Source organism: Ziziphus jujuba, chromosome 1 (genome assembly GCF_031755915.1).
Source record: "Ziziphus jujuba cultivar Dongzao chromosome 1, ASM3175591v1".
Taxonomy (NCBI): Eukaryota; Viridiplantae; Streptophyta; class Magnoliopsida; order Rosales; family Rhamnaceae; genus Ziziphus; species Ziziphus jujuba.
The window spans coordinates 21,518,078-21,590,166 of NC_083379.1; the positions used below are offsets into that span (position 1 = coordinate 21,518,078).

The 72,089-nt window shown below is 31.7% G+C and overlaps 4 protein-coding genes across 9 annotated transcripts; 2 read left to right on the forward strand and 2 right to left on the reverse strand.

The window, feature by feature from the left end:
- Positions 1-8,418: 8,418 nt before the first annotated feature.
- LOC107424839 (mediator of RNA polymerase II transcription subunit 16) lies at positions 8,419-22,632 on the forward strand. Of its 4 annotated transcripts, none has more exons than XM_060815660.1 (16): positions 8,419-9,077; positions 9,405-9,473; positions 10,254-10,342; positions 11,352-11,464; positions 11,772-11,873; positions 14,354-14,444; positions 14,943-15,557; positions 16,019-16,637; positions 16,775-16,854; positions 17,018-17,100; positions 18,288-18,524; positions 19,055-19,226; positions 19,578-20,098; positions 20,230-20,406; positions 20,510-20,887; positions 21,458-22,632. In XM_060815660.1, exons 1-16 carry the CDS (start codon positions 8,833-8,835, stop codon positions 21,602-21,604), a joined length of 3,738 nt encoding a protein of 1,245 aa, XP_060671643.1. In that variant the 5' UTR covers positions 8,419-8,832; the 3' UTR covers positions 21,605-22,632. The 4 variants fall into 4 exon arrangements, with proteins under 4 accessions (XP_060671643.1, XP_015890204.3, XP_060671651.1 ...); XM_016034718.4 differs by having other exon boundaries at positions 8,423-9,077; positions 14,961-15,557; XM_060815668.1 differs by lacking the exons at positions 8,419-9,077; positions 9,405-9,473; positions 10,254-10,342 and having other exon boundaries at positions 14,359-14,444.
- Positions 22,633-24,518: 1,886 nt separating this feature from the next.
- On the forward strand, positions 24,519-29,432 carry LOC107424855 (uncharacterized). 3 transcript variants are annotated; one of them, XM_016034749.4, is made up of 12 exons: positions 24,519-25,041; positions 25,130-25,214; positions 25,316-25,446; positions 25,589-25,691; positions 25,793-25,807; positions 26,342-26,487; positions 26,621-26,816; positions 27,259-27,333; positions 27,508-27,624; positions 27,991-28,035; positions 28,285-28,383; positions 28,951-29,432. In XM_016034749.4, the coding sequence occupies exons 1-12, from the start codon at positions 24,743-24,745 to the stop codon at positions 28,969-28,971; spliced, it is 1,332 nt and encodes a 443-aa protein (XP_015890235.3). In that variant the 5' UTR covers positions 24,519-24,742; the 3' UTR covers positions 28,972-29,432. The 3 variants fall into 3 exon arrangements, 2 of the variants coding, with proteins under 2 accessions (XP_015890235.3, XP_015890228.3); XR_003054127.3 differs by having other exon boundaries at positions 24,520-25,041; positions 26,615-26,816; positions 27,508-27,629; XM_016034742.4 differs by having other exon boundaries at positions 24,521-25,041; positions 26,615-26,816.
- A 921-nt stretch (positions 29,433-30,353) lies between these two features.
- LOC107424870 (stem-specific protein TSJT1) lies at positions 30,354-31,819 on the reverse strand. Its single transcript, XM_016034758.3, has 4 exons — positions 31,490-31,819; positions 31,100-31,340; positions 30,847-30,967; positions 30,354-30,695 (listed from the first exon to the last, which is right to left on the reverse strand). Exons 1-4 carry the CDS (start codon positions 31,696-31,698, stop codon positions 30,502-30,504), a joined length of 765 nt encoding a protein of 254 aa, XP_015890244.1. The 5' UTR covers positions 31,699-31,819; the 3' UTR covers positions 30,354-30,501.
- A 1,874-nt stretch (positions 31,820-33,693) lies between these two features.
- LOC107424879 (splicing factor U2af large subunit A) lies at positions 33,694-42,744 on the reverse strand. Its single transcript, XM_048480066.2, has 18 exons — positions 42,419-42,744; positions 41,725-41,900; positions 41,371-41,484; positions 40,942-41,009; positions 40,309-40,379; positions 40,184-40,225; positions 40,017-40,076; positions 39,300-39,360; positions 39,051-39,163; positions 37,907-38,022; positions 37,715-37,813; positions 37,469-37,544; positions 37,186-37,274; positions 36,444-36,510; positions 36,256-36,354; positions 35,959-36,040; positions 35,557-35,624; positions 33,694-34,229 (listed from the first exon to the last, which is right to left on the reverse strand). The coding sequence occupies exons 1-18, from the start codon at positions 42,506-42,508 to the stop codon at positions 34,092-34,094; spliced, it is 1,629 nt and encodes a 542-aa protein (XP_048336023.1). The 5' UTR covers positions 42,509-42,744; the 3' UTR covers positions 33,694-34,091.
- Positions 42,745-72,089: the final 29,345 nt, after the last annotated feature.

Below are 72,089 nucleotides of genomic sequence, written 5' to 3' on the forward strand. Positions count from 1 at the left end.
TTAAAAAAAATAAAAACTATGATAAAATAAATTGAGAAACTATTTCTACTAAAACTAAATTATGGTCATCCCCCTTATCATTTTTTCCTCGGCCCTCTTAGTGGTGTCGGATATCATATAGAAAGCATTTGATGACCAACTTCAATTTTAAAATTTTTTTGAATGGAAAATTCTTTTTCTTCATTTCTATTTCGAGGACTTTGAACAGTAATCTCTCTATGACTTTTTTTCCCCAAGGATATATCTTAAACAATTTCTCTAGAAGATCAAACTGACCTTGTAATTGTTTCAATATATTGACTTTAGAGTAATATTTTTCCTTTTTCTTTTGAATAATATAACTAGCATTTGTTTTTCCTAATAAATTCACATTGACCTTATTTTTAGTGCATAATTTCATTAAAATAAAAAAATTTAAGTTTTAATTGTTTTCATAAAGTAAATTATTAAGAAAAACAAAAATATATAGATATAAAAGTAAGAATAACATGTAAATATCTATTTTGTATTTATAACAAATCAAGAATTTAAATTTCTATCGTCTTTTTCCTCTTCTTGATAAATGAAGTCTAGAAACCAAAAGTGGGGACAAAATTTTGACTTTCTTTTATTTTTAGTTATTTTTTGATATTTTCTTTCTCCAATTAGGACCTACTTCCATTTATTGTGGCACATATCTTGCATAGGTGCTACTAAAATATTGTATATATCCTACTCCTTGAGTCATTAGTTCTTTATTTGGACCAAATCTGTAAGCAAAACTTGTAATATAGACTTTTTGAATCTTTATTTTGGTTGAAAACTTAAATAAACATGTTAAAAAAAAAAAAAAACCAACTTAAATAGACATGGCGTTGTCTTTATTGCACATATTCCTTTTGGGCTGCTTTGCTTTTGCCGAATTAAGAATAATGGATGTAAGGGTTTAAGCCTGCTGCATGGAACCACGTACCTATTATTATTATTATTATTATGATCATCATCATCATTATCATCATCTATATTGAAAATTAATGATAACTTTTATTTTTATTTTCTTTCCTATATTTTTCAGAATAAAATAATATATATATATATATATATATACGGAAATTCTATGGTGAAAACGGTCCGCATGAGGACCGTAGTATTAGTGACGGTTTTTCATAGTATTAACGACAGTTTTTTAGAAAATCATCACCAATACTATGAAAAATCGTCACTAATATTGTGGTCCGTATGAGAACCGTCCGCATTATAAACGGACTGTATATATATATATATATGTATTATGTATTTTAAAAAAAATGTATATGTTATTTTCTCATCAAATGTACAGTCAAATAATCTATTGTACAGTCAACTCCCCATGGTAATGCTTTATACAGGAATAATTTCCACACAGTTATAAAATCTTTGGTTTTTAATTTGGATTAGTTATAAATAAAAATAAATTTCATATTAAATTATAATTTTTATAGATAATATTTTAAGATTCGAGTCAACTCCATATAATAATAATTATTTGTATATTGTAAAAAAATTAAAAAGATGGAAAACCAAAATAATATCAAATACAATAAGTGTTAATATTATTCACACTTGGTGTACACATACAACACGAGAATATGTTGAGAGTCACATTGACCAGTATTAAGTTAGACTAGAATACAAGATTTACATATACAAAAAATAACCCAAATAAGTTAATCTAAACCAATTGATACTCACAGATAAGTATTATGTGACCTAAGGCAACTAATGTTTTATCCTAACATTCCCTCTCAAGCTAATAGCATCTCTAATTGTTTTGTTTATTTTAAAAATTGTTGATGTTTATGTGGCATAATATTTATTTATTTGAGAATAAAGTTTATAAGTTACTCTCTAATGGATTATGTCCGTAATAAAATTAAATGCTAGTTTGTAATAATCCAATTGGTTTATTTTTTTTTTTTTTTTTTTTTTACCTATTTTCTATAATTTTTTTTCCTTTCTCTTCCCATTGAAAAACAACAATAAATGTCAGCCACATATATTCCAGCTATCCTTGCACTTCAACATCATGATACACCTTTAGCATGGTTAAGCTCAACTTCCTCTGATCTACATGAAATCTTTTGTGTTTTTTTTTTTTTTTAATTTTTTTTTTAAAGCTATGTGTTCATTAATGTTCTTTGCACCACAAGCATCATTAGATTCAGGCTCCAATGATCTACACCATCATTCAAATCCATTGTTCATTGTTCATTATGCTTTGCCACAATGAAACAAGGGAATGAAATTGAAAGGCCACTTTGTTCTTTCACGTGCCTTTTGTTCTTTGAAAAAAAGAAAGAAAATACATGCTTTGATGATCTATTTTAAGGCATAAATTTACAAATAAAATAGAAAAATAAGAAAGCGAAATAGCAGTATCCAATTATCCAATTTCAACCACCTATTCAATGAATATAAGGTGGTAAAACCCCAAAACACACAAAGAACATTTCGTTTCCTATATATTTTTTGGATGAAATATTCTTTTCCTATATTCACATCTAGGTAGGAACTTTTGCCTATATTCACGACTATATTTGCTTTTCGAAATTTCTAGATTTCAAACGAACCATGTTTATTCATATCTGGGTAGGAATGTTTATTCTATAAGATTTTAGTCGTTGTTTCTCAAATTCTCGTCAAGGGTGGTTACTTTGTTTCTTATATTAAGATTAGTTTCTTAACTCTGGTGTGTAACAAAATGAGGCAAAGATAAACTTTGAGTACCAACATCAAAAAATGCCCAAATTTTATTTTTTTTTATAAAAATTAATAAAATTAATTAAGTTACTGAGTCATCATGTCTAATAGATCTCTATAAGCAGAGGGTTATCTTTGACATCTTCTATTTTCTTTTTATGCCATTTCAGCTTGACAAAACTCCTCCACAAAACCATTGGAAAGAGAGAGATTTTTTTATGGCGTGTTGCAATTAGTACAATACACTGTGCAAGTTTTTCCCTCATCGGTAGCCAGAACGGAATTGACATAGTTGCGAATTATGAGAGCTTGACTGGCAATGGCATCTCTTTTCTTCCTCACTTCCCGATTCTCTTGCTAATGCTTAAGCTCCTCAAAAGAAGAAAACTCAAACTGGCTTGAAAGTTGCAAATGGTTCATGGAAGGGGAAGGATATATATAGGTCTCGATCACGTTTGAGGTATGAATCTCTACTACGATCATAAGGAGGAACTCGATATGGATCTACTAGTCATAGCTTGATATACTGTTTACTCTACCGAAAATAGGTAGGGAAGCCACTATGAGTATATATCCAGGTATGTTTCTAGATAAAGAACTGCATCTCACACCATAAATTTAATCCCTATCATAAGTGAGGGAATAATCAAGCTCAAAACTAACATAAATGTGTGTTTTAGTAGATTAAACACAATACCTAGCTCAAACATTGAGTTTGTATGGCCTTGTAATAGTGTAAGCTACAAATGGAAAATGAAAATAATAAGGAAAAAAATAGAATTAATTATTTTATAAAATTCATTCGGTTAGTTTTTTCACAACATTAGGACTTTAAAAAGTTGTGATTACATCTTATAAAATAAAGAGATTTAACAATATAATTTTTTTAAAAGCATATATATTGCTCATCATTATACACAAAAAAATAATTTTTGAAAGCCGCTCATTATCATGCAAAAGGCATATATATATACATATATATTCATGAAAGTAAACTTGCAGGTTTATCTACTCAACTACAACAATGCTAATTCCAAATGATGAGTAACTACTTTACAAAAAAATAATAAAAAATGATGAATAACAAAAATATGAAAGCAACAACTAAGTTATCATGCCATGAATTAATTAAGTCTTCCATATATAATTGGTGATGAAAAATAAAGTTACTTTTTATTTTCTTTCAAAAATAATTAATTATTAATATCTCAATTTGAATAATATATATGAATCTAAGTGTGGTGATTAATTAATTAATTATTTTTAAGAAGGTCACAATTATATGTATAAAATATACCTTGTCTTCATATTTTTGCAAGTCCAGGTCTTATATTTATCTCTTTTATGTTTTCGCTTATTTTTTTCCTTTATATGTTTTATTCTTAAAATTTTTAAAGTTATTGTTCTATTTGTTTTCCAATCCTCTTTTTCACTTTTCTAACATTGTCCAATAAAGCAATAATGATGTTAACAATAAAAATAAACAATGTTTTGGATTGTGAAAGTTTACCTATCAATATATCATTATCAAATTCGGATAACTGATGAGCATTATCCTTTAATGTAAAGATCTGCATCATAAAATAAATTACATGTTAGTTACTATTACAATCAAAATAAAATGGTAATAACAAATTGTTATTGATCATTTAAATTGGGTAACTTCTTTTATCATGAGCTTGTCTAGCTTTTTTATATCCACGACAATGCCTTATTTTATGTTTAACAACTTCTTTTGCCTCCTTTTTCCCTCCTTTTAATCTTTTTTCCCTTAGCTTTTTACCTTTATTTGGGTTGGTTCATTTAATCTCTGCTCAGGATTATTACTACCTTTTTCAAAAGGTACTCCTTTATTTTGAGTCATACAAACAAATTATTCAATTTTATCAAGAGTAGTTTGAAGATTATCTCTCACATTGTTACGTGCATCTTTATTTGTTATAGCTTTATCGATCACCTCTGAAGCAAATTGGAATAATTTAGTTTGCCACATGAGCATTGAATTATCTGAAGAATCATTTATCTTTGTCCCATGCTCATACAAGATAATTTTAGATTTTACAATTTGAGTCTATCTTTTCAAAATATAATGCTTCGATAAACAAACAATATGTAAGTATCTCAAGTATATCACAATGTGCAAGTATCTCAAGTATTATTTAAAGGCAAGAGGGTGTTTTTTGAAGAGGAAGTTAAATGCCTTTTTAACGATTGTTATCCATTTTTTGTCAAACTCTTCAAAATAATTCTCATGTACATTTTTGAAAATCTTTAAAATAGTCTCTATATTCAACAGCATTTAGCCTTAGAGAAAATTTATTTAATATGTACCAGATACAATATTTATGAAATGTGTTTGGCAACATCTCAAAATTGATAGATGTCATTGATGGATCTTGGTTAGTGATAATCATTTTAGGATCATCTCTAGGCATGAATTTTTAATACCGCTCAAATAGCTAAATAAAAGAAGGAATTTCTTCATCACCTAAATATGCACATATAAATGTTACTATTTGATCATGATTGTTAACTCTTATCAATGGTGCAAATATCATACTATACCAATTAGTGTTATATATTGTATCAAATACAATTACGTCACTATAAAGTGTATAAGTTTTTTGAGAGATAAAATCAACACCAAAACAATGTTTTAATTGGCTTTCATCATCTGTTTCTAATCTAAACATGAATTTGAGATTTTTTTTTTCTTGTTTTGTATAAAATTTTCCCTAAACATTTCTGTATCTTGTCTTTTCAACTTCTAATGTAAATTCCTTTTATGGTTATAGAGATTTTTTTTCTTCGTGTATTCTATGTTTTCTAGCCCTCTAGATTAATATTGAAGAATGCTCATTTGTTGGTGAGTTGATACATTTGCGGTCAAAATTTGTTGATCTAGCAACTTTTTAGCTTCAAAAATACTACAATGAGACCTCAACAAATGTATTTTTAAGGAGTTGCAAATGGATGGTTATGACCTTTATCAAATATGCTAACCACATAGGTGCCAATTTTTGACCTTACAATGGTAGGTTTTGCATTGCAACATTCTCTCACTATCCTTTGTTATCTTAGTCTTTTGATAGATTCATCTTTATAACATCCCTCTTTATAATACACATACTCTTCTATTAGAACTTGTTTAGTTTCCTTACATACCCTACTAGAACCCTTTCGAGCACTAAATCCCATTTCTTTTGTGTTTTTGTTGCAAAATTCAAGAACTTCATTCACAAAATCAAAATTATTGCCCCAATATTAGTAAATAATCTTGTGTTACTTGAAGAGTTTAAATATCATTAATCAAATTTGATCAGGACAAGAAAGATGGTTCCATAACTCCTTCACAATGATAGATAATGTCCAACAAATTGACCATATCCCAATTTATATCATCCAAGAATTAAAAAAAAAATGAAAAAAAAAAAAACTATGCAATAGGTTTGAGTTCAGTTGTAAGTTGTAACCATTAATAGATGTAAAAAAGAACAAATAAATAACCATAATCCACTAAATGAAACATTGTTTTTCACAATAAAAATTAGGCTATATTTAATCACTCTGGGTTTTTTCTTTGATTTAGAGAAAAGGTCATGTTTCAACATTTAGGTTGTGTAAGATGGAGTGAAATCACAATATTTTTATGAAATAAAATTACATTTTAAAATTAATAAAATAAAAGCCATCCATATGCTTGAAATTAGATACACAGGCTAATATTGACACAACTAACTAATTCTTAAACTTTGTATCTTAAGGACATCGGTAAGATAACCCGATTGTACATATATATAAAATCACAATAATACAATTTTTCTCCCAAAATAATAAAATTGTAAATTTGATCACCATTTTTCCTTGAAACTTTTTTAAGAGGATTAAAAATATCTAAGCACAATAAAAATTTTTCATAAATAATTTTTTTTTGAAGAGCATCAGTTAAAATAAAAAAATAATTTTGAACTAATTTTTAATACTCAAGAGCAACAAAGAGCATGCTAATGAATTGAGAGTTGGTATAGTTATTAATATGTGGAATGATGCTCAAATTATAAATAACTGTGGACACTAAAGATTTTTTTTTTCCATTAAATAGTTTTTGGTATTTTATGAACATTATTTCTTTTTCTTTGAATTGGAAATTTTTTTTGGTATTGTGGTAATTTATCTTTATTAATATATTAACAACTATTAAATCAAAGTTATTTTTTATTTTTCTTATTCATTCAATTTTGAAAATCTAGGTTGTGATTTAATACATATTCTTGATAATCATATGATGTTCCTGCTTACTTCTAACATGATAGCACACCATAAAACATAATCGAAAAAAATTTCAATACATTGGGTGCATATGCTCTAAGCGCATTGAAGATTTTCTCAACATAAACGAATCCTTTCAAACATAGATCCAAACCAAACAATATTACTTGCAATTTATTATAATGCCTTGTTTGATAGAAAAGAAAGTATTAAAAAAAATTGATTTTCAAGAATCTGTTTTCTGGGATTCAGTTTCTCAAGGATAAGTTTTTTTTGATTTTTTTTTTTATAATTTTTGGTTAATAATAAAATAATATAGGACTTACAAGTAATTAAATAAATTTGTATATTAAAATTAAAGAATAAAATTGTATTTAGGACTTACAAGTAATTCAATAAGTTTGTACATTAAAATTAAAAAATAAAATTATAATTAGAACTAACAATTAATTAAATAAGTTTGTATATTAAAATTAAAAGATAAAATTATATTAAAAAAAAGTAAAATTAATTTTCTGAAAAATTTTAAAATGACACCTATTTGAGAGAATTAACTTTCTATATTAAATGAAAGTTTATAAAAATCACTCATACTTTTATAAATTCTACAAAAATTCACAAAAATCTATTCAAGTTTACAAAAATCTGTGATAAAAAAAAAATCTATGAAACTCATTGAAAATCCAAATTGCATATATTCTTTTAAAATTAAAATCTCAAAAGTTAAATTTTTTGCTACATTTTCAAAATTAGATGCCAAAGATATAACATCATAATTTTTTAATTTTATCAACTACTCAAATTAGCTTTTAGATTCTTAGATAACATATATGCACCAAATTTATTTACTAAATTTGAATAGAAACTCAACTCATGTGATAGCATTCAAAAGATCCACCAACAAACAAAAGGAAAAATAATAATATATGAAAATCGAACTCATCAAAATAATTAATATCATGTATTCAATATTTGATAAGTAAATTTGATGATTATATTGAGACAAATTTAATTGATAAGGAAATAAAAGCTTGTATTATATGACAAAAAAAAAAAAAAATTCTAATTTAAAATTTAAGAGTGCAAAATGTTTCATAACTCAAGGGCTAAAATATTTAGTTTTAGATTCTTTGATAATACTAATATGTATAAAATTTATTTGCCAAACTTAAATAGCAACTCAAATTCATGTGATAGCATTCAAATGATCCTCCAAAAAAACAATGTAGAAAAATTAAAGGCATGAATATCAACATGCCACGCAAGCATACATTTGAGGGACAAACAAACATATCAGCAGCACTACAAAGTCCACACGTTTCACAATCAGAGAGAGAGAGAGAGAGAGAGATAGGGAGAAGCAAAAAAAAAACAAAAGAAAAAAAAGAAAAAAAAGAAGAGATTCTCTTTCGTGCACTGTTTTATTAAAAGTTTTCTTTTGCTAATAAAATTTTTCCAATCTTCCAATCACCAAATTTTCAAAATTAGCCAAACATGCTCTCTTGACCAAACACTATCTTACACGACAAAAATCAAAACCACCCAATTTTCCCGAGAATCCAAAAAAGAAAAAGAAAATGGAAGAAAAATTGGAATGGGAAAAAGAAAAGATGTTGACAGAAATTTGCTAAAACCAAACCCTCCCAACACCTGGAATCTGCTGCTTTGTCTATCTCCCCGAACCCTAAAAAGCTCAATCCCAAACCCGCACTCACACTAACCCCACTCGCTCTCTCTCTCTCTCTCTCTAACAGTGATATCTGTCGCCCTCAATTGCGACTTTCCACCACTCACACGCACATTCTCTCTCTTTGTAATATATACATTTTTCTAGGGTTTTTGGTAATGAATCAAGTGGCGGGGCCTAAGGACGCTGAGGAGGAGCCCGCAGCTCAGTCCCTTGTTGAGGTTTCAAAGGGTTCCGATAAGGCTGAGACTCTCAGTCCTGACGAAGTGGCTGTGGAGAAGCCCAACGATCCAATGGAGGAGGACTCCGTTAGTCCCGCAACCGTTTTTTGTATCAGGCTCAAGCAGCCTAGGTCTAATTTGATGCACAAGATGAGCGTCCCTGAGCTTTGTCGCAATTTTAGGTATTTGGGGGAATTTTAGCTTGAATATTGGAAAACGTATTTTTTTTTTTTTCTGGGTTAATCTTGATATGGTTGAAATTGTTTTTTTTTTTTTTTGTTTTTTTTCCTTCCTATTTTGGTGGGAAAAGAAAGAAGAAAAATAGAAAGATAGTATATTGATTCTTGCTTGCCACTGGTTCATAATTTGAAATTTCAAAAGTTTGTTAGAAAGGAAACCTTGTAAAGTTCAGTAATTAGGGTGTAACTCTTTTGGTATTCCCTCATCTCTTTGAGAGTCTTTATCTAATTTTTTTCAAGATAATCAAACTCTGCATTTGTTCGTTTCAGTGCTGTTGCTTGGTGTGGGAAGCTGAATGCTATAGCTTGTGCATCCGAAACTTGTGCAAGAATTCCAAGGTAGGTTAGAACTGTTTATTCCTAAACTAACATAGTTTAGTTAAATAATGAGGGAACATTTTGTGATGTCTCTCATAAAATATATATCCTATTTTTCATGACAGTAAAGATCTCCTTTTCTCAAGACGTAACATTTTCATCCTAAAATTCCATCTTATAGGAAAGGTTTTTAGAGCATTTTTCTTTCCTATCTTTTTGTCTATTGTGAGATGAAGATTGAGCTATAAAGGAACATTTTGCAAGAATTACTTTATATAAAAAAAGTAAGTTTTCAATGAATCTGTAATTATAAGTGCTTCACCAATTCAGTCTTGTCATATAGATTCATGTTTGATAATTAGTAAGGTATTTTGTCTTTATGGTAAAATCATTTAATTTATGAAGTAAAGAAGAAATACAAGCAGGTATAAACAATCATTAATGAACAATACTCAGAAAGTACGAACTTGGAATTTGTTAATCTATGGCAAGCATTTTGTGGGAAAAAAGAATGTTTACCCACCTAACTCCCCTTAAAAAAAAAAAAAAAAAAAAAAAAAAAGAGAGAGGGAGAGAAGGGGGGGTGGAGGAGAAGAAGAAAGGAAAAGAAGCAATTTTTTCGTTCTTCATCTCTTGTCTCTGTCATTGGGGTTTTGAACCCATTACGAAGTTCCTATTCCATTAAATTAAGTACTTTATAATTTTCTTGTGAGCCATTACTGTAAATTGTAACTTCTTTCTGTATAATTCCTTTGTACGGTTATAACAGCTGCTGTTCATTTTTTATTTTTATTTTTGTAGTTCTAACGCAAATCCACCGTTTTGGATCCCCATACATATTGTGATTCCAGAACGACCAACTGAGTGTGAAGTGTTTAATGTTATAGCAGGTACTTGGCTGCACGTTTTGTCTAAAAGTTGTTACTTGTGATGCTTTGCCTATTTATGCAATTTTACCGACCTTTCAAGCGAATCTTTGAATATGTTAGGTATGTTAGAAAATAAGGGACTTATGGTGCTCAGTCCTCTGTAAGCACCTAATATTGGGTCATGGCCTGCATGTGATTGTGTATTCAATGTTTTTGAAGTGAGGGTACTTGCATAATCATATGGTACTTTTAAATTTTGTTTTACACTTGATTGAGTTAAATACTCAACAATAATATGGTGTGTGATGCCTTCAGACATTAATTTTCCTCTTATGTTATTTCTTTTTGGTGGAAAAGGCTGAGGCTCAGCTAATGTGAAATGAATAGTTTAACCATTACCTTTAGTCAGTTAATTGATGGTTATTTGTATTTGGAACAATAAATGTGGTTGAATGTTATTGTTTTTATTTTTTATTATTTTTTATTATTGTTATATGCATAAGATTATATTAACTTTCAAGTAAATACAAAGTTCTCTGTGTCTGATTGCCCATCAGTTGCTGCAAGTTGAAAAGTAGCACATATCTTTTGTTGTTCTTGTTGTTGTTTATATATCATCATATCATTATCGTCATTATCATCATCATCATCATCATTATTATTATTATTCTATACATATATTATTTTAGTTTTCAAGTGGCAATTAAAAACAAAATTCTCACTTCTCTGTGTCTGATAACCCATCAGTTGTTATGTCCTAGTTCTGCAGTATTACATATTTATTTCATTTCTTTTGATATCTTATACAAACTTATCTATATTTGTATCTTGCTACATGAAATGGCTCTCCATGGGCATTAGAAGAATAATGACGAGCATGATTATGTTTCACATGGATGTTTGTTTTATATACAATTGTAATTTAATAATCATGTGCTTATCATGCTTTATGATACTTTGCTTTTGCTTATTTCTTTTATACGGGTGGTAACATTGTCAATATGATTGTTGTATGGAATATAACTTGCAGATTCTCCTCGCGATTCTGTTCAATTTATTGAATGGTCCCCTACCTCTTGCCCTCGTGCCTTATTAATTGCGAATTTCCATGGACGGATAACTATTTGGACTCAGCCTTCTCAAGTAAGCTAGATGTTCTGAACTGCTTTCTTCAAATTCTTACATATATGATTCTACCCCTACTAACTCTTTTGTTTTTTTTCATGGTTTGTTTATTTGTTTGTGATAAGTGGATGAAGATTAGATAGATTCCTTTTTCCCTATTCGGTTGTTAATGGGAATTTCTTATTGTTCATTCTAAAGAGATTATGTCTGCAACTTATTTAATATATATAGCTTAGCTTCTGTTCCAATAACCATTTATGTGGTTACATATTTGTCTTGTATTTTAAGGTTTTGTTATCGGGTTACATTTGGTTTTTCTATTCAGGGGTCAGCTAATTTAGTACGTGATACTAACTGCTGGCAACGTGAACATGAATGGCGGCAGGATATTGCAGTTGTTACGAAGTGGTTATCTGGGGTATCTCCGGTTAGTAGTTTTCTGTCTTCTACTTTTCAAATAAAATATAGTCTTGTATTCTAGTGGTTAACGTCCAAATGTAATTTTTCCATTTTGTGCAACATTTTCCTAACAGTTACTTAACTTATAATATGTAGAATAGACTACATTAAACCCATTTCTGTATGTAAAGAGTTGAATTCTTATAGATATTGCAGAAACATTTTATGAAGGAGTATAAAACCCTGAGTGCTTTCTGATTTCTAATCTTCCAAATTTCTCAATCTTAATTTATTTTTATCTTGTACCTTTGATTGTCATTTGGGAAAGGTGAATTTTGGTAGGCAAATGTGATGTAGGACAGGTGTGGAAGCAAAGAAAATTGAAAATTAAAAGATAGGGCTCTAGTATCACACTAGAACAATTTTAGGAATCACTCGTAAAATTCCTAGGCATCACACCTAATTTTGGTTTGCATCACACAAAACCAGAGAAATAACTCTCAGAAAAATACTTGTATTATTAATCAATTTGTCTAAAAGAGTTATAAAGACCCCTATTTATAATAAAACCACCTAACAATATTAGGAAACTAAAATAATAAGAAACCTAGTTAAATAAGGAAATAATAAAATTTCCTAAAGACTTGAGGAAACTAAAATAATAATAAGAAACCTAATAAAATTAACATAATAATATTAGAACCCCAAAAATCAAATAAACATAATAATATTAAAATCCTAAAAATCATAAAACCCTAGTGATTAAAATCCTATGTTATCTCTGTTGTTCTCCATCTAAATGTAATGAGGTAATCCATTGACAATCGACCCTGGATAAATGAATAACTGCTGAACAGGCTTATTCCCTTCATTATTGGTTCTTTATTGCTAAATCTTGGTTAGGATTTCATTCACTAAATCTAAATATTCATATTTGTATGAATTTTGGTAGGCAAATGTAATGAGGTATCCATTGACAGTCAACCCTGGATAAATGAATAACTGCTGTAACAGGCTTATTCCCTTCATTAAATTTCTGTTCCTTTGATTTGTACTTAGTTTTGCTTGATCTTGGTTCTTTATTGCCTAATCTTGGTTAGGATTTCTTTCTCTAAATCTAATATCTGTATTTGTAAGTCATCCATATTTCTGTTACCCAGATTTTCCTCTGATCACTTATTCTAGACATTATTCTTGTTGCATCTAGGTAAACCTTCCATTTCTTCTCTGTGAAGTTAATATACTGGGATTCCTCTTTTGTGAAGCATCATTCTCGGATTTCGTGCTTGTGTATATCCTTCTTAGTGTGTAATGTCCAGATCTACAAATCCATTGAGCTTCCTTTATTGTGAGGTGGCTGTTAAATTATTGTCTTTGTTGGTGCAGGAGGCTGGGTTTTATATGGGTATGACCTAAATCTTGTTTAGTATGAAATGATAAGTTAATTTATAGGTTTTGAGGGTGGAAAAAGAGGGGAAGTGCTTTAGATATGTTCTATGTTGGCTTTGTGTTACACAATGGTATTAGAAAGAGATTGTAGGATTTTGAAGAGAGGAGTCAAGATGTGAGATCTTATGGGATTATATCAGTTTTTGGGCTTCCTTATGTGCTTCCGCTTAAAAGTACTTAAAAGATATTCCAGTTTCTTTAAGTTTGTTGAATTGGAGGGATATGATAATGAATTATAGTTTATTTATAGGGTTATTTATTCTGTTAGTCCTTGAACTATGTCCATATTTGTACTTTGGTCCCTGAACTTTTAATTGGCACTTTGGTTCCTAAACTTCTCTTTTTGGTGCACTTTGGTCTTTAGATTATTTTTCATCTACTTTTCTTTTGAAACGTGCAATGCCTTTGATGCAACATGCAGAGTCTTGCATTGTTGTCCAATTTTATAATTTCGTTGTTTTCTTGTTGCAGTAGCTAAAAATAGTTTTAAGGACCAAAATGTACCCAAAACTGAAGTTTAGAGACCAAAACACCAAAAAAAAAAATAAATTCAAGGATCAAAGTGCAAATGTTGACGTAGTTTAGGGACTAATAGAGTTAAAAACCCTTAATTCTATACTATGTTTGAGGATACGTCATCCTTTTAAATATTTGTAATTTTTTTTTATCAATAAAGGAATATTTCCTATATTTTAAAAAGAATCCTCTCTCTCTCTTTCTCTCTCTTTGTATGAGTGTAAATATATAATATAAAGCCTATATTTATGTTGAGTTTATGGTAATGAACAATTCTGAATGACTTTATGTTGATTTTGGCCACTACTTTGGTTTTCAGGCTAGTATTTTGGTTGTTAGGTCTTTGAATGTAATAAATTATGCATTTCACTTTTTTTTTTTTGTTTTTTTTCTTTCAATGAACGTGCTTGTAGATTATATATAATTTCATTTTAAAGTGTCCTATCTGTTTTATGCATTTTTCCTCCTTTTTTGACTATGTTATCTGTTTTCCTGTTTGAAGTGATGTTGGTGTTCTAATCTTGTTTACTACCTGTGAACCAGTATAGATGGCTTTCCTCAAAATCCAGCGCCACCTCAAACTCAAAGTCAACTTTTGAGGAAAAATTCCTCTCACAGCAGTCTCAAAATTCAGGTTTGTTTAATGAAATTTCTCAGTTTATTGTTAACTATCCCCAGTAAGTCATCATGCTGATCTGGAATGATAATTGTCAAATCATGTTTGTTTGAGCTGTGGTGGCTCCTTCCTGAGCAGCAAGTTTGCAATCAGTTTATTGACGTCCTAGAAAATATAGGCAATTGAGATAATTAATGTGATATACATATATATATATATATATATTTGAGAGTCCTGTAGTAATAGTTCTTGGTGTGAAGTTAACTCATGGTTACATGAACTAAACACATGAAATTCTGAATACCAGATCGACCATATTGGAGCTTTATTTTTTAATTGGTGATGCTAGTAACGATGATGATTACATATATGCTCTCTCTCTCTCTCTCTCTCTCTCTTCCTCCCCCCGCGCCCCCCCCCCCCCCCCCCCCCGCGGGCGCGGGCCAACTCATCTAATTCGTTTATCCTGTTCTCTTTTTGTCTTCTAATTTTGGTTACGTGTTATGTCTAATGCAGTTTTGGTTTTTGGTTCAGCTAGGTGGCCAAACTTCCTTTGTGTTTGTTCTGTTTTCTCATCTGGATCTGTTCAACTTCATTGGTCCCAGTGGCCTCCTACTCAGAATAGTTCTCCACCAAAGTGGTTTTGGACAAGTAAAGGACTTTTGGGTGCAGGGCCTAGTGGGATCATGGCTGCTGATGCTATCATAACAGACAGTGGTGCCATGCATGTGGCTGGTGTTCCTATTGTAAACCCATCTACTGTTGTTGTTTGGGAGGTAACTCCTGGACCTGGAAATGGGTTCCACACAACTCCCAAGACAAGCACAACCAGTGGAGTCCCACCGTCAATAAACCCACCAGCTTGGGCAGGTTTTTCGCCTCTGGCTGCATATTTATTTAGCTGGCAAGAGTACCTAATATCTGAAGCAAAGCAAGGGAGAAAGCAGGCGGATCCAGGCGTGAGTGACACTGTACCACTTCATTGCTCTCCAGTTTCAAATTTTTCTGCATATGTAAGCCCGGAAGCTGCAGCTCAATCTGCAACTACCACGACATGGGGCTCTGGAGTTACTGCTGTTGCCTTTGACCCAACTTGTGGTGGTTCTGTGATAGCTGTTGTCATAGTTGAAGGTTTGATAAACCTCTATGTCTTTCTCCTTCTTTTCTTTTCTTGGCTTTTAATAATCCTTTGCTAGGATAGATGGTTGTCCATTCCCAAATTCTTCCATCAAAACCATAACCTGTAAGTTACTTTAAGGCTTGTACTTGATATGTTGGGATTCTCCTTGGGATACTAAAGGGTATTTCAAATTGTCTTCATATGTTTTTGTGGCCTGAATTAATGAAACCAAACTATACATCATCGTATGAACCCCTCTCATCAACTATTCATATGCTATAATGAGGCCAGATTCCTTATGTCTACCAGAGGTTTCAGTGTTTATTCGTGAAATGAATTTGGGAAGTTACTGAATTTATTCAGCATTTTTTGTACGCTTCTTTTTTTTATGTTTTGCTGAGAATTAAAATGTTACAGAAAAGCCAAACAAGATGAGGCTTCAATATTTGTGTGCAAATTTTTCCCTTTACAGGACAATACATGTCTCCATATGATCCAGATGAGGGTCCTTCAATTACAGGATGGAGAGTGCAACGTTGGGAATCATCTCTTCAGCCCGTTGTTCTCCATCAAATATTTGGAAATCCAACTTCCAGTTTTGGTGGACAGGCTCCTATGCAAACAGTTTGGGTTTCAAAAGTGGATACAAGCATTCAACCAACCAATGATTTTAAGAATCAACAAGCTGCTGCAACAGGTCCAACCTCTGATGGAAGGAAGATATCAGAATCTATTGTGGAGAAGGCAAAAAGAGTAGCTTTTGATCCTTTTGATTTGCCAAGTGATGTTAGAACGCTTTCTCGAATTGTATATTCTGCTCATGGTGGTGAGATTGCTGTTGCTTTTCTCCGGGGCGGGGTCCACATTTTTTCTGGTCCAAACTTTGCACCTGTTGATAACTACCAGATAAATGTTGGATCTGCAATTGCGGCTCCTGCATTCTCATCGACAAGCTGCTGTTCAGCTTCTGTTTGGCATGACACCACCAAGGACCGTACCATTTTAAAGATTATACGTGTTCTTCCTCCTGCTGTTCCAGTTAGTCAATTGAAGGCCAACTCATCAGCCTGGGAACGTGCAATTGCAGAGAGGTACTCAACAGGAGCACTTCTGAGGATCCACATATTAGTGCAATCTTACCTACAGACTTGAGTTATTTAATCAGTCTGAAGCGTGATGCTCAACAATTTTGTTTTGTTAATGTTTTTTCCCCTTTTCTCACGAACAGATTTTGGTGGAGTCTTTTAGTTGGAGTAGATTGGTGGGATGCTGTTGGCTGTACACAGAGTGCTGCAGAGGATGGCATTGGTAAGAATGCTGGTACTATTTTGTGTTTGTTTAAGGACAACACAAAGTTTATCTTTAGTAAAAATCATATTTAACCCTTTCTTTTGTGGCGTTTTTCCTAGAAAACTACTTTATTAGATGGTTTGGAGAAGTTCTTATGATCTCCATTTTTGTTTTGCTGCAGTTTCATTGAACAGTGTAATTGCAGTTTTGGATGCGGATTTTCACTCTCTTCCTTCTACTCAGCATAGGCAACAATATGGTCCTGTAAGTTGAACTAAAAGTAAAACCATCTACATGGCACAAATCCATTTATTAAGATGCATAACTCCCCTGTGATTTCTGATATGTGCTATCATGCTGAGAAAGAAAGTATGAATTAACTCAGCAAAGAACCAGGATAGAGAAAGAGAAGAGAAATTAGAATTTGATTGAAGGGTTGAGAAATAGGTGGAGAAATAGAGAGAATCCCATGAAAAGCAGAGAGCAAATAAAGAAAACCAAACAGAGAAAATAACCTTTACTCAATAAAAAAAAATAAAAATTCTTGTGTTATCTGAGCTTGTAAATAAATTAATGGTTATTCTTACAGTCCTTATTTGAGGAGTAAATTATGCTTGCTTACATGTCATGGCTACATAGGGAATATTTCATTTACACCCCCTAAGGTTTGGGGTAAATACAAAAACAGCCCTAGGTTTCTGGTAATATGATCCACACCTCTTGAAAAAATCTAAATTACTTTTATACCTTTACTAAAGTTAAATTACTTTCAAAATTCTGTTTATTTCTTTTATTTTTTTATCGCAATAATTAGTTTGAAAACATTAAAGTTTTTTTTAATAATTTTTATTTAAATTATGTGATAATTTTTCCATTTTTTATATCAAAAAAACTATATGATAATTTGAATTGCATAAGCTTTTTTAAGTAAGTTATATATTTGATAAATATATTTGAAAAATTATGATATATTTAGTTGAATATATTTGACAAATTATAATACATTTAGTAAAATATATTTAACAATTAATCACTTGGTTAAAAAACATATCTTATTGAAATCACCACATAGGTTTTTCTTCAAACTGAAAATTATCAGTTATTTCAAATAAAATTTATTAAAATATAGATTAACAAAATTTTGAAGTTTTCAAATTAATAATCGCAAAAAAAAAAAAAAAAAAGAGAAAAAAAAAGGGGAATAAAAGGAATTTTGGAAATAATTTAACTTAAGTAAGGGTATAAAGGTAATTGAGACTTCTGGATGTTTTGTATTTACACCAAACCTCAAGGGGTAAATGGAATATTCCCTGGCTACATATTACAAGTTCTTTTTTTTTTTTTTTTTTTTTTTTTTTTTTTTGGGTTTTGATCATCGCATGAGTTCATCTTTTATGATTTTTGACTGGTTTATTTGTTTCGACAAGTAATTCTTAACTGTAATGATGCAGAGTCTAGACAGGATAAAATGCAGGCTGCTGGAAGGTACAACTGCTCAAGAAGTTAGGGCAATGGTTCTAGATATGCAAGCAAGGTTATTGCTGGATATGCTAGGGAAAGGAATTGAGTCTGCTTTAATAAATCCTTCTGCCCTGGTACCAGAGCCATGGCATGAATCTGGTGAAACATTATCTGTCATTGATCCTGAAGCAATGGCTGTTGAACCAGCATTAGTTCCGAGCATTCAGGTTTCTATTTGTTCTGATGCTTTTCCTTTTGCCAATGATTTTTGCTTCTGTTTAAAGTTAGATTACTTAGTTTTCTTGATGTTATAATATTGGTAACTTAATCCTGGGTAGATTCTAAAAATTTTCTGAGGTTGTGATTTGGGAATTTGAGATTAAAGTTCTAATGGAATCTGCCTTCACTTGTGTTTCCACTTTTGTCCTGTAGAATTTGAGACTATAGGATTGGAACTTTTCCTTGTATATGTTGTCTATTTTATTTTCTTCTTTGTTGCTAAAATATATACTTGACATTCTATTGAATGTATAAGAGCAATAATATCTAGCAAATTGCATGGTGGGGACTATGTCTATGCCATAATGTCTAGGAAGTTAATAGCTTAGTCATGAAGTTATACCAAGCTCTTTTGGGTTTGTTGATGCAGCTTCAGCCAAGTAATGTCATTTTATGTGTTGGTGTCTGTATATAATCATTATGGTTTATGATACTTCCAACTTTTCCACCATGTTTTTAACTGTTCCATATAATGCAGGCTTATGTTGATGCGGTTCTTGATCTAGCATCACATTTCATTACACGCTTGCGGCGCTATGCAAGTTTCTGTCGTACATTGGCAAGTCATGCTGTAACTGCTGGTACTGGCAATAACCGCAATATGGTGGCTAGTCCTAACCAAAGTTCTGCAGCTCCCGCAACAAGTCAAGGTTAGCATGCATTACTGTTCTGATTATATGATTCTACAAAGCCTGTTGCTGTTAACGGGTTTACTGACAAGAGCAACAAATTCTACAATTCTGTATTTTATTCGGACTAAGCACTTATGATTGTCCAAACTCTCAAAACCATATGATTAAGAACTACTTTGATAGGCAGGTAAGGGTGGGTGCATATGATGATCTTTCTTACTTATGAATTTTGTCACTTCTCACCTATGTAGTTTCCTGATACTGTGCTAGAAATGAAGAACTTTTTATATTCTAGTCATCGCCTCCATTTTTCACTCACACTGCCTCAATACTGCAGTTCTTTTGACAATGTAATGCCATGTTTTCCAGGAGGTCAAAGTGGAACCACAAGTTCTACCGGAAGCACCCAGATGCAAGCTTGGGTTCAAGGTGCTATTGCCAAGATTAGTAGCACCACAGATGGAGTCTCCAGTTCAACTCCTAACCCCATTAGTGGACCATCATCCTTTATGCCTATTAGCATTAACACAGGAACTTTTCCTGGAACACCAGCTGTTAGGCTGATTGGGGATTGCCATTTCCTTCATAGACTATGTCAACTTCTGCTCTTCTGTTTTTTCTTTCGGAGATCACAGGTGCCTCGTTTTGTTGGGGGTGCCCAGAGAAATGCTGATGCAAATATGCAAAAGCCTCAGTCCGTTCCTCCTGGGAAGGTGGAAGAAGTTGGTTCCGTTTCTGCAAAGCCATCATCAGCAATTGCCAGACCAGATGAAAATCAGGTTGTGCGAACTGGTCAGGTCATGCCTGGAGCAAAGGGAGCTGAAGAAGGACCTGCAGGAAGGTCAAGACTGGGTGCTGGTAATGCTGGTCAAGGATATACTTTTGAGGAGGTAGAATCTGATATTTCTTTCTTTCTTTTGATTTGATTTTTATTCATCTGGATCCTCAGAACATGATAAAATTTTCCGTCCAGGAGAGTCTAGAATGACTTGAAAGAGCTTCATGTGTTGTTGCCATGTAGGTCAAAGTCCTTTTTCTCATACTTATGGATCTGTGTCGGCGGACAGCAGGCTTGACTCACCCATTGCCAGTTTCTCAAGTGGGAAGCAGCAACATCCAGGTGCGGCTGCATTATATTGATGGTAATTATACTGTACTTCCAGAGGTTGTTGAAGCATCCCTTGGTCCTCATATGCAGGTATTTTTTTTCCACCCTTACGAAATATCACTAATTTTCTGAGACCTATGTAGTCCAGGTTACTGTTTTTCTGAACTGAATTACTCTTTAATGGGCTATACAGAATATGCCACGGCCTAGAGGTGCAGATGCTGCTGGTCTGTTGCTCCGAGAGTTGGAACTCCATCCTCCTGCTGAAGAATGGCATCGACGAAATATGTTTGGTGGGCCTTGGTCTGATCCCGAAGATGTGGGTCCTGTGGATGATAATCCAAAGCTGAGTAATTCGGGAGACCCACTTGATTTCAGTTCGGTGGAAAGTTGCGATGTTTATTATGGAGCGCAGCGGTTGTGGCCCAGGAAACGCAGGTTGTCTGAAAGAGATGCAGCTTTTGGCTTAAATACTTCTGTGGGTCTTGGAGCATATCTTGGTATAATGGGATCTCGAAGAGATGTTGTTACTGCTGTTTGGAAGACGGGGCTTGAAGGGGTTTGGTACAAGGTTTGATATTAAAATCCTTAATGTTTATGTATCTTCTGCCTTTAGTTAGTTAGGTACTGAAAATTCTTTTATTTATTTATTTTCTGTAAGTCCCATTTCCTTCAGATTTTACGAGGAATGGAGGTAGGAAGTATACTTTATTACCTTAAAAGAATATCTGGATTTAGCTGTACTGTGATTATTGTTGAGAAAGATTAATTCACCCTAGATTTGAGATTTTCTATTATTAATGAGTTCACTTAAGATCTCTACAACCTCTATAGTGTAAATTAGAGAAAGATTAATTCAGCCTTGATGTAATAAGAATTGATAAATAATGAATCTTGTGTACATAAAGTGATTTTAGTTCACATTGTTATTAAGAGCTATGTTTATATGCAGTTTGCTAATTTGTTCTATCCTCTAGCATATCCTTCAATGAACTACGGTTCGGAATTATGTTCCATTGCTATTTACAAAAGTTGTGCCTTTTTTGCTGCTTTTTGGCTAGTTTAAATGCCTCTTATGTGTGTTAACGTATGCTTTTATCTTTTAGATCTAATTTTATACTCTTGAATTCTTGTGATGCAGTGCATAAGATGTTTGCGGCAGACTTCTGCATTTGCTTCACCAGGTGCTACCAATCCTCCTAGCCAGAATGACCGGGAGGTTTGGTGGATCAGCCGCTGGGCTTATGGCTGTCCTATGTGTGGTGGAACATGGGTCCGAGTTGTGTAGATTCTGAATTAACTATAACTTATTAAGTGGGCACCTCCACTTCTCTCTCTATTGCAGAAGGAATTCCAGGAAGGCTGACTGGACATGTACATAATGGGATTTTGGTTAGAGCAATCAATTATAGAAGACTAAGATTCTTGAAAGGCTCATTTTGATCATATTGACTGTGAAGCTACAAGTGTCCATTGTCAGATTTCCTGTTGTTGAGGTTTGGGTTTTGTGAAGCCGAACATTACATGTTAGTTTAAGGAATGGGGTTCAGCTGGCATTGTTGATGAAAAAGGGTCACATTGATTTTTGCTGGTATTTGGATCGGTTGCTCCATATCTGCTTAATGATGCTGGTGACAATCTATCGACGAATACTGCAATATCTGCTTTGGTTCTTGTTGATCCTTTCATATTGCAAATGTTACAGATGGCAACTCATCTAGTCTGAATCATGGGTCCGTACTGTTGGACCGGTATACAATGGTCTGTCGTGCTGATGTGGTATAAATGATTTTCCTTGTTCCGCAAAACTTGTGTCCTGATATGTTTGTTGCTGAAGCAAATATAACGCAGGCTGTTCCAGACTGCATCTCTGCTCTGCCAGAAGATTTCTGTTTGCTGTTACGTTATTAGGCATGATTTGATGTTGTTTTTCTTCTGTATAAATTGTGTTTTTTGGCAGTGGACGGTGTAGAGGTAGATGGTAGTTGATATAGGCCATAGTTGCACAGAACATATAATATAGTTTCGTAACTAAGCGACCAGAATGGGAAGTGAGTAAGTCTGTGTTAAGGAGTGTTGTAATGGTTTAGATGACATGATTGTAAGGCTTGACTCCTCAGTGGATGCCTAGTGGTAGGAATTATCATTTCTAGCTTAAAAATGCTAAATTATTGTAATACTTTGTTCGAAGCCGGTTTGATGTGGAGTTTGAACATTGATCGGACGGCCATTACACATAATCTCTCTCTTTTGCTTCGTTACCTGCTGGAATTATATAAATTTCAGCATTCAACTTATGGGAGTAATTTTAGGCTACATCTAGTGTCTTGATCCGTTTTTGAACGTTTTCTTTTCGAATAATGTTATTGAATTCTGATATACTGTCGTACTGAAGACAAAATTATTTTCTATTGTGACTCGCTATTGTTGATGTGTATTTATCTATTTTACAAAAAGTATTTGACACGTTAATTTTTGTCAATGGTGCATAAATCTCTCTGAAAAATGATCAGAATTAAACTTGATATATAAATTTATTTAGGAAGAAAATTACTTTTAGACCCCGTTTTGAGAAGTGTTAAAATGAGTAAAATTTGAAATTTTTTGGGAAAATGAAATTTGCGTATGTTTGGATGGCTTTTAGGAGGGAGTTGATGGTTTCAAGGGAAATTAAATCTTCAATGCGAAAAAATAGATGGAAAATTATAAATTTTTTCAAAAAAAGAATTTTAAAATTCATTAGGGAACTAATTTAATGTATTTTATAAAAAAATAATTATATCCTTCATTTTTAAAACATAAATTAATTTAAGAAATTTTAATTGCATTACAAAATAAATTTTATATAATTCTATTATAAATTTATATTTTTATCTCAATTTAAAATTATTATTGATCATATTTATTAATTAAATATATTTGTAAATATAAGATTGAATATTTCAGATGTATTCATAAAATATATGATTGAACATTTTAAATATATATATAAAAATATGTGATAAATATATTTATAAATATGCAATTGAACATCTCAAATGCATTTAAAAGTATGTGACTATATATATTCAGATACGAACATCTCAAATATGTTCAGAAGTATATCACTGAACATGTTAAATGTATTTAGAAGTATACAATCAAACATTTATAGAAACATTTATAATTTTAAGATTGAACACTCTAATAACTATATTTTTTAATTCACCAAAAGTGTTTTAACCAAAAATAAAGTTTTGTGAAATTTTCATAACTATCAATTTCATTCAAAAGTATTGTAAAGAATTTTTATGGAATGATATTTGATTTGTAAGCGGTTTGTGAAAAAAAAAAAGAAAAGAAAAATATATTTTTTGGTTTAGTTAAAACTTTATAAACTGTGGATATTTTAGATATTAAAAATAATATATAAAATTATTTTATATATTTAAATGATAGTGTGTAAAGAACAATACTTAATAGAATTTTTTTAGAATTAAATAAAAAGTTTCTCGATTAATTAAATATTTGTAAGTCTAAATATCCTTGTATAAACTAAATATTTAAAAATATTTTTTATAGAAAATTGAATTTTTGAAAATTTGGTTCCGATAAATTAATTATCAAAAATTAATTTTTTTTTCAAATTTTTGACACTCTTCAAATAATAAGACATTAAAAAAAAAGATATATAGGACATTATATAATATTAAAGATATTAAATTTGTTTATTAAAATATTTACCAATTGATATGGATTTATCTTATTATTTTTTATTTTTTAGAGCAGTAAAATTATTTTATTTGCTGACAAATTAATAGAAAATTAGATACCAATAAATGAAATTCATTACTAGTCACTGATATAATGTCTTTTTTATTTGTGATATTAGTTAGTAAATAAAATATTAGTTGTTAAAAAACTAATGTGATTTTCATGTTTCTAATAATTTTCAAGTTTGCATATATTATTCCACTTTTATAGTAGTGAAGGGTAAATCTTAAATATCTTAAGAATTATTTGATATTAAAAAAGATTCAAAAAATAAAATCTTCACATATTTTTTTTTTAACGGGGTTTAATTGAAATCTTATGAAAAGTTGAATTTAATTTAAAACCAAACCGTAAAAAATAATTTGCTAAAAATAAATCATAAAGAGGACCATGGGAGAGACTGAAAAAAGTGGGCTTTTTTTTTTTTTTTTTTTTTTGGTGGGAGTAACTAGTAAAACTGCAAAGCGGCAGTGAAATGATAGACTGTAAAAACATAAATATTGAAAAAAAATAAAAAATTTGATGTTCGTCTCCGAGCAAAATCCAAGATGAATATGGAGATGGAAAAGATCGATGAAAGTCAGGGGGCCTTTAGCAGATAAAGAAATAGAAGAGACTGATTGAAACAGAGAGAGAGAGAGAGAGAGAGAGAGAGAGAGAGAGAGGGGCAAAGATGAGCAGCACAGGGCAAGGTGGACCCCACTCGCTGGCGTTCAGGGTGATGAGGCTGTGTAGGCCATCATTCCATGTGGACCCCATCCCTCTCCGGCTTGACCCTTCCGATCTCCTTGTCGGCGAAGACATCTTCGACGACCCCATTGCCGCCTCCCAACTCCCCCGCCTTCTCCGCTCCCACCACCTCTCCAATCCCACCGCCGACTCCGATCTCAGCTTCCGCACTCGATTCCTCCTCCGTGACTCCACCGATTCCATGGGCCTCTCCGGCCTCCTCGTCCTCCCCCAAGCTTTTGGGTCCTTTCTCTTTCTCTCTGTCTCACTTTCTCTCTTTCTCTCTATGTTGTTTCGAGTGTTTCTCTGATTTTCAAATTTTGGGTTGCAGAGCAATATACTTGGGAGAGACATTCTGTAGCTACATTAGTATCAACAACAGCTCCACTTTTGAAGCTAGAGATGTTATAATCAAGGTTAACTACTGTTCTATTTTTACGTTTTGATGAAAATTAGTTTTGAAAGAAATGATTTTTATTTTTTGGATTGGGTTGGGTTGGATTGGATTGGTTGACAGGCGGAGATTCAAACGGAGAGGCAGAGGATATTATTGTTGGATACATCAAAATCACCTGTGGAATCCATACGTGCAGGAGGGCGTTATGATTTCATTGTGGAACATGATGTCAAGGAACTTGGAGCTCACACGTAATTTTTGATTTTTTTTTTTTTTTTACTCACTATTTTCGAATCCTTCCCATTTTTCAATATGTATGGTAGTGTTTGGTTTTGTGGGTGCCTGGTTATTTGGATTTATTTATTTATTTATTTTTATCATTTCTCTGTTCAGCCTGGTCTGCACTGCATTGTACAATGATGGTGACGGTGAGCGTAAATATCTTCCTCAGTTCTTTAAGTTCATTGTTGCAAATCCACTCTCAGTCAGGACAAAGGTATTCTCCTCATTATATGGCTTGGAATTGGAATTTCCTAACATCTTACTTCAGTTTGTATTTACAAACTGATTCCGTTGTTTCAAATTTCTGTTATGCAGGTCCGTGTTGTTAAGGTATGTTGAGGTTTAATAAAGTTTTTAGAATGTAAGTTTTTGAATTCTTGCATACCTTCTTACATATGTAGAGGTCCTTTCATTCTTCTTGTTTTCTTTTTCTCCTTCTTGTGTGTTAGTTTTTGGCTATTGTATGTTTCTTTTATTGTTCCTTGCGATTGGCGCTTTTTTGTCATTTAAATGATATACAATTTTTGACGTATTAATGGCGCATTACAGGTGATATCTGCACATAACTGTGAGGAACCCACTGAATTAACTCTTTCTATTTTAAATGTAAATGTTAGTATAGGCTTATCACATATTAGATCACAGCTCTTACGATTGTATAGATGTAAAAGCAAGTGAACTCAAGCCTTCATCTTTCTCATTTTAGCTTCTTTCTTAATGTGGAAAGTTCTTTTTTCCAAACAGCTTGAATAGCAAATTTTCTTCATGGCAGTTATTGAAATGTACTTGCATAAGTGTTGAATTTAACTATTTAATAGCATATCCGGATTCACTTTCCTGGTGTTCACTACATTTCCATCACAGGATACAACATTTTTAGAAACTTGCATTGAAAATCACACAAAATCAAACCTTTTCATGGACCAAGTTGAATTTGAGCCAGCTCAGCACTGGAGCACATCTATACTTAAAGCTGATGAACACCATACCGAAAATAATTCCATAAATAGGTGAGCGACATATTTATCTTTAGAAATGAGTATTCATGATTGATAGATAACACGTCTTTCTTGTTCTGTAATTTTTGTTTCCTTTTCATATTTTGATCCCTTATACATACATATAATATATGATCAGTAACAGAGAGACATTTAAGCCACCAGTTCTCATCAAGTCCGGCGGAGGAATTCACAACTATCTTTATCAATTAAAATTGCCATCGCATGATTCTCCACAAACAAAAGTTCAGGGAAGTAATGTTCTTGGGAAACTTCAGATAACTTGGCGGACAAATCTGGGTGAACCTGGTCGCTTACAGACCCAACAAATTCTAGGCAATGTAAGTGCTCTTTTTTCAATGTTAATATAGCAATGAAGAAGGTTTGTAGACTATTTTATTCATTTCATTTCTTCTTGGTGCTTAAGTTCTGTTTACGTGTTCCATTATATAAGTGTTTTTGAACTGTTCTAACTTTTAAGAAGTTTTAAATATGAGATGCCTATGGTGGTTGAGGTCCTTGAGGATAATGCAGTATGGTTTAGTTGGTGACTTAGTAGCAATATGGTTTCATGGTAGCACAGGATATGTTCTTGATAGAGCAGTATCAACATAAGACTGCTTAAATTCATTCATTAGTGTTCTTGGGGACTATGTGAGCATGCAAGCGAACATGCATGGTCACAGATTCATGTTTTTGCAATCTATATTTCATAAAATGTTTCAAGTTCCATTGTTAAGGATGTTTTGAGTGTAATTTGGATCTTGTTAAAATACTGTGCAGCCCATAACTTATAAGGAGATTGAGTTGCACGATGTGGAAGTGCCCTCTGTCATCAACTTGGACAGGCCCTTTACGGTAATATCTGTCTCATCTTCCAGTATGAACTTGATAAGTGCAATTTGGCCATTGAATTCTTAATTCACTCTCTACTTTCCCATTTTGGCATGTCATTCTTGAACTGCTTAACTAAATTTATTGTATAATAAGATAAAGTGATTTGGAACTGAGCACAATAAATATTTAATGCAGCTGCACATCAACCTTACAAACCTGACAGAGAAGGAATTGGGCCCCTTTGAAGTTTGGTTATCTGAAAATGGTTCAGATGAGGATAAAGTTGTCGTCATTAATGGTCCACAAATAGTGGTAATGTAATGAAGTCGTCCTGTTTATTCTTGCTTGTTGTTCTTTTGTTTTTTGGTGATTTTGTTCTTTTCTTTCTTTTGTTTGCTAACCCATGTTTCTAGAGTTAACATTGTCTTAAGGACATTTTATATGAAACTTGGAAAAATATGCTTTCAGTGAGTGATTCGGATGGTTGATATTGTGACACTTGGTCATAGTTTTCAAAATGTGTGTTGCAACATGTATTGTTCGCAGCATCTATTCTTTGACTTTTAGATGGATGACCAGTAACTGAGAATCAAATATATTGACTAGTAATCTTTCTTTTGAGTTTTTGATATTTCATTCTTCTTGCAACTGAATTATGGATATGAATCTTACATGCAGGTGTTACCAAGACTTGAGGCATTTGGTTCTACAAAATTTACTCTGGTATCTAATCTCTTGTTTTACTTTATGACTCAATAAGAGTTTTCTGAAGCAATTTGGTATATGTCTGAATGTTTCAACCTTAAAGAATTTCAGCTTTTATACTAAATACAGAATTATGTGTTCTTCTACTTGTGACTGCAGCCATTCATTTTTTAGATATGTAGAGGATATTATCTTGGAACAGTTTTGCCTCCTTTGACTTTTTATATCTCTATTGGGTTATTCCTCAGTGTAGGCTTTGCTTTGCAGAACCTCATTGCTACTAAACTTGGAGTTCAGAAAATCACAGGCATTACAGTGTTCAACACAACAGAGAAGAAATCCTACGACCCTTTGCCAGATTTAGAGGTTTCCTATCTATTTGTTTTATCCTAAGTAGTTGAATATCTATTAATTGGTGTCCCGTCGCTTTTTCCGGACTGCAAGCCAGTTTGTTCTCCTCGTGTGAATGTTGCAAAATTTATTTCTGTAATGTTTGTGTAAAATTGTGCTCACTCAATTGCTTAGACAGTTGGACCTTTCTAAGATTGAAACCACTTTTTGTCCTTAAATTAATTTGAAGGCTGGATCAATACTTTACACATGTAAAGCTATATAAAATGGATTTTTAGAATCTTGGAATTTCTTAACTAATCAAAGGTATGGTGGAGTTAATTTAACATTCAAATAGATGTGGATTTTCTAGTTCTACTGATCAAGTGTGCTCGTTTAGGTATTGCAGCCATTCTTTGTTTTTGTTTTGTATTTTTTTCCCTTCTTTATTATTTGGGCTAAGTTGGTGGCGCACATTCATTTCAAAAGATGGATTATAGGTCCTTATTTGAAACCTTTAGTATGGTCATTGCTATATGAATTGTAAAGCTATATATTATAAAAATCCAGTTTATTCTAACCAGTTTACTGTACGTGTTGCAGATTTTTGTGGATTTGGACTAACCATTGGGCAGTATGGTTGTGCCAACCCGCGGTGCTGATTTAGCTTTCCTTATTCTGTGTGGTTTGAGCAATCTATTGATCAGAATATTCATTAGTCTCATCAATGGTCGAACAGATTAGAATACCATGGAATGTTCGTTGATGGCTATTCTCAATGGTCTCGGATAGCATACTCCTATACATTTGTTGTGATCACTCCATTCCACAAATGGCAGGCTCCTTTCACACTTTCATGACTTTCCATGATCTAGGCAAGTCATTGCGGCGCCAATTTCTCTTACCGAAACTGCCTTTCATATTTTCTAGTTGGGACTCGTCAATGGCAAATTCCTTATGTTGATATATGAGAGCCTAACTAAACTAATTGATATTCTGATTGCTAATGAGCTTTGTAAACTATTTCTTTCTATGCTTCTTTCAATAAGCTATAATCAACTTAAATTGGTCCCGTTATCGATTTAGTTCTCTTGTATAGTTTTGTTTTTATTTTATTTTATTTTATTTTTTAATAATCTTTCGTTGATTGTTGTTTGTAGTCTTGAAGAATTTTCTTTGGATATGAGATCTATTTAGTATTTACTATCTTTTTTATTCCGAATGTATGATGACTTGGAGACTACATCATAAGGAAGGCATTCGTATTAAAAGAATGCACTGAACATGATCCTTGAATAAGTTGGTTTATGTAGACAAGGTCTCATAAAGACATTTAGATTTTATTCCTAAGATGACCAATAAGAATGTAATGCAGATGGTGGAAACCTGCATTGGAAACAATTATTGAAAGTAGAAATAAGAAACTCAATTTAAGAAAAACCCCATTTATTTTTCATATATTTAAGAGAAGCCTTATCGGAAACCTCATACTCGGACTCAAGTTTTTCATATATTCCTCTGATATATGCATTATGATTGGTTGGCAACAAGTTTTGAACATAAGGTGAGAATTGTATTGATGTGGTAAGTGATGTTAGTAACATCTCAATCAATTAATGACTTAAAATAAAAAACCTAATCGGGCAAATAGAAAGAAAATATTTTTTCTCTAGCCTGCTCCAGCTTGTTGAGTTTGCCACATTTCATGTGTTTCTAGCAAACACTTATCAAATCTATATTTCTCTTGATACATGAGTTATAATCGGTTGAGAACGAGTTTTGAACATAAGGTGTGAATTGTATTGATGTAGTATGTGATGTTAGTAACATCTCAATTAATGAATTAAAATTAAAAACCTCATTGGCAAATAGAAAGAAGATAGCTCAAATAAATTTAACTCTCTCTCTCTCTCTCTCTCTGTCTCTCTCTCTCTCTGTGTCTGACATAGCCCAAGTTTGCTTTCTGAGAAAGATGTTTCTCTTTCTTCATAAAACAATGAAACACATAAAGAAAACGTCTTTTATTAAAGAAGAATGGAATTTGTACAAAGTAATGAAAAGAAAAAGGAAAATAAGCATGAAGCAGGAAGTACAAACTCCAATATAGAACTAGCTTTTTGCTCATGTCATTAAACTATATGATGAATTCACTAGTTAAGCATTGAAACCCCATGTTGCCCAGTTTGCTTCGCTGCCCACTCGTGGCATGGTGTGAATCATTGATTGGACATCAACCTTGAAGTTGGCCCCACACATTACTCCCTCGCTATCAATCCTTGGCATTGCCTTCATCTTTCTTTTAGGATGCTCAAAGCTCATCAACCCATGTTCACTATGGAACATACAGCCTGCAAACCCATCAAATCAGATTTCAACTTTAAATTGCTTTCTAAGAAATACTACCCTATGAAATCAACCAATAACAACACACACAAGTTTTCAGATTTAGTTATATTTCCATTTTAAATTTTAGCAACTAAAATTGTCAAATTTACTTACCATTTGGGAAAGGAGCAAATGATTTAGCACAACTAGATTTTATGAGCTCCAAGCTATCACATATCACCACAGAACCATCTGCTGCAATGCCCCAATACAGGCTAACTTCTTCATTACAACCCTGCACAAAAAACCCAGAAAAAAAAAGGAAAAAAAACACTTCTATCATTCTATGGAAACAAAATAACAAACAAATTCATTCCCATATATATGTTTTCTTTCTGCAATGATTGCAATATTACAGATAACTTACCAATGCAGCAAATACAGTTCCAGTCTTGCTGTCATAGACCACAAACCCAAAGCTTCCATCAAGATCCTTAAGCACCTGATCTGCTGGGTAGGGCCCTCTGTCACGCAGTGTCCTGTAGGCCTCGATCACAAACATAGCCTCATTTGCGCCCTTTGATAGTCCATACTGCTTTATCAGACTGCTCAGGTTTATTAGACTCCCTATGAAAATGCAGTTTAACCCATCCAACCCACAGAACATCCTGCGTTATTCAAATGCAACTTCCTTCGTCAATATCTTATATTTTCAAGAAAATTTCAACTGAGTTTTACAAAAAAGAAAAAAAAAATCATTCTATAAGAAAATCTAATATTACTTGCCAGAATGAAAATGGGTTTGTGAATCATTTACCTCTGACCCTTGAAGCAAGTCATTCGTGGCGGAGTATAAGCAAGCAACGCTTTGCTTCCGTAGGTAATTGAGAAAGCATCGTTTGGATGGTCGGAAAGGAAATCCTGGAGGATGTGTTGAGGAAGCTTGGGCTTCTTTGAAGAATCCATGGATGGGCTGTTCAGCTCCTGAGGTGGCTGAACCATTTCCTTGTTGAATATGGCCAACATTTTTTTCTCTTCTTTTTCTCGCTTTCAAAGACAAATAATCAAAATGGATCTCAAACGAAAAACAAACGAGACAGAGTGTTAAAAAACAAAGAGAGAGAATATATGGAAATGAAATATGCAAGAATGGTAGCGACAATGGGGTATATATATGGGTTAGGAGAGAGAAAATGCTAACGTGGAAACATTATCCATTCCGCTGATTAAGCCTCGTACAACGCAGAGTTCTTTTTTTTTTTTTTTGTTTTGTTTTGTTTAAATTAGGTAGATTAAAACTACTTTTATTTTATATATTTTCTCTCTCTACCAACCCTTGTACTATTATTTTATATATGCTATATTCAGATTATGACCCATTCATATTGATTTTTGTTTTCAATTTTTATCTTTAGGATCTTCTTGTACAGTCATCTACGACGAAGACTCTGTAAGTCAAACAAATGAGAGCCAATCACTCGAGTATGCAAGTGGACCCTGCTTTTCGATATCTCTCTGTGTTTTCGTTCGTAGATGATCTGCTGACGTGGGTGGCTTGCCTTTATCATCGTGTCGGTGTACGAGAATCCGAGTGAGGGTGATCCGAGTCAGCATATTTAATTTTTTAGATGGCCTTTTTGACTTTCGAGTCATTTTGCTCGTTGGATTTTGGGGTCTAACCGCGGAATGTGATAATTTGGGTCGTGCTACTTCTTCATTTTTCATTTTTTTATTATTTATTATTTATTATTTTTTGTTTGTTTGGGGTGAGAATTGGTTGTCATGCTATTGATAAAATCGTGAGAGATGTTATTATTAAAGGAGTTGTGTTCAAATTTAGAATTTGGAAGATTTTAAAAATATTTAAGAATTTAGAGTTATTTGATTTATATTTTAAAGAACTTATACAAGTCTAATGATATTTAATTCAAATTGTAACGATAGTATAAAAATTTATTAAAATTCAATTGTATTTAATTAGGACTTCATAAAATTATCTACAGGTATTCAAAAAGCCATTGATTTTAAAAAAATTTAAAAAATGATAGATTTTAATAGATTTGAAAAAATTTTAAAAGTAAAATTGTGGAGAAAATTATTAGTATGAAATTCAATCTTTATATAAAAAATTTCATTGGATTTTTATAAATTCTTTATGAGTCTATGGAATTCCATAATAATCTATTAAATCTTTAAAGTTTATAACTCATTTTTAATCCATTAAATTCTAAATTAAATACACTTTTTCAATATCACCAACCCTTTATTGGAATTGAACTTAAAAAAAAAAAAAAAAAAAACTACTACTTTGATTTACAATAGTTGGTTATTTATATTTTTTTCATATTGACTTTTTGAGTGTAAAAAAGAAAGAGGAGGAAGATATTCTCTTTCAATGTAGCAAAAAGAAAATTGATATTCTCTTTTAGGATTATTTCCCTTTTTTTTTTTTTTTTTTTTTTTTTACTTTTTTTATTATGGATACATTCTCTTTCAGGATAAGGTATCACTATCATAGACTTTTCCCACAAAGAGTGCTTTAATATAATATATATAAATATATATTTATATAACCTTAAGCCAATCTTTTTGCTCATAATAACCTTAAGCCATATCATTTTGTCCACCTTCCAATTTTTACATCAATATAAATGAACAACTATAATTCAAAAGTACATGAAACTTACAAGATAAATTATTAACTGTTCATTTATAAACCGTTTGTAGCTTCACATCATCTATATATGAGTTACATTAAAAAAAAAAAAAAAAATTTGTTTCACATAAAAAAGTTATTAGCCAAATAAAAGACCATTATGCTAAAGTTCTTGATAAATTACGCTAACTAATAGCAACATACCTTTTTATTTTTCTTTAGAAACTATTAGCGACAGTTAAGTTTGGTATCACAAAACTCAAAATTTATTTTGGGGAGAGCATATTCATACAGTGATTTAATATTGATATTTAACGCCACAATGGATAGCCAAAAAGGGCAAGTGAATGAAGGTAAAACAGGTAGGCAGCAAAGTAAAAATTGAATTACCACCACATTCAATATTGAATGAAGCTTCGTCTTTCTACAAGGCACATTGTAAACAATAAAAAAACAGATAAAATATAACATATATATCTAAAAACACTTTAATTGACTAAGGCTGCCCAAGCCAACCGACCGTGTCAAGAAAAAGGAGATAAATGCACTTCATCTAACGTATATGCAACGTACGTTCCCTGATAATAAGAGTTACATATCTAATAAGCTCTATTTTCTTTGTTTCTTCCCTTTTTCAAATTAATATATAGTTTTTTTCCAGGATAAATGATACTCATTTGATACATCAAGCTATTTTCCATTGTTAAAGGAAAATCGAGGAACAAAAAGTAACAAAATAAATAAAAACTATGCCCTAGTATTCTTATGCACTATAGTCCTGGCTATAATATCTGTCTTCTGGATAAAAAACAGCATTCACGATGTTGCCCCCGAATTTTCTTCTGTTAAGTACATTCCTCGCATTGGCGCAGCCCACAGTATCAGAATATTCCAAGAAAACCTGAAAGTGAAACCATGAGATGATATATGAACACTTGAATTGTGCATATAACTAATTTAAGCTGAAAAGTGAAAGGAACACTCTGGTCAGGAAAGTGGAAAAATGAAAAATTAATAATAAAAAATATAAATTTTTCCAAGAAAGAGAAATAACCCAAATTCTCATTTCCATACGTAGATACAATGAAATAACAAAAATGAAAGATGTTCCCTCCCCAAACATATAATCAGTCAGAAGCTCAGTAAAATAAAGCAATGGACAACCAGATGAATAAAACTGTACGACACAAATATTGAGCAAGCCTCCAATTTGGACGTTGAACATCTCCTCTGGACCCTTGGATACAATCCGCAGTCCAGACACAAACTATTTCACTGAAAGAAAAAGAGGAAGGAATGTCAAAACCAGAGTATCCACACCACATCCTTCTCCCCTTTTCTTTTTACTCTGGGTCTCTCTCATTCTGCTCTGCAACCAAAATTTAACATCTCTCATTTGTTCTCTCTTTTTTCCCTCGTAATTATATGCCAAGCTAGCAATTTGGACATATATTTATACAATCTACTGAATGCAATTTATACCCCAAATTCCAGAAGTAGATTTCATGTTCTGCAACAAAAATTACACCTCCTTTCCTCCTTTCTCTCTCTTCTGCTATAAAGAAATCGAAGCCAAACCAAAATAATGCTGGAAGAGTTAATATCTAAACTCAGCCTTGTATATTCAGAAGCTTGAATTGGTGGTTCAGACATTAGAGTGCCATCTAAAAGTCTAGCCACTGACAAAAAAAAGTGAGAACAAAAGAAACAGAGAAGCTTTATGCTTCTTCCTTTTTCCATCCTTCGGATATGTCAAATTTGGAAAATATGGGGATGGGAAACATCTAGAAAAGTAGAGAAGAAAGAAGAAACCAACTACAGACAACAAGAGAGATCGAGTGGGACAATAGGGGATCAGAACACATCTAGGAGGAAAGAGAGGAAATAAACTACAGAGAAGAACGAGAAAATGAAATAAAGATATTTTCTCGGAAATGAAAAAAAAAAAAAAAGAAAAAAAAAATTGTATTTGTACCATGGATTCAATCTAATGATCCAGAGGACATGTTCCAGTTCCAGATAGTTATACTATCTGGACAAACATATTAGAGCCTTGCTCTACAAATATCATAACCAGAAGCACAATAACCAAATGTTCAAGGTACAAATTATATGTAAAACTAATAGATCCAAAAGCTTTTCTTTCAAAAAGAGGAACGCATGAAATATTCAACAAACCAAGGGCAGGCAGAAACTCAAAAATTGAATGCAGCACATTGATTAAATACCTTTCCAACACCAGGTATCTGCTCTCCATTTTGACTTGGGCGAGGTATGATGACATTCACCACAGTTCCTAATAAATTCAACAAAAACATTCTCAGACAAATAATAGCAATACTTTCTAATGCATTGAACTCAACACTATCTCTCTATTCCATACTAGAAATAATAACTGAGATTGGATTACTCATATATTTTCTCATATTTATGTCTTCTAAAAACTCCCAGACCCCAAAAATTACATCAATTGAAAATGCATTTTACAAGCCTCCATCAGCTAAGTTAAAATTTACAGTTCTGACATATATGCTTAGTTAGAAAGGGAAAAAACCACGCACAAACACACAAAGTTATAAGTAAAAGAATGACCAGGATAGCAGAAAACAAAAATCGTGTACTATAATTACCAAATTTGTTACATTCATCTTTCATGTCTTCTAATATTTCTTCATACTCTACATCATCTCCAAGTTGATCAGCAGTAATTGCCTTCATGGAAGAAGCACAAATCAATCAATCAAAGTCCATTGATCATTAAGCAGGATACCAAGGTTTAAAACTGAGAAAATCAAGATTTAAAACCTCAAAGCTGAAATTAAGAATCCTCAAACAATATATATAACAAAATGTATATTCATATAATGAGACAGTGTGTTTTACTTGCAACTTGCAAGGTTATCTAGTACATCAAAGGCTAATACTACCTCAGTCAAACATAAAACCCGGGTAGGACTTTCTGCATTTTCTATTTCTGCCATTCTTGCTTCAGGAAGATTTACACCACCAGCTTGCAAAACCATTTTCTACAACTCATAAAAGTCAGCAAGTCTAGAGCGTAGTGACAAGACCATCAAAAGCAATAAACAGGAGGCAAAATATAGGCATAACTTGCCTGCATGGCTATATGCTGTTGGGCCTGTGCGAAAATATTTTCCTGTTCTGATCTGGACTGTCCGGTACTGTAAAAGTCCATCCCGACAAGATTTCAAGCATTGTATATGGGATTGAAATATTTTATAGCAACTTACAAATGCAAATTGACACTTGATTTTAAAATTTTAAAGTCATAAAGAAACAAGCAAACCACCTATCTTCTTGCTAGTAAAAATAAATAAATAAATAAATAAATGAATAAAAAACAAAAACAAAAACCATTCTGATCTTCACAGTTCACAGCAAATCACAAAATATAACAACAAAACTCATAATGTTTCTGTTAACTAACAAAAGTAAGATAAAATATAAGAGAGAAATTCCCACTATCTTGAAACTCCAAAATCTAATCAGAATTAACTTTTTGCATCCTTGTCAAATGCACTTCAATTAAATTCATTAATACTTCTTCAAAAATAAATAAATAATCACAGAGAATCATCAACAGAAACAGCATAGCAAGAACTTACTTAATTCAAATACAACAGCAACATCTTCTTCAATCTCTTATAGATCCAATCAAATAATGGACATTTTGATTTAAACATAGACCTTATATAAACAGAAATCTTACAAGAATTGTTGTGCAAGAATAATAATACACAATTTCGGTGAGCATATAGGAAGAACATAAGTAGACATTGAAAAAAATTATTTCAGTTTTTCATCTGAGTAGATGTTTCTGATCAAAGAACACAAACCTAGCAATGGCACGTCGAACAGTAAGAGTTTTATCACCCATTTTCAAGCCATTAAGAGCACCACAAGCTACATCTGTCACTGTCGGATCCTGAAGTTTTTTGTGCATTAGCTAATCAGAATTCATGAGAACAGAACTCTTGAATTATAAAGCAATACAAATCCACGAAGAGAAGGAAGATGGTCATATAACCAGCTCTCAGTCACTCAGTATACTCAAGAACAAACATTACTTGTAAGGAGAGAGCAGTCAAATGAAAGAGGCTTTAAACCATGATTATTCACCTGATAGACACAGAAACCATATCCTTTTGAGTTTCCTGTGTCTTTATCCTTAACAAGGTCAAATCCACGAAGAGGTCTGCAGAAAGGTCTACGAGTAAATGGGTATTTCTAGATAATAAAACATGTGATTTAGATTTATAATAGTGAAACTTTTTCCTGGAGGAAAAAAAATGTCAACTTGAAAATTACAGAAAGTCACATATCCAAAAGAAGACAGGAGAGATGGTTGGTAATTTAGGCCCCTACCCAAAGGACTGTAACAACTCTCTTATCTGTTCTTCAGTGAAGTAATATGGAAGTCCACCCACAAAGATGCGATCAGGTCCCTCTGCTCCAGCCATTCCACTGTCAATCAAGTCTTGATTTAGTAAACCAGAAGATTTCTCAACCAACGTTAACATCGTTAATAAAATTAAGAAAATAAAAGAGCCAATTCACCCTGGTGTGAGCCTAACAGCAGCCAAGTTAAGGTGAGGACTTGGTTGGCTCGGACCAAGTGCTGCAGCTAATGTAGGATTGTAGTCCGTTGGCCTTCGCACCCTCACAGCAACCCCCTATCATAAGTAAAGAAATCATGTTAAATGAATATAGAGCTCCCGAGAGTATATGAAGTCCAAGTGCCACCCATGCTTTTCTATTTGCCTAACCACCAGATGACATAATGGTAGAGAAGGCAAATTTCTAAAAATGCAAGGTGATAGCATGTAAAACTGAATACTCATAATTGACCTGGTCACTTGACATTCTTGTATGGGTAACAAAGAAATACAGCATATTTCGATCTCATTTCCCACACTTCAGCCCCTTAAATCTAAACATCACGCAATATTGTATGATAAAAAAGCTAATATCAAATTTTAGGTAAACAGAACCATTTCATTACTCTTATAAAAAATGATTCATCTAAAAAAATATTAAGGCTAATCTGTTATATAGCATAAGAACAAATTAATGTAGTTGCTCAGTTCTTTTACCATTAACATATAAGCCTCACTGTTTCCATCTCAATAAATTTAACGATAGTGACAGAAAATAAGGAACATTTGGCAAGTACAAGCTCACAGTTAAAGAAAATTTGCAGTTTTAGGCAGCCATATCCATTGAATCAACCCAAGCAAAAAAGGAAAGTATTATCTCCAGTTACTTCAGCTGTCATTCACGCCAGTGCAAAACTAAATTCCCGCCTTAAAATTTATAATATTCTTAAGAACAAATATGAAAATGTTAATATTTCTTAGGAATTTTAATTGAGTTAGCTGATCAATTTCATAAGTTGGAAATATTAAAAATATGTGAGAAAAAATAAAAGTTGCATTGAAAAGTTAACTTCACCTAGATATACCCATGAAAATTAAATATATTACTAAAAAAGGTATACTTACAGGTCACTTCAAAGGTAAATCTTAGGGAAACAAATGAATTTGACACCTAGATGCATACTCCCAACCAACAGCCATGCCCAATTCCATGAAACATTAATCTCATCCTTGTTTATTTCCCATTAATTTGCTATGTCTATTACCTTCCTAATGCTATCAACAAAAAGCAAAAAAGTTGAACACAAGAGTCTCAGTTTTCATACCTCAAATATGATCCCATCTAATGCCATTGCGTTACTTGCTTCTTCAACAGTTCTCATCTCCACAAATGCAAACTTCTTCTCATGATTAATGTAGACATTAACAACAGCATCACCTGCAGATTCAAATGCCGGAATATGCACTACTCTCAAATATAAACCGTGAAAAACATAAGTGGTCAACTTGTTCAGATACTGAATCATGAACAAAAGCATGAATGTCACATACTATTAAAATTATAATATAATTACCTGGACCAGCGGCATTTCCTCCAATCGCAGCCATTACATTGCTAAAAAATGTTGCAATTGTCTGTTTCAGAAAAAGGGAAATCCTTCAGAGTGCAAATAACCTTAAAAAAGGGTAAAGCCACATAATCTATAAACCTTTATTAAAATTTTCACCCTGATTGTGTAATACGACAGTGCAAAACTCATATTTACATATTAGAAACACCATGCATCGAGGAATACGATACAATTGGCACAGGATATACCCATAAAAAATTAGACAAAGAATAGAGTAATAAATACGTACTTCCAACATACAAGAAAATCTGATTATACATGAGATGATAGTTTGACGAGAACACCTTAGAGTACTCATCCATCTAACTCTAATTAGGTTCTTTGTAAATATAAAAGGTACAAAGGACAAATTCAAGTCCATGTGTGATTATTTTTCAACCTAATGTTCTGCCTGTATTTACAATTAACATATAGTGTAATACTTTTTCTGAGTAATTAGGGCACAACACAACAGAAAGTATCAAAATAAAGAATTAATACTAAACTTGCAAAAGCATTATTCAAGTTGCTAGACTGAACTAGAAGGCATGTATACCAACCATAACTTCTTAGAGAGAGAGTTAATATTATGTTTGTTTTTGCAATCAAGTAACAAAAAGCATTCCAATCAAGCAAGGAAACTAAGAATTAGCAATGAGAAAAGAAAACCGAGAGTAAAACCTGCTCATTAGCCATAGGAGGAAGTCCACCAACATATACCCGACGTGCATGCCTTGTAGCCTAAAAGAGAAAGAAACAGATTTACCGTGAAATCCAATAAATAAGCATCGTAGTTATGAAATAAATCAATATCTATGAAAACAAACTACAAGAAGCATGAAATCTACCTGCTGAGTCATTGCTTGGGCTGGCGCCAGGGGAAGAGAAAACTGTAACATACAAAAGCCTCTTAAATACAAGAGAAAGCAGAACAGAGGAGCCCATAAAACTGATGCCAGAAGAAGATACATACTTGTGGCATCCCAAAAGGTAATATATTTTGTAACGTTCCTGGTGTTGATTGAGGAATGCCTGGCAACTGCCCTGTATATAAGGGAAATAGGCAAATAAAAGAAGTATGAGTTACAATCACTTGGCGACTAAAACAAGTAGCAAGTACAGTCAAGATAGAATATCCCATACCCTAGAAACGTCTAATTATTAAGAATTGAGCTATTTCATACCTACAGTATACCATCAAATAATAAAGTAAGAAAATGAGTTCCACTACAGCAGCGGCTGGGGAAATATTAGTAAGTCTACCAAATAGCTACTGTGGTTGGTTGAAGTCGAACAAGGTCCAGCTAATCGTTGCATTCTCCGATGAACATAAAAGCTACGTGGTCACGCGAACCCGACATTGTCTTCTTACGATACCATCAACACAAACATAAACAAACAACCACACACAACAACCAAACAACATAACAAGGACTTTCAGTTTCCATTGTAAACCATTATAAAAATATCTTCCAGCAGAAACACTAAAACAACAGAAGACTACAGAACTATTGAAACAGAACATTCTTAAAGCCTGCAATGAAAACTCTAGAGTTGGTTTTGTTTGGAAACATAAGTATATGTAGATAACAGCTTAAATACAGACCTGGACTAGCAGAACTGGGTAGTGAGGCCAAAGCAGGTGGTGCCATGTCAAAACCACTTGTTCGCTTGCTAGAAATGTATACATTTGCAGAAAGTTTAGCATGGATTAGAGAAGCTTTCAAAAGATAAAGAAACCAGCAGAAGACAGAACAACAGAGAAGATTGAGGAGCCCTTTTTAATCCTTGGGCTCTCTATCACAGTAGATAAAAATGAAACTATTCCTTAGATAAACTAAAGGAAGATTTATATTGGAAGTATCTGAAAGGATATTCTTGTACCAAACTGAATTAGATAGAAAAGATAAATGTTCCTTCGCAATGTTGATAACTGGAATGATAAGGGCAAATGCAGAAAGGAACAGAAAAAATTGTTGGATAACTAGTGAGGTAAATTCAGATTGAACGGTAAATCGAAGACTGTTGTATTTACCTTTTAGTACGAGAAGAAGAGGGTGATCCAGATTGGTTCCTAGATCTTTCCCTTGAGAAAGAAGGTGATCTATGTCTCCGCCTTCTTTCTCTATCATAGTCATAATCACGTTTTCTGGAAGTAACACAAAGAATTAATAATTACAATAATAATAATAATAATAATAATAATAATAATAAAAGATTTTGGAATATTTATAAATTATGGGGATGATTGGTCAATTACAATGGATTCTCATATTAACTCCCAAAGGGAACAGCCTATAAGGAGCATAAGATAACATCTTCTAAAATTCCTTTACAATTTACATCATATAGCAAGTGTAGTCACAGTAAATTTAAAAATCGTTTAAACCTGTCATGACTTCGACTTTGATGGTGATCATTGTCGTTACGCTTGTCTCTTCCTTTGTCAACTCTTACACTTCTACCATCCCTATAGTCCCTTGGATATGGATCTCGGTTTATTCCTCTTTCTAGGTCTTCCTCTCTATTCCATGACCTCTCATGATTTGATACATGAGAATTGCGCTGACGTAATTTAGATGCCAAGTCAATAATCAAATCCAAATGACTACTTAATATAAACCAAGAAATGGAGGAATTCCAAGATGTAACCTATATGCTAGAATCAACTAAATTATTTCATATAAAGTCTTCACTGCAATTTAGTTTTTGCATAGCTGCAAAAACAAAGGAGGGTAAAGGAATATAGGAGAAACTGGACCAACAATCATTCATTTCAAACACCGCCAAAACATTATATAAATCTACAGCAAAACTGAAGCGCGCAAAACGAACAGAAACACAATAAACATTAAAGAGTATACGCATATTCATGCAAAAACGAGAACGAAAAAAAAAAAAAAAAAAACTGTTTGAAAAAAGAAAGAGGAAAGAAATATATATATATATTGCGACAAATTAATCTGTTTCATAATCTAACCTGAAATACAGCCAAAATTACGTTGAATTGTACGAGTAAATAGCAAATGTAAAACAAAAATCAACTAGCAAACTGTCTAGACATGAAGATAGGAAAGGAAGACCTTGCGGTTGGAGTCACGGTCGTCGAAGGCATCGCCTACTTTGTTACGAAGAGAAACATATTCTTCGCCATTTCCATCGTAATCTGACATTGTATATCGACGAAAATTGAAACCCTAACCCTAATTTTGGGAAGTTTCTTTTTTTTTTTCTTTTGGTTTTTTTGATAAAACCTAATTTTGGGAAGTTGGATGAAAAGAGTGATAGACGATGAAATTGAAGGAGTTTGGTTGCATACAGTGTGCAGCGTTGTCTTCTTGGCTCTTCTGAAGCCGAAGCCAGTGTCTTTGAAATTGTTCCGTCTTCTTACTTTTCAAAGGTGGTCGATGGGTCATGGATGACCCTTAGACTGGGCTATTTTTTTTTTTGGGTTGTTGTTCCAAGTGCCCAGAATATTTCTCAGCCCAATGTTTTTTCTTTTTCTTTTTTTGTTTTTTAATATTTGTGGATCGACAAGTGTCGTTGAAAGTGTTTTTAATTTTTTTTAATTTAAATAAATTATTTAAATACAAACTATTCATTTTTTGTGCCTCCCATATAACTCAAAAAGGTGCTTTTATTGGGATAAATATACATCTCTACCACTAAAGCTAATCCACTTCATCGTTGAAAAGTTCTTTTTACAATATAGATTTATAAAAGGTAATTAATTCTATTTACACTACATAAATTAATACCTACGCTACATTCTATATAAAATCATGCTAAATTTTATTTTTGCTTCACACACTAATAAAATGTTTTTATTTTATCCTTAGATTTACTATATCTCTAATTTTCCTTGTTTGTCCAATTTTCTTGAACTAGATTCCAAAGGGGAGGTTAACTTTTGATGTGGGTTGAAGAACTTATGCATTACTTTTGATGTAGGTTGAAGAACTTATGCATTAATTTGGGGCTTTTTAGTTCACTTCTTTGCCCATTATTTTCTAATGGACTGAGAGCCATTGAAGAAGGAATAGACTTTGCAGTTGAGTGCGGATTCTATGGTGGACTTATATAGAGACTGATTCCCTCCAAGCGGTTTACTTGGTTCGTTATTCAGTTGAAAGCTTCAAGATGAAATGTTTTTCTCATTAAATGAGATTGTGGTAAAATTCATCGTTATTCTTCTTTTGTATTTAATTTCTCTTCGAATAATAGGAATGGAAATATGAAATATGGTGGCACATACACTTGCCTTTGAAGCACTTTATTTAAGTATCATGTTTGGGCAGAAATGCCCTATGTGGCTAAACGCATGCCCTAATCAAGATGTATCAACTTTTTCTTAAATCAATATTATCTTTTCTTCAAAAAGAAGAAGAAGAATAAGAAAATTCCCAATCAAATAATTTTGGTCTGACTGGTTTTTGAGCTTCATGATGTTGGATAAATGCAATTTTCTTATCTTTACCTCTTCATAATTAAAACTCCATTATTAGTTTTTTTTTTTGTTTGTTTGTTTTTGTTTTGAATGTAAAATATTACAAAGGGTTTAATATATGTAGTATTTAATTTTTAATTTATTTAATTATTTTAGGGTATTTCTAGTCTTTTATTAATGGATATTTTTGAAATATAAAAATATAATTAAAATTGGAGTATAGGTATCAATTTTTATAATGTGAACAAAATCACATTCCATAAATATTTCAATTATCAAAACACTTGTGAAACAGCAAATTTATTTAAAAACCATTTATCTTCGTTATCTTATTCTTTCTTTTCTTTTTTGAATTGAGGATAGAGTTTTGTATATAAAGCTCTTTTCTTTAATCCGTCTACTCCATAAATGCTCACAACTTAATCAAGTATTATTCTATAACATTCTATCGTTGTTTGCTTTTTAAAAAACAAAAAAATAAAAATAAAAATTATAATATCAATTTAAGCAGCCTACATTATCTAATATATATATATATATATATATATATATATATATATATATATATATCTATATATATGTATTTTCCTATATATAAAATCAATTTAAGCAACCTCTCTTTCTCCCTATATATATATATATATATATTAGGCTTGATAAAATCTCACATGATACGAACTACGCGATAAGTTACGGATTTGGGTTAATGATATCATGCCAGGTTCGTATCAATATTACCTAATAAGGATTGTTTATAAAAACTAATATGACCTACATATTAAAACTTGAATCGAAATGATGACGCTTTGTTCCTATACCCTATCCACAATCCATTTGTGATGCTGTTTTCCCTTAAAAAATTTGGATACAAATGATAATGGGGATGAATTTGAGAATGGTTATGGTTATATCTATATAAATGTTTTTGTGCATAACTAAATTGTGCATATTCTATTATATTTATTAATGTCTTAAATTTGTTATAACTACTTTTATTAAATTTTGTACAGTTAAATATATTTATGGATCCCTTTGATGAAGATGCCCTCCCTGCTAATGATGATGATAGAGCATTATCAAGTGATATGGCAGGACCCAATCCTTCATCCATAAAACATAAAAAAGGAGGATCTACAATGATGCAGTGTCTTAGGAAGTTAAATAGGGGAAGGAAAAAGTTGGAACCTCAATATAATGTGGTTAGAGTTGCAATTAACCTTGTGACCGTGTAAATGAACAACTTGGAAGGCTCATTGGTTAGAAGTACAATACCAATTGGTTTACCTAATTAAAAATTGTGCCTCAAGCCTTGAAAAACAATCTATGGGAACAATAAAGGTAATACATGTAAAATTTATTTAAAATTTAGTTATGAGTTGTTATGACTTATTATATATTTATATAAACATTAAATGTATTAGGTGCAATTTATGTTGTGTAATGGTAGCAAATATACCACATCTTAATCAATATTAATGCCGTATGCATTAGTAATCTCTAATTAGTTAAATTTATCATTATTATTCATATTTATTAGTCATTGATGTAAATATAATTGTATGGTATTTTTGTTTGGGGATATAATTGATACATTATGCATTTGGTAATATATGTTATTAAAAATATTTTAATTGACTTTGCAGCAATATTTCAATAAAGATAAGAGTTTTAAGAAATGGAACTCTCAATGATTGTGGTGTGAAATGGAAGAGATTTAAGAGTGACTTGTTTGTAACGGTTAGACCATATTGGAGATACCTGAAGTGTTTAAGCATTCACCACAATAATATGATTTTATAACCCAAGATGTGTAGGATGAGTTTGTAAAACATAGGTTGACGGAAGAATTCAAGATATATTTTATTCGTGTAAACTTAATATTTATTCAGATAATTTACATACGAATGAACTTCATTTTTTACTTAAATATATTATTATTGGGTATAATGGGATATGCGAGATTGGAAAAAATCATAATATGATTTTTTTATTTTACTTGCATTCAAGTATATGCATTATTGATTTTAATCACATGTATAATTAACATTTATTTTTAATTTTTGTAGCAAAATGAAAGAGATACCAAAGATTACATAGGACGAGTGCCCTATGGACTCGGGCATGTATGGGAAAAGATGAAAAATACGCAAATAAAGATGTTGAACGTTTAGTGTAAAAGATTGTGAGTATTTTTATTTATGATACATTTGTTTGAAATTTATTAAGTATGATTAAACAATCTGTTGTATTGTTGTTGCCATGCACGTCACCATGTTATTCACTTAAATATTGTAATTTTCTAGTCATTTAAGCAATTAATATATATACAATATATATATATATATATATATATATGCATTTTCGTAGAATGTCCTATGGAACAAGGTAAAGGAAGGGAAAATTAAGTCTTCACTTACAGATGATATACGTAAACACAAGCTTTGGGGCCCAAGGAGTATGGAGGTCAGCTTAGTGGTTGAGGCAAATATTATATCGTATCTAATTTTTTCCACATCACTAGGCAAAGTTCACATATAAAAGATAACTTCGGTTAGAGTGAGACAAGTACCAAGTTAGAGTTGGTGGTTAGTGGTTTCTTGGATAGCATTGAATAGAAAGGTAACTTTGAAAAGATTAGTGAGCTAGTATCTACATATGGTATTATCCTACAGTCGCAGCCTTATTCACATGGGGAGCAGTCTTTGCATGGAGATGCATTGCTTTCTCATTCTCATACTAGGTTATCACATGGAGATCATGGAGTACATGATGAGGCTGTTGCTAATTGACAAACGCCATCAACTTCCAGGCTTGATGCTCCTCCTGTTCATCCATCGCTTACAACATCTTCAGAAGTTTTTTGACAATTCATAAATAATTCAACTTTACATTTAGCATTGATATATACGTTTAAGTTTAATAGATTGATTGTTTATTAATTTTGTTATGTGTATGATATTATTTATTGCCATGTGAAGTGTATAAATAAATATATATACTAATTAATTTGTAACATTGTTTGTTATGCAAGGTGTTAAATGCAATTTTGTCCAAGACAGTATCGATAATATTGTAGCACGTGGCATTCTAGACCAACGGATGTGTGCCACAGTGTAAGGCTGGGTGCGCAAATTTTGAAAGTCACTGTCAATGTGGTGCTCACTTGATTTGCCCATTTGACTATTCCGTCATTTAATATTAGATGTGTAGGAGAAGTTGAAGGTGTATTGGTTGTATGGCCTTTCAGTCTTGTCATCTTGCCATTGGATAAGGTACAATTTGATGCAATTGTTTATAATAATTGCATGTATATGTTTAGAAATAATGTTGTTGTTGTACTTAAATATTGGTTTGTTGATATTTGTAGGGAAAGTCCAACCCACCACATGTCGAAGCGACATATGTTGAGGAAGTTCACGATGGTGATAATCCACCACATGTCGATGAGACACATGTCAAGGAAGTTCATGGTGGTGATAACCCACCACATGTTGACAAGACACATGTCAAGAAAGTTCAAAGTGGTGATAACCCACCACATATAGAGGAGACACATGTCGAGGATGATCATGGTAGTGATGGTGATGATCCCTTAGTTGTTACCCCACTGAACTAGGAGTTGCTAAGACAAATTGAGGATGTTGAGAGTGATCATTTATGGATGTTTCATATGATCAAAGGAACCGAGGGGCATGCATAAAAGTTGATACGAACCTAGGACGACCTGCTCTTAAACCCGTATTATATTAGCCCGGATCTAATTATGTTCAAGTTTTAGTGGTCATCTCAACCCCTAACCAACCTCTAACCAACCTGGGATTAGAAACCTTGGTATATCGAAGACGCCACAATAGGTGATGGATGTCTTATTGATAAGTCAAAACTAAAGCACTCACTCTCTAATGGTGTTTTAGGTATTTAAAGAGAACAAAGAGAATTCAATCTCACAAATAATTTTCTGTATAAAATTCAAGCTTAATTCTTATTGAAAAATAAGCCTTTAAATAGGCTACAAAGTCACAAAATAAAACCTTAAAAACAAAGGGAAAATTGGCCATATAAAGTGGTTTCCTATGGTGGCCGAAATTCTCACTCCTTTCCTAATCTAATTTGGATTAATTAATTCCTTTATTTTGAATTAGGAATTAATTAATTTACAATGAAAATAATAAAATAATCACTTCCCTCAAATTATTTCTCCAGCAAATAAATAAATAAAAACCAAAAAGTAATGATAATTTCCTAAAACAAAAAGTAGAATCAAATTAGGAAACTAAAATACTAGCTTTTTGACCAAGTTGACTTTGACCATTCTTTGACCAATTTGAGCTTCAAATCAACTTCAATATGCTTGGTAGGATGCCAAATAAGCTTATTATGAAGTCCCACACATTTCCCTTGCTTGGAAGAAAAAGAAAAAGCCAACTCGGCACAATACAGTAAAGCCAGCATAAAATACAGCAAAAACTGGCCAAATTACTAACTGTCCGTACAACCCCTTTTAGGATGAATTTGAAGCTGATTTGACTTGATTTCATGTCCTCTTATACATATGTATTGAATCCATAAAACATTGGAACAATTTTAGGCTTCTTGGACTTCAAAAATGTACCAAAAATCGCTACTTGGGCCCGTATCGGCGTCTACCACTTGTATGCTCAAAATAGATCTTGGTTCTTTGAGTATGTACAAGCCCTCTTGAGAATGAATTACCTCCCTAGATAAAGGCAGCAAGTTTGACCTTAAATATCTTAGTTTGAGCCCTAGTGATTGGCCCGGTCTTCATCCGTATCAGGTTAGCACTCCAGGGGTTGTCAGTTGTGCAAACTCGGGGGGAATCACATTAAGAGTTGTGCATATTGAAGAATGACATAATCGACTTTTGTTACATGCACAAATTATCTTCAGAATACATCTTGTTCTACATGAGGTAACTAAACTACAAAATGTGTGTGCATCTAGTATTTCAATTCAATTAATTATATTTATCAATATTAAATTTTATATTTACTTGTACATGTATAAATGGATATTAGCAGACACTTATATAGTAGATTGAATGGCACAAGGTATAAAGGGATGTAATGCTTTATTCATCCCGAACTCATTGCATCGATTGGTCATTCAAACCCTCAACAATGAACGAAAAATATTTTAAGTAGATGGCAACATGCAACAAGAGGCCAACTATGGTTCTTTCCATACTATGCAAGGTATGTGGTGTTAAGTTACAATAGAATTTACTACTTAATTAATTTAAGCACCACACATATTAACTAATAATTTATTGATGTTTGTAACAATCATTGGATATTAGGTGTTGTTGATCCAAACCTAGCAGTAGTATGGCTTTATGATTTATTAAAGAGTCATAAGAATCAAATCAATAAGGACTTTAGATCTTTGATTGATAAGTAAGTTAAATAACAATTAATTTTATTCAATTATTTGTATTGAAATTTAATAAACATTTCATAATATTATAATAATTATACAATGTATGTATTGATATAGTGCATTCGTTGCATGGAACGAAGGGAAGACATCCGAAAAAAAAAAAATTAGATGGCAAACAAATACAAAGGTGAATATTGCTATTAAAGTGAGGATTATTTATTGTTAGTTGACATACTTAACTTACACATGTAATACTTCTTAGCTAACATTACATTTAAATTCATGTTTACAAATTTAGGCTCCTAAGCAGTTCGAGAATATCAAATATGATTATTATATAATGATGATAATGCGGGACATCATTAAGAGAAATGTACCTCGAAAAGACTTAAGATTAATGGTAATTTTACTATTTGCGTGTACTTAATTACTTCATAGTAATTTTTATTAATTTATTTTGTATATGTGTAAAAAATTTTGTAATATAATATTTGAATGTGCAATATGAGGGTGTCACTTGGTCACCAGAGGACGTCAACCAATTAAGAACTGAATGTGATAAACTATGGTCACAAATCTTTCATCAACATGATTGTCCTATGCATGGTAGGCTTATTGCCTTTGTTTGTACATATACAATACTTGACCAAATTGTAAAACCACCGTTCAACATAATCTACAAAAAAAAAAAAAAAAAAAAAAAACATAGCATAGTAGAAAAAGAGTCAGCTTTTCCCATTCTTTTATTTTTTTTAATTTTCTTTTTTTGTTTTCGTATTTTTGAATGGTGCTTTTGCCAAATTTTCCATGAATCTCTATACAACGATCCAAATTTGACAAATTTATTAAAGCACCATCCAAAATAATCTACAAAAAGAAAAAAAAAAAACACAGCATATCCGACGCTTTTGTTGAAAAAGCATCGGCATTTCCCATTTTTTAAATTTTTTTTTAGCAATTTTGAATGGTGCTTTTGCAAAATATTGCATGAATCTCTATTCAACAATCCAAATTGGATAAATTGTAAAAGTACCGTTCAACGTAATCTAAAAAAAGAAAAAAAAACACATAGCATAGCTGATGCTTTTGTTGAAAAAGCGTCGGCTTTTCACATTTTTTTATTTTTGAATTTTGAAGCGTGCTTTTGCCAAATTTTGTATGAATATCTATTTAACAATCCAAATTGGACAAATAATAAAAAGCACCATTCAATATAATCTACACAAAAAAAAAAAAAAAAACATAGCATAGCCAATGCTTTTTTTGAAAAAAGCGTAGGCTTTTCACTTTTTTTTTTTAATTTTTTGTTATTTGTTTTATAATTTTGAATGCTGCTTTTGGCTAAATTTTGCATGACTCTCTATTCAACAATCCGAATTTGACAAATTTATTAAAGCACCATCCAACATAATCTACAAAATAAATAAATAGAATAGCTGACACTTTTATTGAAAAAACGTCTGCTTTTCCCTTTTTTTTTTTTTTTTGGCAATTTTGAATGGTGCTTTTGCCAAATATTGCATGAATCTCTAAGCGTCGGCTTTGGTAATATATACATAAAAAAAATTCATTATGGCGTTTTGCTTAGAGTTGCTATATTAGTATAGTTGAATGAATAACAAGATGTTCAACCATTAGATTTCAATTTTCAAAAACAACGTTGCATCAATGTACCTTGCAAAACTAAATAAACAATTATTCTATAGCTAGCTTTTAGAAGATAAATTGTGACACATTAACATAATTCTGAAATATTTATTTTTTTATTTGTCTTCTTTTGCTTAAAGACCATATTTCATTTCTTTTGCTTGTAGCTAGATTTTAAACAATCCAATTTTCAAAATATGTAGTTTGGATCAAAGCCGACGATTTGGAGAATAAAACCCTCGGCTTTGGTAATATATACATAAAAAAAAATTATGGTGTTTTGCTTGGAGTTGCTAAATTAGTATAGTTGAATGAGTGACAAGATGTTCAACCATTACATTTCAATTTCTAAAAGCAACATTGCATCAATGTACCTTGTAAAACTAAATAAACAGTCAATCTATATCTAGCTTTTAGGCGATAAATTGTAACACATTGTAAACACCATGCAGAACAAAAAAAGACAAATTGATAAAAGCAACATTGCATTTATCAAAGCCGATGCTTTTAGCATATAAAATGTCGGCTTTAACATAATTATCAAGTTTTTATTTTTTCTTTGTTTTGTTTTGATTAAAAACCAAATTTCATTTCTCTTGCTTGTGGCTAGCATTTAAAGAGTCCAATTTTAACTAAGTGTAAGAAAAAAAAAGCAAAAAACAATATATATATATATATATATATATATATATATATATATATAGTTTAAATCAAAGCCGATGCTTTTGAGAATAAAAGCGTCGGCTTTGGTAATATAATACATAAAAAAAAAATTATGGTGTTTTGCTTGGAGACACTAAATTAATATACTTGAATTAGTAACAAGATGTTCAACCATTATATGTCACTTTTTAAAAGCAACATTGCATCAATATACCTTGTGAAACTAAATAAATAGTTAATCTATATTTAGCTTTTAGACGATAAATTGTGACACATTGTAAACACTATAAAAGCAAAAAAAAAAAAAAAATTTTAAAAAATACATATACTCTATCAAAGCCGACGCTTTTAGCATGTAAAAGCGTTGGCTTTAACATAATTCTCAAATTTTAATTTTATTTATTTATTTTGTTTTGCTTAAAAACCATATTTCATTTATCTTCCTTATAACTAGCTTTTAAACAGTCCAATTTTTAGTAAGTATAAGGTAAGAAAAAGGAAAGAAAAAGCATTGGCTTTGGTAATATAATACATTAAAAAAAAATTATGATATTTTGCTTGGAGTTGCTAAATTAGTATGGTTGAATGAGTTACAAAATGTTCAACCGTCATATTTCAATTTTTAAAAGCAACATTGCATCAGTGTACCTTGAAAAACAAAATAAATAGTCAATATATATCTACCTTTTAGAAGATAAATTGCGACACATTGTAAACACCATGCAAAGCAAAAGGAAAAAAATTTGAAAAAAAAAAACACATACATCATATCAAAGCCGAAGCTTTGAGCATGTAAAAGCGTCGGCTTTAACATAATTCTCAAATAATTATCTTTTATTTGTTTTTTTGGTTAAAAATCATATTTCATTTCTCTTTCTTATAGCTAGATTTTAAGCAGTCCAATTTTGAGTAAGTATAAGGAAATAAAATAAGCAAAAAAAAAAAAATGTAGTTTGGATAAAAAAGCCGACACTTTTGAGAATAAAAGCATTGGCTTTAGTAATATAATACATAAAAAAAAAATTATGGTGTTTTGCTTGGAGTTGCTAAATTAGTATAGTTGAATGAGTAACAAGATGTTCAACCATTGTATTTCAATTTTCAAAAGCAACATTGCATCAATGTACCTTGCAAAACTAAATAAACAATCAATCTATATCTAACTTTTAGAAGATAAATTGTGACACGTTGTAAACACCATGCAAAGAAAAGAAGATTTTTTTTTTTTTAAAAAAAAACACATACATTTCATCAAAGCTGACGCTTTTAGCATGTAAAAGTGTCGACTTTAACATAATTCTGAAATATTTATTTTTTTATTTGTCTTGTTTTGCTTAAAGACCATATTTCATTTCTCTTGCTTGTAGCTAGATTTTAAACAGTGCAATTTTGAGTAAGGAAATAAAGTAGTAAAAAAAATGTAGTTTGGATCAAAGCCAATGCTTTTGAGAATAAAAGCCTTGGGTTTGGTAATATACACATAAAAAATAAATAAATTATGGTGTTTTCCTTGGAGTTGCTAAATTAGTATAGTTGAACGAGTAATAAGATGTTCAACCATTACATTTCAGTTTCTAAAAGCAACATTGCATCAATGTACCTTAGAAAACTAAATAAATAGTCAATCTATATCTAGCTCTTAGGCGGTAAATTGGGAAAAATCATAAACACCATGCAGAGCAAAAAAAAAAAAAAAGACAAATTAATAAAAAAAAAACACATACATTTTATCAAAGCCAACTCTTTTAGTATGTAAAAGCGTTGACTTTAACATAATTATCAAGTTTTTATTTTTTTCTTTGTTTTCTTTTGATTAAAAACCAAATTTCATTTCTCTTGCTCGTAGCTAGCTTTTAAACTGTCCAATTGTAACTAAGAGTAAGAAAAAAAAAAAAAAGCAAAATATATATATATATATATATATATAGTTTGGATCAAAGCTGACGCTTTTGAGAATAAAAGCATTGGCTTTGGTAATATACTACATAAAAAAAAATTATGGTGTTTTGCTTGGAGATACTAAATTAGTATACTTGAATTGGCAACAAGATGTTCAACGATTATATGTCACTTTTTAAAAGCAATATTGCATCAATGTACCTTGCAAAACTAAATAAACAGTCAATCTCTATCTAGCTTTTAGATGATAAATTGTGACACATTGTAACCACCATGCAAAGCAAAAAAAGAAAAATTAAGAAGAAAAATGCATGCACTTTATCAAAGTCGACGTTTTTAGCATCTAAAAGCGTCGGCTTTAACATAATTCTCAAATTTTTATTTTTTTTATTTGTTTTGTTTTGCTTAAAAACCATATTTCATTTATCTTGCTTGTAGCTAGCTTTTAAACAATCCAATTTGGAGTAGGTATAAGGAAAAAAAAATAAGCAAAGAAAAAAAATGTAGTTTGGATCAAAGCTAATGCTTTTGAGAATAAAAGTGTCGGCTTTGGTAATATAATACATTAAAAAAATAAATTATGGTGTTTTGCTTGGAGTTGCTAAATTAGTATAGTTGAGTGAGTAACAAGATGTTCAACCATTATATTTCAATTTTTGAAAGCAACATTGCATCAATGTACCTTGCAAAACTAAATAAATAGTCAATCTATATTATATCAAAGCAAACGAAGAAAATTTTAAAAAAAAAAAATACATACATTATATCAAAGCCGATGCTTTTAGCATGTAAAAGTGCCAGCTTTAACATAATTCTCAAATAATTATTTCTTTTAGCATGTAAAAGCGTCAGTTTTAACATAATTCTCAAATAATTATTTTTTTATTTGTTTTGTTGGGCTTAAAAACGATATTTCATTTCTCTTGCTTGTAGCTAGATTTTAAATAATCCAATTTTGAGAAAGCATAAGGAAATAAAAGAAGCAAAAAAAAAAAAAATTAAAGAATATGTCGTTTGGATAAAAAACCGATACTTTTGAGAATAAAAGCGTAAGCTTTAGTAATATAATACATTAAAAAAAAAATTATGGTGTTTTGCTTAGAGTTGCTAAATTATTATAGTTGAGTGAGTAACAAGATATTCAACCATTATATTTCAATTTTTAAAAGCAACATTGCATCAATGTTCCTTGCAAAACTAAATAAACAGTAAATCTATATCTAGCTTTTAGAAGATAAATTATGACACATTGTAAACACTGTGCAAAGCAAAAGAAGAAAATTTTGACAAAAATTAAAAAATTACATATATTATATCAAAGTCGACTCTTTTAGCTTGTAAAAGCGTTGGCTTTAGCATAATTCTTAAATAATTATTTTTTTATTTTTTTTGTTTTCCTTAAAAACCATAATTCATTTCTCTTGCTTGTAGCTAGATTTTAGATAGTCCAATTTTGAGTAAGTATTAGGAAATAAAACAAGCAAAAAAAAAAAAAAAGAATGTAGTTTGGATAAAAGCCGACGATTTTGGAATAAAAGCATCAGCTTTGGTAATATATACATAAAAAAAGAAATAAATTATGGTGTTCCCTTTATCCTCATATGTAAGCACATATTCTAATACATTATAAAGCTTAATGTTATCATGTATCAGAATATGTGCTTACATATGAGGATAAAGGGAACACCATAATTTATTTATTTTTTTATGTATATATTACCAAAGCCGATGCTTTTATTCTCGAAAGCTTCGACTTTTATCCAAACTACATATATATTTTTTTGCTTATTTTATTTCATAATTTTGTTGGGTCCATGCAAAAATTTGGTATATTCTATATTTGAACATCATAACATTAAGCTTTAAAGAACCTAAACAGCAAAAAATATAAGAATAAATTAAGACCCACATACTAGCTTACTTATGGTGATTTCAAGAGCAAATGACAATCCTTGATATGCAGAATAAGTTCTTAGATTTACCTTCCTCAGATAAGGAGCACCATCTATGATAACTTGCCCTCTCACACTGCTTGTAGAAGATTCAGAATCAGATACAATTGTGTTAAACCTCCACTTTATTTTCATATATAAAAAACGTTGTTACCTTTGAGAACCCACCCATTGTGTCACAGAATCCCCTTTGTTCATGGTGGACCCCATGTAAGTTAAACACTAGCTTTGCAGTTGCACTAAACTTTACCAAGTGTATCCATTTTTACCCTTTTCTGTGATTCATTTACATTCGACAACAAATAGAGAAATGCTATTTAATTCACCAAACAATTGAACCTAACAAGTTATATTGCATAGATAATTTTAACGAACAATTTCAACAAAACAAGTCATATTTTTGCGGGATACATATGGTGCTTAACAAGGGCATAGCAGAATTTAGTACATAATTAGTTACAACAAACACATATATGGTCACTAGGTCATTAGGCAAACATTTTAAAGAAAAGAAATAATAAATTTACAACAACTATGTCAATATTAAGGTCATATTGGTGTCTATGTCAATCTTAAGGTCATATTGGTGTCTCCTCTTAGTATTATTTTGAATTGCTTCTAGAATATTATTAGATTTCTTCATTTGTAAAGACAAACAATGAATTTCGCTAATAAGTATATCCATTTTGTCAAGTTTAGGTTCTTCTTCTTTTGTCCAAATGAATTTACCACATTCTTTTTCCTATGTCAATTAAAAATTTATAATTTTATTATTTGATAAGTGAAAACAAATAAAAATTCAACGAATCAACAATTCTGTATAACTTGTTCTCCATCTAAGCATTTTCAAAATTGACAATTTGGGTTCTTATCTATCCTTAACATTTTTAAATGCATATATTGCTTGCAGGAGCACATCTAGATCGGTTGAACTTCATTACTACTTGTTGACATGCTTATCTGTCCTTGAAGAAGACAATGCAGGATTTAATAAGCCATAAAATTTTACACACTTGTTTATGAATGCAGTGTCAAGATGAGAAGTTTATAACTCTCCTATTTATCCAATTTTCAAATCTGCATTAAAAAAGCCAAAAAAAATTATATAAAAAAAAATAACAGCAACCTTTTTGCAAAATCCTCTGAATTCTAACTATTTCACCTGCCAAATACATAAATTATCAAAATTCTAATTAAATTTCTTTCTGAAAAATTATTAAGCATTTTTTGAGTTCACCATATGAGAACCATCTTAGTAGTTTTTTGAAGGGCATTAGTTAAAAAGTTATTGTTCATAGCAGTTCTTTCCTGGATTTATTCTGTATCCTTGCTACTATATATGCATGCAGTGTTATTGTATTTTAGTAAACTTGATTGCATTACGTAGCTTTTATTGTATAAGCCAATGAACAGTGATGCAGGAATGGAATCTAGAAATGGGGATTTCAATTTGGATGAATTTTCAAAGTAAGATGTGATGCCAACTTTTCCCTGAATGTGTACCATGTAGATTGGTTATGCTATGAAGCTTTTCTGAGAATGTAATCTTTTGTTGTTTAATGTTATTGATTATGATACAGGGAACGAAAAAAAAAAAAACCAATGGCTCACAAATACTAACTTTTAACCCAAGCCTTAAATGGATTTAGGATTGTCGAGGAGAAGGCCTAGGCAGTGGAAACCCCTAAGTATGGCACTCACAGCGGTGACTATTTCTAGTTCCAAACAGTGGCCAGTTAGGCTAGATTTGGAATTTTTGAAATGGTCAAGTCAATCTTCATGCCGAGCTAGAACGTTAGTGAGAACGGGATATGTGAGAGCGAGAGATGCTGGATTTGGAACTTTCAAAATTGTGAGATCTTTGTAAAATGGTGATGCAAGAGGAAAGGAAATGAATAGCAGGAATGTTAAAGGAATGTTATTTGTCAAGCAATTTTTTCTCACATGTAACAAGGAGTAATCTGAGCAGTTTATGTGATTCCTTGAAATCCAATGATTGGACATTTTCCCATAGTTTTGGATGGCACCATATTGATCAGGTCGAACTTGACTATAGAAAGACTATATATATGTATGTATATATATATATGTTCTATGATGTACATCAGGCAACATATTGCCTAACTCCTTTGATATCGAATATATATAAATTTTGAAATGGTGAAATTTGTGGGAAATAGTGGTGTGAGCATGAATGAAATGAATAGCAGGAATGTTATTTGTCAAGCAATGTTTTCTCATGTGTGACAAGGAGTACTCTGAGCCATTTATGTGATTCCTTGAAATCCAATGGCTGGACATTTTTCTATGTTTTTGGACTGCACCATATTGATCGGGTTGGACCTGACCATAGAAAGACTATATATATGTATGTGTATATATATATATATATATATATTCTATGACATACATCAGGCAACATGTTGCCTAACTCCTTTGATATCAAATATATATATATATATATATATGTATATACACATGGGAAGGTGAATTAATGCTTTTAGAAGGAGAAAGTCCTTTTCCTAACACCAAAATATATTTGTTTAATGGGATGGTTTTTTATGAGAAAATCATCGTATCTCCTTTCCCATTTACACCTAAAACCCTTTTTCTCTCTCTCTCTCTCTCTTTCTCTTTTATTTTCTAAAGAAACTTATTCCATCAATCACCAAAAGGAGTGTGGGAGAAATGAATTTTTTATCCTTTTGTGAATTCAAAAAACCTAGCACACCTATAAATTGCCTTATATAATTTAGAATTGAATTCAAAAAACCTAGCACACCTCACTCTCTATGTCCATCATGATTACAAGAAAAATTTTGATTATTCAAAGTGCATCAAGTAAAATGGTGGGTATAATGGAAGATTAACGAAGAAAATAGGACCTTATATAAAGAGATCTTCTTTCTCCACGAGGAAGCTAGCCATCTTATAGGGAAAAAAAAAAAAAAAAAACAGAATGATAAACCCTTTTTAAATAAAGTGTGAGTTAAAAAATTTAAGCTCTTAAATTTTACTTAACATTAGGAAAGCCTTGTTCTATCTAAGCTTCTGTCGATTTCTTCTTAAGTTAAACAATATAAAAAGATACCATTTATTAAGCTATATTGTAAAGTTTGCTCCCCTTTCCATTTAAACCATTTTTCCATGTGAATCCACTCGTACCTGCACAACTGACAACCTACTGGAGTACAGATCCTATATATAAGAAGTTATCAATTCTCAAAAGGGCTTATCAATACCCGAAGATTCAAAGCCTATTTTAAGCATTCAAGTAGTGAAGGCCGATATGGACTCGGGTAGCTACTTTAGTGCATTTATGGACTCCAGGTAGCAAGGAATGGGTTCAACACTTCATGAACTTAATTAATATCACTAAGAGGTCATGGGATCAAGTCAAGACAGAAGCAAAAGCAACTAAGAAGGTCATTTGTGCATGGAAGGGATTTTTGGCCGAAATTGCTGTATTTGCCGCTGGCTTTGCTGTATTTTGTTAAGTTGGCATTTTGTCTTTATTCTCTTTGAACACCTAAAACTTTTACAGAGTGAGTGTTTTAGTTTGACTTATCCATAGAATATCCATCACCTATTGTGGCATCTTTAATATACCAAGGTTTGTAGTCACAGGTTGATTAAGGGTTGAGGTGATCATATGAACTTGAACTTAATTTTCGATCCAGGCTAATATAATACGGGTTTAGGGGCGAGCTGATTTAGGTTCGTATCATTTGATATCAGAGCCAAATTTTGTTCAGGTTTGATCTATCTTATTTGCTTTATTTTGTTTTGTGTTAATCTACAATTTTAGCATTAGGTTAAGGTTGCATCTATTTTACACGTTCTACATATAAAAAAAATAAAATTTTCTAGTCAAATTAAGTTTCCTTGTTTCACCGTATTTTTGCTTCCTAGTTTGTTAGTTGTCTTCACCATTGTTCTTGTTAATTTGGTTTATTGTTGATTTTTTCTTTGCTATTTTAATCTTAATTAGCTGCATTCGTATATATATATATATATATATTTTAAAAAAAGAGAGGTTTGAAAGCATATTGCATAAATTCTAACAATTGTGCAATGTAATTTTGTTTAGAGTGTGGTCTCGGGGTTTGGTGAAGTTTTTGGCTTTGAAATTGCAATTTTTGGTGTGATTATTGCTACTGAAGTTGAGTTTATATTCTATGAGTGTTTAAAAAACAAAAAAAGAAAAGAAAAAAAAGCCAAAGATTAAAAAAAAAAAAAAAGAAAATTGTAAAAGGCCGATTTTTGTTGAAGTTTGGAGTTTGAATTTGTTTGCTGGAAAATTGTTGGAGTTGCTGAGTTACTGCCTATTTATTCAATATTTGGTTGCTGGAAAATTGAATTTTAAGTACTAAAATTGTTTGGATTAAAATTGATAAAGGATTTGATACAAAGACTTAAATTACAAGAACAACAACCAACAACTACTCCATATTTTGTTCAAATTGTTCTTGTTCCTTGTTTGAATCTTTTTCCTAAATTTTATCCTTAAATTTTTTATTTCTTAATATTCTAGTCTACTCCTTATTAATTTAAAAAATTGCTTGTTGATTTACCTTATTTTTGGTTAGTTAGGCTGAGACTAGATTTTGTCAATTCACTCGGCATTTGTTTGTTTTGGATGTTGTTTTGTTGCATATTTTGTTCAAATTGTTCTTGTTCGTTGTTTGAATCTTTTTACTAAAATTTATCCTTAAATTTTTTATTTCCTAATATTCTAGTCTACTCCTTATTACTTTAAAATATTTCTTGTTGATTTACCTTATTTTTTGTTAGTTAGGCTGAGAATAGATTTTGTCAATTCACTCGGCATTTGTTTGTTTTGGATGTTGTTTTGTTGATAAGTTTAATTAAGACATACTTGTGATCTAGTTACTATTTTGTATGTGTTTTAATTAGAACTTTGAGATAATTCTTTGAGTAGAAAAAGACAAAAGAGTGTGAGCTTAAAATAGGGTTAAAAGCTAAAACTAGTGTGCAAATACAAGTGTCGAGACCTTATTTGAGTGAAACACACGAGGAAGTGATTTTGGTAAGGATTTTTGCATTATTTATACTAACATGACAGATTCAAGAATGAGAAAAGGAGATGATCGATTTAGAATTAATGAAGAGGAATCCATGGGGTTCAAGGGTGATTCTTGAGCAACGAAAAGTGGAGGTGAACCTACCGACATGATGGCAATCTTGGAACAACTCCGACAGATGAATGCTTGTTTTGATCACCTAGATCAAAGATTGGATAGAATAAAAAATTCTCAAGGTGGGTTGAATACAAGATTAGATGCACATTGAGGACGAGGTCAAGGTTGAGGAGGCCATGGACGACCTAGAGAAGAATTCAGGGATGGAAATTTTAGAGATGATTCTGAAGAGGGGGTCGATGATATTTTTGCTTACCAAGAAAGACCAACCCGTGGGAGGCATGGTAGAGAAGAAGATGATGATCTTGGAAACATTAAGGTCAATATTCCGTCATTTATGGAAAAAAGTGATCCTGAGGCTTACCTAGAGTGAGAGGAGTGAATGGAGATTATTTTTTATTATCATAACTATTTGGATGCTAAGAAAGTTAAATTGGCAGCTTTGGAGTTTGGACATTATGCACTCCAATGGTGGACTAACGAGTAAGGTACTCAAAGAAGAGTTGGAGATGAACATATTACTACTTGGCAACAAATGAAAGGATCCATGCGAAAGAGGTTTGTACTAAGTCATTACCATAGGTTATTGCATCAAAGGCTTTAATCATTAACTTAAGGAAGTAGGACCACGGAAGTAGGACCATGAAAGATTACTACAAAGTGATGGAGACGCTCATGATGAGGTTAAGTATGAATGAGGACTGTGAGGCAACCATGGCAAGGTTTTTGGGTGGTTTAAATCGGGAGATAGCCAACTAAGTGTAGCTTCAACAATATGTAGAATTGGAAGAGATGCTTCATGTGGCCATCAAGATTGAAAATCAATTTAAGAGGAGGGGTACAAGCTCATGGTTTGGAGGTGGTTCAAGCAGCGGGAGAACAAATCCAAGTGTTTGGAAAAACAATCCCACCTTTGATTTAAGTCAAAAGCCGAAACTTGGAGAAGAAAGTACTAAGCGGCCAAGGAAGGAAGTAAAAGTTGCATCTGTCTAAGCACCTAAGTTTGATGGTAAAACTAATCCTAAACCTTCTAGAACTCATAACATTGTGTGTTTTAAGTGCCAAGGATGAGGACACATTACTAGTCAATGCCAGAATAGGAGGATCATGATGCTGAAAGGTAATGGAAACTTGGAATCCATAAGTGAAGAAAGTGAGGTTGAAACCGAACTTGAAGAAGAAGAAGAAATTGGAGGTGAGGAACATGAAGAATCCGAAACACTCGAGGCTTCAAGAGTTGAATTGAGTTTGGTGGCAAGAAGGGTTCTAACCGTGTACAAAGATGAAGACCAAGTTTAAAGAGAGAACATCTTCCATACCCGATATGAAATCCAACGTAAAATTTGTAGTATGATAATTGATAGTGGAAGTTGTGCTAATATAATTAGTAATGTGGTAGTTGATAAATTAGGGTTAGCAACAATTAAACATCTAGAACCATATAGATTACAATGACTTAATGATAATGGTGAAATGAAAGTAAACAAACAAGCCAAGGTAAAATTCAGCATTGATAAATATGTGGATGTTGTTTTATGTGATGGTGTTCTCATGCATGCTGGCCATACTTTATTGGGTAGGCTATGACAATTTGATAAAGATACCGTACACCATGGTAGAGAGAATTTCACTGTATTGAAATTTAAGGGAAAGAAGATCAAGCTGGAGCCATTAACTCTAAAGGAAGTATTTAGATACCAACTTCAAATGCAACAAAGAAGGGAGGCCGAAGAGCTCAAGAAGAAAGCAAGTATGGCACCCATGGCTTCAACAAGTGTGCATGAGGGCAAACCCAAGCTTAATTTCCAAGGTAAGTTTTCTAAACTCAATAGTGAGGGAAAAAAGAATGAAAAAGTCGAGAGAGAGGAAAATCAAGTAAAAACCAAGAGCGAGGGGAAAATAGTGGTGGCCAAGAGAGGTAAAGAAAAAGAGAGGAAATAAAAAAAAATTATCTTAGTTTAGGTGAGGTTAAGAAGGCAGTTTTGAATAATAAACCATTGCTTGTCATGATTTATAAAGATGTTTATCTAAATGATCAAGCTAACCTTGAAAAGCTTGAATTGCCAAGTTCTATTTCTTTTCTTTTGCAGAAATTTAATAATATTTTTCTGGAGGAAATTCCTAATTATTTACCACCTATTTGAGGGTTAATATCAAATATATTTTCTCTTATTTTTTATTAACTGTTTATCCAGTTAAAAGAATTTTTTTCTTTTTTTATTATTTTATATTATATTTCACCTTTTAAAATTATATAAAACAAAAAATATCATCTTTTTTAGATTGTTTGAAATACTCAATTACTATTTTACTCTTCTTTGGTTAAATATAATGGAAATTGATAACGGTATGGAGTGTTTTTAAAATGTTTCAAATCATAGGTTATAATTTGAAATAGGAGTAAACCATAAAGGTCTTATATGATATTAACCATTTCTCAATAATATAACTTCTTATAAATAAAATGGCACTTTTATTTCTATTAAGTATTGAAAAATTAATTAATATAAGATTAAATTTTTGGGTTTATTAAACTGGTACAGCCTGAACTTTGATGACTATAGCAATTTATCCCTTGTACTATCAAAATTTCACGCATGTCCTTGTACTTTCGGAACCGTGTGGTCATCCCCCAGGTCATTAGATTCGTCAAAAATTAGGCATTAAGTGTCATGTGCTTGTCACATGTGTTGTTTTGTCAACTGATTTCAGGGGTAAAATTGTCATCTCAACTGATGGATGATATGGACGGAAGCTTCGCACTGTGTTTCACTTTCTTTTGAGATATTTTAGGGCAAAGAAATTAGGGCATTTGTTATTGAGTGATGGAGAGAGTGATTTGCGATTATGGGATACCAATTGTCAAGAAGACTTCATAGACAAGAAGGTTTTATGAATGCCAAAAATTCAAGGTATTTCAATTATTCATATGGTTATTAAGGAATTATGAGTGTCTAGGAATTCTGTGAAAATAAGAAATTTGGGCATTTCGATGTCTAATTTAGAAAATTTGTTTAAATTGATTGTTAAATTTTGTATACAAATTTATTTGGGAATTCCATGGATTGCTGGAATAATAAGGTCAAATTTTAAGGACTATTAAGAATGTTTTTTTCATGGGATATTGATTTTTTTTTTTTTATATATATTGATAATGCAACATCATCATTCTCATTCTCTTTAAACCAAGGTTGCTAATTAGCGAAAAATGTTTAATGTAGTCAAGAGTTATGGACGATATTTCTTACTTTCGTGATGGCATATGTTTAATATAATCTCTCGTAAATCCCTTTGAATATGAAAACAAAAGTCAATAAAAGGATATTTATTGTGTTGATGTCACACAATAAACAAAAGCAGAATAAAAATTAAGCTTTACAAGTTTTGATTAATAAGTGTGTTAGGCTTTGTTTTGAGATTTGATAAGTCTTGAGGTATTGTTTTTGGTCATGAGATTGTTGGCCAAGTCAAGAGATTGTTGTTAATAAGATTAACAAGTGTGCAGGGCTTGATTTTGATTAACAAGGCCATGTGCATGGCTTTGTTTTGGAAACATTCTAGATTTTTCTGTAGCTTACAAGTTTCCATATGAATTTTGAAAGATATGCACTGCTAATTATACATAGATAACTTCATATAGCTAACATATGTATTGTTAATTCTATTTTGATTAACTTCCAACTTGTTGTAGCTAATGTTGCCCTCTTTGTTTATAATTGATAATATTATTATGTAACCAATATGGAGTTGCAAAAATAAGACAATATAGATGCTTCAACTGCCTAATACATAAATTTAATCTGTATGCTATTGCAGAAAGCTGACATTGTTGACAATGAAAGAAGAATAAGAAAGAGAGTAGGCTTGTTGGACTGCATCAATGAATTGGAGTATGTGAAGAAAAACTATGGTTTGTTTTGATAATGGCAGGGATGTTGTTGCTACTGAGTTGGTATGGAAAGTAGAGATATATGGGAAGGTAGCATATGTATTTATATTTTAAACTTACTTGGATGCTACAGAAATGCTTTTGTATTTATGTTTTAAATGGAATAGAAAGCTTATGTGTTTATGGCAGAAACTATTATTATTAAGGTTACTAACATTCAATATTGGTTATGCAATTTTAATATTATCATTACAATAGATTGAAATTAAACATTGTTTTATATACGACATCTCCATTATGTTTAATATATTGTCAAGTGAAGTAGATATTTATGGTACAAGCCATGCCCTCAATCATCAAAAGAAACACTATCTAGCTCATTCAACTAACACAACAGAATTCCAATAAGTCAATTTTGCACTTAAATTGATTACATATAAATAGTAGCATAAATTTAATTGAGCATACATTGATTGCCAAATATATGGCTTTTAGTCAAAAATATCCTTACATAATAGATTTAAACCAAAATCCTATAACCTGCAACTTTTAAGTATCATATTTTGAGACGTTCTATACTTTATCAAGTAAGAACTTCCCAAAATAAAGTTTCAAATTAACATATGCTTATGGTGTTAACACTGCATATGGTGTTTAGTTATATATACACCTACACATATACATCTTCAAAGTTCACACAAAAACTAACATCATGATTCAAATTGTAGTACTAAAAACATTGTTTGTCAAATTCGATTGGTTATTTTGTATTGTCAGTTTACTGAGTTGATTCCTTCCTTCATTGGTGCCTCGGCATGGTGTAGAAAAAACCTGGTGATGGAGGTACATTAAAATGTGAAGTTTCCTGTGTTGCTTGGGGGCGCACTTAAGGAATTCCTACAGCCTCACTAGTAGCTTGTTGATACTACCAAATAGAGATTATGTACAACTATTATGCCTAAATGTTGAAAATGTTAATACCAAACCAGCTAACTTAATTAATTAAATAAGTAAATACTTACTCTATATGGGGTACTTGCTCCATTGTTTTGCCTTTTTTCCACATGTCCTTTAATTATGGTCTTGCCTACCATATTTTCCACTTTTTATGATAATATTGAACCTTCTGATCTTAGCCTTGCCTTTCTTAGTCTGCATTTCATCTGCCTTTTTCCTCTTAAGTTTTTTTGGTCTCCTTAGTTGCTTATGGTATACAACTGGTATATGCTGTCACGTAAGTTTTTTTCTTATGGCAACCATCAACCAACTGTTCAACTTGCAATCTTCCTATATTATATATGGCAAGTATTGTATGATGACAAGCGATACCACATAGTTGCTATTTCCTACAAAAGCAAGTCTTCCCATTCAGATCCTCCACATACTTCATTCTATCACATCCTTTGACTTCAAACATTCTGTCATCATAGCATGTTGTGATGCAATGTCTGGACCCCATCTAGTTGGCTTCCAATATCTTCAAAATTTCGGGGCAAACATTCCCATTCCATTTAGTTGTGCAGTCCTCTTATACTGCATCCTCTCTGTTATATACTACCGCAGATGTTCCAATAGAGTGATGACTGGCTTGTCCTTAACATCTTTGATTGCACCATTTAATGCCTCACATATTTTGTTTAGTAGCATGTAACATTTTTGGAAGGTTCTAAAATATGACCTCGTCCAATGCCTTGGATTTTTCTCAAACATCCATTGATGAGCTTCAGTGGTTAGTTAATTCAACTTTTCAAGTTCAACTTTAAATCTTAGCCAACAAATAATAACATAATTAACTATCATCATATGTTTCTTTATCCAATAGATACAAAGCAAAATACATTACTAATATTGGAATTAAACATGCATACACATATACAAACATTTACACAAATATACAAATATGTTAAGGCAAAATATGAAATCCAAAAGACAATTTAGAAAACAACAAGTAATTCAAGATCTAAAAAGTCCTTCATATGATAACCAGCAATAAACAATAAGGCAATTTAACCAAGACTTAAATAATCAATTTAGAAAGTACAAAGTATAAAGCATTGCACACTTAAAGCAACTAAACCAATACACAACTAATTATTTGAACCAATACATAGGCAATTCACAAAACAAAAAGCGTTGAAAACAAAAAGCTTTGCTTCTCTATACTCAGGCAAATTATGAAGTAAAATTTTAAAACACCAATTTAAAAATTTTGCAGTCTAATAATTTACAAAAATAATGAGTTTGTCAAATATTTAGACTTAATATAAATACTTCTTATGATACATTGGTATTGTAGTGCTTTTGCTACATTCCAAATGACCTACTTCAATATTAGATCCTTGAAAGATGCTTTAAAGTTATTATAAAGGTCTCACACACAATGTCTGTGCTCAGAATATGGTACCAAATTCTGAAGTGCTTGAATTAAACCTTTTTACTTGTCTGTGATGAATGACTAAGCATATGTATTCACCATCTCAACATATTTAATTAGCCTCTCTAAAAACCAATATCATGTATCATATGACTCAGCCTTGACCACTGCCCATGCAATTGGATACATCTGGTTGTTGCCATCAACACCTTTGATGTGGTAGCCATCCAAACCAATGATGGGTTTGCATCCCTCCTTAAATACTTTTTTGCAAGTTGCAAAGCACACATAAATCCTTTAAATGAAAGATTGTTACGATGCATTAAATCACACTTAACAACCACTGTACTCCCTTAATTTGATCTCTTAATCTCTTTACAGTAGTCTCGTATCCTATTATACTGCTCCAATATACTTCCTTGCAACATATCGTTGGCCTTCTTTTTGGCTCTATAAAATTGCCAGCTTTACACTTTTTTCACGTAGTCACAATACATAGTTACCTTGAACGACTTATAACTCCATTATGGCTTTTCTCTGAACCTAGATGCATCTCTTTTGCCCAACCAAGATGAGTTGATATTCTTATTATCAAAATGCAGCCCACAATTATATGTCTTGTTATAAGTCTTTACTTGCAATGTACTATCATTTGGCCTGAACATAAAGATATACACCACCCGATCACATCCTTTAGTATTGCAAACATCCCTAATTTTATTCTTATCATTTTTCTTAAACTTCAGTTCCCTATGATTCTTAATGCAACATTCAATTACTATAGTTATAAAGTTAGTGGCATTACCAAATAGCATTCTAATATAGAAATTTGGATTTTCCATGTTTGTTTGAGGGTGAAACCCATTAAAGTTCTGTCCATTCCTAACTTCATCATTACCATCCTATCTGCATTTTCCTTTTAATTCAGCATCCATATCCACATTATGATGATATTATATCATCAACATCCTCATACTCAAACTCCACAAAAAAGTCATCATTATCAATAGCCTCACTAGATTCATCACTTTCAAGATTAAGATTATATTCTGTTTTAAATGTAGTATCAGTTGGAGGTTGAGGATCTTCTTTTTGAAAGGGATCATGCTCATGTTGATTTTGAGTTTCAACAGTTTCAAAGATTGGCTTAGTCGTGTTTGAGGTTCAACAATTTCATAGATGGGCTTATGCTTATGTTGAGTTTGAGGTTCAACATTTTCAAAGATGGGCTCAGGTTAAGTTTGTTGTGTTTCAAAGATAGTATAATTGGACTTTAAAATGGTTTCCATGCTCACTATGAGGTTATGTTTAAGGCCCAATTTCAAGTTTAATAGGTACTTTTTGGTCATAATCAAATTGGACTATTTTTCTCAGTCTGGTTCTCATTTTGAATAATGGCTATTTAGGTTTCTTAGGTTTCAAAATGTAAATCATTAGGCCCAAATGTGTATCTATCTAAACCTTTACTAACCTCTGATTTCTTTCCATTATTTACTTTAGCATTGCAAACATTTAACCTAACAATACCAGCACATGAACCTTCCTCAACACCTCTACCCTTACCGCCATCTACATCTACTCTACCATCAAATTCATTACTGTCATCTGCTTCTACATTAGATGGACAACATTTTAATAGGCACACTCCATTCATACACTTAAAATACACATCAATAATTCTGTCACTAGGTAGATTAGTTGACATTCAATAATACATTTCATCTAATGCAAGATATAACAAACCATCTGTCAGTCTAACCCTTGAAAATTAGTAATAGAATACTACCATATTATCATAACCCAATTCCTCTATCATTTGCTTCAAATAAATAAGGGACATGTAATTGAGGTTGCAATCATCAAAGTAGTCAATCTTGCCCCCCAAATACATTTATGTCCCTATCCATTCAAAGAAATTACAACCATGATGCAACCTAATAGTGAACAATGGAGAACAAGGTGCTGCATTTTAAGCATAAAACACGTCATTTTCCATATGCAAGTATTTCTAATGTGCAAATGCCAATTTCATATTTTATATATTCTAAACCACAATGTCAAATAAAGTAACATGCTATCATACAAGTCAAAGAACAAAATAATACAATAGTCATACAATAAACCAATCTAACAATTAATAGTCATAATAGTTCAATATATTGAGCTACAATAATAAACTAACCATTCAGCAAGGCAATAAAAAATCTTGAAAACAAAGTATTATTAAAAGCAAAACAACATAAAATGTTGCATACATCAACAATATCGAAAACAAAGCAACAAAGAAGATAGCAACCATTAAGACCCATATTTCCAACACAGAACCACTTGTTGGGACCACAAAGTAACAAATTTAAGACATCAAAAGTAATAAAGTGACATGCATACCTAACTATTAGTTTCTAATTCAAAGTAAAAACCCTTTTAACCTTATACCCACAAAATTAGAACCCATAGTCATGCATACCCAATGAAATCCCATAAAAAGAAAAAGAAAAAGGGAAAAAAAGAAAAACTTAACTTACAATAATCGACACTTCTTAGTTCCTCCTAACCACCATTGTAGCAACAACTTGATTAATCTTTAATTTGTCACCTTGTTCCATAAAAATTTGTCCAACTACTTTTTCTTTTTCATAACTTTAACCTCATATAGCAATATAAGGAAAGAAAGGAAATTCATTCTCTTCTTCAAAAATTTTTAAGTTTTATTTAATTTTTAAACTTTAAAATAGACTAGTTTCACTATTAACCAAATTAATTTGTGGCTTCTTTATGAAAAGTTCTGGCTTCTTAAAGTGACAATTTACACTTAGATTTGAACCACATGTGTGAAATAGGTGAAAATTAATTTGTGGCTTCTTTATGAAAAGTTGTGGCTTCTTAAATTGACAATTTACACTTAGATTTCAACCACATGTATGAAATAGGTGAAAAAGCACCAAAATTCTCTTCATATCATCCATCAGTTAACATGATAATTTTACCTCTAAAATCAATTGATAAAATATAACACAGGATAAGTACATGATACTTAACACCTCATTTTTGACCGATCTAAGGATCCAGGGCTTAACCACACAGTTTTGAAAATACAAGGGGCACTTATACAATTTTCATAGTATAAGGGACAAAGATACAAACCTAAGTCGACTTGCTCCTAAACCCGTATTATATTAGCCCAGATCACAATTAAGTCCAGGTTCTAATGGTCACCTTAACCCCTAATCAATATGTGATTAGAAACTTTAGTATATGATGAAGATGCCACAATAGGTGATTGATGTCCTACTGATAAGTCAAACTAAAACACTCAATCTCTATTTGATGTTTTAGATGTTCAAAGAGAGCAAAGAGAATTCTTCTCACAAATAATTTTTGAATAATAATCTAAGCTACCGTTCCATTGAAAATAAGCCTTTAAATAGGCTAAAGTTACAAAACAATAAACCCTAAAATACATTAGGTAAAATTAGCTATGAAGCATGATGCGGCCGAAATTCTTACTTTTCTAATCTAAATTGGATTAATTAATTCTTTTGTTTTGAATTAGAAATTAATTAATTTACAATTAAAATAATAAATATCAACTTTTCTAAGTTAATTTTATCCAAGAAATAATTAAATAAAAACCATAATAAAAGATAGTTTCCTAAAAGAAAAAAGTCAAACTCAAATTAGGAAACTAGTTGACTAGTTTGCCAATTAAGCTATCTTTGACCAATCTTCAGCTTGTTAAGGCTCCAAATCAGATCCAATATCCCGTGTAAGATGCCAAATAGGATTAATATTGATACCCATACATTGCCCCTTGATTGGAATAAGTCAAACTTGCTTGGTCAACAAAAGAAGTCAAAGTCAACACCAAAATGAGCATTTTCGGCCAAAAAGAAAGCTTCTGCGCACATACTGAATTTGGATGCTTTTGTTTCTGCTTTGATATGATTTCATGGCCTCTTAGTGATATTAACTGAGTTCATAAAGTGTTGGATCCATTCCTTACTGTTGGAGTCTACAGATGCACCAAAACAATTACCAAGGTCCATCTCAGCCTTCACCACTTGGATGCATGAAATGGGCTTTGGATCTTCGGATATGGTCATGCCCTCTTGAACTTGAATCACGCCTTATATGAAATTAACCAGGTTATCCTTGCACCTCTTAGCTTGTGCCATCGTGATTGGACCCATCTTTATTTGTACAGGATCAGCACCTCAATGGGTAGTCGGTTGTACCGATATGGGCGAATTCTCATCATTCCTCTCGTCTTAAAAGTGATTTGTCCTCAAATTAAAATCATCACCTGCAAGAAAAAAGAAGAAGAAGATAAATCAGCAACATTAAAGGTGGCACTCACATTATACTCACCTGGTAAGTCAAGCTTATAGACGTTTTCATTAACTGTCTCCAAAACTTGAAAAGGTCCATCCTCTCAAGGCAAAAGCTTTGACTTTCTTTGTTCCAGAAACCTCTTCTTTCTTAAATGCAACCAAACCCAATCTCCTATGTCAAACATTATCATAAAAAATCCTAGAAATACAAGCTCTTTTTGGCAAAAATCACATTTTTTCATGTTAGTAAATAATGTTTCCTCCGTAAGTATTTTTAAAACTAACCTAAGATGATGATCATCTAAAATTTTACTATATACAAGAATATCATCAAAATAAACAACCACAATTTTTCCAATGAATGGATACATGACATGATTCATTAACCTCATAAAAGTGTTAGGTTCATTAGTCAAACCAAAAGGCATTGCTAGCCACTCATACAAACCATATTTAGTTTTAAATGTGATTTTCCATTCATCACCCTCTTTCATCCTAATTTTATGATACCCACTCTATGGTCAATTTTAGTAAATATACATGCACCATGTAATTCATCAAGTATATATTCTAACCTAGTAATTGGATGCCTATATTTAATAGTTATATTATTAATAGGACTACAATCTACACACATGTGCCATGAACCATATTTCTTAGATACTAATAAAACAGGGACAGCACATGGAGTCATGCTTTCACGAATATAACCCTTGTCTAACATCCCACTTACATGCCTTTGTAGTTCCTTTATCTCCTTGGGATTACTCCTATATGCAAGCCTATTAGGAATTGCAGCTCCTGGCACAAAATCAATTTGATGTTCAATCCTTCGGATAGGTGGTAAACCATTAGAAATTTCCTCAAGAAAAACATCTTCAAAATTCTGTGAAAGAGAAGAAATAGAGCTTGGCAATTCAAGCTCTTCAAGGTTAGCTTGATCATTTAGATAAACATCTTTACAAATCATGACCAGTAGTGGTTTATTACTTA

Coding starts and splice junctions, on each gene's coding strand:
- LOC107424879 (XM_048480066.2), bottom strand. CDS start 42,508: ATGTCAGATTACGATGGAAATGGCGAAGAATATGTTTCTCTTCGTAAC. Junction 40,226..40,308: donor TACCTTTTGGGATGCCACAA/GTATGTATCTTC, acceptor TGTATGTTACAG/TTTTCTCTTCCCCTGGCGCC. Junction 37,545..37,714: donor GAGTTGTTACAGTCCTTTGG/GTAGGGGCCTAA, acceptor ACCTTTCTGCAG/ACCTCTTCGTGGATTTGACC.
- LOC107424870 (XM_016034758.3), bottom strand. CDS start 31,698: ATGTTGGCCATATTCAACAAGGAAATGGTTCAGCCACCTCAGGAGCTG. Junction 30,968..31,099: donor GAACTGTATTTGCTGCATTG/GTAAGTTATCTG, acceptor TTTTTTGTGCAG/GGTTGTAATGAAGAAGTTAG. Junction 30,696..30,846: donor ATTTGCTCCTTTCCCAAATG/GTAAGTAAATTT, acceptor ATGGGTTTGCAG/GCTGTATGTTCCATAGTGAA.
- LOC107424855 (XM_016034742.4), top strand. CDS start 24,743: ATGAGCAGCACAGGGCAAGGTGGACCCCACTCGCTGGCGTTCAGGGTG. Junction 26,488..26,614: donor GAAAATAATTCCATAAATAG/GTGAGCGACATA, acceptor ATATATGATCAG/TAACAGAGAGACATTTAAGC. Junction 28,384..28,950: donor ACCCTTTGCCAGATTTAGAG/GTTTCCTATCTA, acceptor TACGTGTTGCAG/ATTTTTGTGGATTTGGACTA.
- LOC107424839 (XM_060815660.1), top strand. CDS start 8,833: ATGAATCAAGTGGCGGGGCCTAAGGACGCTGAGGAGGAGCCCGCAGCT. Junction 9,078..9,404: donor GAGCTTTGTCGCAATTTTAG/GTATTTGGGGGA, acceptor TGTTCGTTTCAG/TGCTGTTGCTTGGTGTGGGA. Junction 16,638..16,774: donor GAACGTGCAATTGCAGAGAG/GTACTCAACAGG, acceptor TCTCACGAACAG/ATTTTGGTGGAGTCTTTTAG.